This window comes from Eriocheir sinensis, chromosome 28 (genome assembly GCF_024679095.1).
Source record: "Eriocheir sinensis breed Jianghai 21 chromosome 28, ASM2467909v1, whole genome shotgun sequence".
NCBI classification, from domain to species: Eukaryota; Metazoa; Arthropoda; class Malacostraca; order Decapoda; family Varunidae; genus Eriocheir; species Eriocheir sinensis.
In genome coordinates, this window is record NC_066536.1 from 16,527,500 (window position 1) to 16,599,588 (window position 72,089).

Below are 72,089 nucleotides of genomic sequence, written 5' to 3' on the forward strand. Positions count from 1 at the left end.
CTCACACCTACACAAAAAGAGGAGAGTATTCATCTGTATTCAACGACATTAAACTGTATTCAACCACTGACAGACACATTCACATCCCTTCTTGCTTCTACCAGTCGCTTACCAGTTCAGCTAACCTCAGCATGCCACTCACAACCACACAAAAAAAGAGGAGAGAGTATTCAACCGCATTAAACCGTATTCAACCACTGACAGACACATTCACATCCCTTCTCGCTTTTACTGGTCGCTTACCACCCTAGCCAGCCTCTGCATGCCACTCACACCCATAAAAAAGAGGAGAGAGAGAGAGTATTCAACTGGATTTAAACCGTATTCAACCACTGGCAGACACATTCACATCTCTTTTTACTTCTTCCAGCCGCTTACCACTCTAGCTAACCTCAGCATGCCACTCTCAACCACTCAAAAACCTTCCACGCACTTTCCTACCCCCTTCCTTGATGCTTCCGCCTGTACGCTGCCTCTCCTTACACTCCATTCCCTTCCCTCGGTGCCCCCGCCTGTACGCTGCCTCTTCTTACACTCCTTTCCCTTCCCTCGGTGCCCCCGCCTGTACGCTGCCTCTTCTTACACTCCTTTCCCTTCCCTCGGTGCCCCCGCCTGTACGCTGCCTCTTCTTACACTCCTTTCCCTTCCCTCGGTGCCCCCGCCTGTACGCTGCCTCTTCTTACACTCCTTTCCCTTCCCTCGGTGCCCTCCCCTCCGCCAAGACTCTCCCTCTCCGCCTTGCACTCATGTCCCCTCGCACACCCCTTTAAATTATTTCGCGGACGTTCACGGAGCATTAACCCAAGCGGGCGATGGATGGAAGGCAGTGACGCGAATGAATCTCAGGCAAAACGAGTGAGGAATGAGAATATAATGAAGATGGACGGAAGGAGAGCGCCATCTATAAGCCCAAGACATCAGCACACACACACACACACACACACACACACACACACACACACACACACACACACACACACACACACACACACACACACACACACTGACGTCAGCGGGCCCCCTCGGAGACCCTGCTGGTGTCCTGGCCTCGCCCTATCGATCGCTCATCCGCCTCACTTTAAGTATTCAACGTAATAATCAAGTTTGGGAGTTCTTGTGTGTGTCAAGTCCCCGAGCCACGACATCCCCACCGCTGCCCGACGATCTTTCTTAAGCCTCTTCCTTGTAAAAACGCACACCACGATTCTAATTATATCCTTCATCCTATTATAACTATGTACACCCATCTTCTTATAATGGCTGCTCTTCCTCCTAGATAAGAAATAGGCCTACATAACTGTCCTCTCATTCTTCTGTTCCTATTCCTTGTTAAAATCCGCTGTACGACTTTCATTATATCCCTTCCCTTATTAACTATGTACACGCATCTTACGACTATGGCTACTCTTCCTTCTTGATCTTAAATACATACCTATCCTCTATTCTCTTTTGGTTCCTCTCTCTTAATAAAACAAAGGGCCGTATTTTTTAAACATTTCGTCTCCTAATTTCACCTATTTGACAAGGCTTTCCAAGGAGTTTGGGTCATTTCCAGGAGAAGTTTTATGACCCTGGTGGTAGTTTGACCCTTATACCGTACCGTGAACCAAAAGAAAACACTCATTAGAACCCTATTGACCCTCTCTTTAACCTTTAGAAATAGGTGATGTGAGAAGCCAAAGTGTCTCATAATACCTGCCTAATTCTTTCCTTCCTCCTATTAACTATATATACACGCACTTTCTTATTAACTACAGCTTCTTTTCCTCCTAGATATTAAATGTATAGCCCTACTTTTGCTCCTTCATGGTGAATCACTACTTACAATCACAAACCTCTTCAATCTTTTCCTACTTCACTCCCTTTACGTTTCCCTCACCAAAACAAAGGTATTTTACATTCATTCCCTTCCCTCTTCGCCTCACCTTACCCTTACTGGTACACAACTGTTTTCTGCCTTTCTTTCAACCTGTTTCCCTCCTTTCTTCCCCTCCTCTTCCCTTCCCTTACCAATGCACAGATGTTTTCTATCCTTCTCCTTCCGACTTCTCCTCTCATTCTTCAATTTTCCCCTCCTCGCTTCCATTCACCAATACACAAATGCTTTTTTCACTCCTCCCTTCCCTTCCTCTCCGCTTCTTCCCCTCAGCAGCGCACAGGTGTTTTCTACTCCTCTCTTCCCCCCATAAAGTAGTCGTCCGCGTGAACCATGAACACTTTTGAAATACTACGCACTAAGTCAACGGTTTGCATGAAATATGGATGGTAAACACAAAGCTCCCTCAGGACATGCACCCTCTACGTCAACACAAACACACACACACACACACACACACACACACACACACACACACACACACACACACACACACTCGGTTCTCCCTCCTGTAGGCATCCCAAAAAGTTGCTCCGTGCGTGGCCTCGGCGTGAAGTATGTTATGTATGTATGGACGATCAAGGCGGACTTCGGACAGACGCAGTACATGGAAGGTAAACAATTCACACACACACACACACATACACACACACATAGTAAAAAAGAAGAAAAAAACAGACACGCAAAATCTGAACGCACAAACGGAGGTGACAAACGCAGTACACAAAAGATATGCAAGGAACAAAAACAAACACTGACACACAAATACAAATAAAACAAACCAACAAAAAGCAACCAGAGAAAAAAAACTACAAACGCAGAACACAAAAGAGCATAATCACTTCACACATACACAAACAAACACTCTCACACACACACGAACTACAATAAAAAGATATATACGTCAGGCTTATAAACAGAGAAACGCAAACGAGAAAAAGAATAACACATGCCACTCTACCTCTGCCCTACTGACCTACCTAATATACTCTGGCTACCTTGTCCGCGGTCATAAAAATCCCCGAGCATTACCTACACTTCTACGCTCTTGAACAACACCGTGAGGCCTGTGTGTGTGTACCTTTTTGTTGCTTCCCTAAAGGTGACGAAATATGCGACTACTCTCTCGTACCCGAAACATTTTTACTGTCCCAGCGTGCAATGCAATCCTCCTCGCCTTCCCTCCGCTACCTCCACTCCACCCATCCCACGACAAACTTTCTCTCCCTCTCCCTCTCCCTCTCGTGCCCTCCGCCACCCTCCCCTAATCCTTCTCTGTCGCCACGGGGACTGGACAGCGGGAAAGACTTAGCGGCGAGAGCGAGTGAGAGAGAGAGAGAGAGAGAGAGAGAGAGAGAGAGAGAGAGAGAGAGAGAGAGAGAGAGAGAGAGGGGGGGGGGGGGAGATCAAAGCTTCACGGAAAAGTGTTCTCGGGAGCAATTACCGTAACATCACACACATATACACACACACACACACACACAGAGACTTCCACACAGGGCGTACTTCAGGAGCACCACGCCGGGGGAGGGGCCGCAGGGAGAGGGGAGAGCGAGGGGAGTGAAGGGGGGCCAAGGGGGGACTCTCATCGTCTGACTTTCTTGGAGGGTAAAAGAATCATGCAACCCACTCACTGCCTCGCCACGCCATGCCTCGCCACGCCTCAACTCTACGCTACGATGCCACGCTTTTGATTACCTGAGAGGAGTAGAAGAACCTTGGTCCGTATTCTAAAAAAAATTCGGGGCCTACACACACGAACACACATATCGCATACGGGTTTAGTACGGGTTGTGTGGATTTCCATTGGTAGTTAGAGATTGACGAGTCTTCTGTGCCATGAACGTGAAAAACTGTCATTACGAACCCGACTAGTCTCCTTTTGTGGCCTTTGGAAATGTTTTTAGTGAGAACCGAAAACGTTTGAGAATGCGAGCCGAACTTATTACCCGCTCCTGCTGCTTCGCCTTCTGACTGCCTTGAACGAACCCGAACTTCCCTTTCTATTACTGCTGCCTTGCCTCATCATTACATTAAGGAGACCCACTACCCTTCCCTTACTGCCGCCTTGCCTCCTGACCACATAAAAGATCCTTGCTATTTTTTCATGGCTACTCTTTGCTGATCTTGCTTATCGTAAAATAATTTCACTACCCTTCCCTTACTGCCGTCTTGCCTCCGGACTACATAAAAGATCCTTGCTATTTTTTCATGCCTACTCTTTGCTAATCTTGCCCATCGTAAAAGAATCTCACTACCCTTCACTTACTACGGTCTTGCATCCTGACTAAGTAAAAGGCTCTCCTACCAACTCTTTGCTGACTTATCTCTTGCCTATCGTAGAAGAGCTCCACTATCTTCTTCATTACTGCTTTCTTGCCTCCTAATGACCGTAAGAGTATAACTACCTACTCCTTACCGTCTTTACTGATGCTCTGCTTTGACTACTTGCGAGCCTCACTACCCCGGTCTCGCCGCTTAGAAGGGCCTCATACACACCCTTTAACACTCTGCCTCATCACTGTATACCCGAAGAGACTTACTGACCTTCCCCTTACTGCTCTTCTGCTTCCTGACTGCCTTAAACGGGTCCCACTATCACCTCCTCGCCCAAGCAATGATGCCAAGTCCACGAGTCCCTCCTTGTAAGATTTTTCAAGCCTGGTTACGAGACACCGACTGTACCCACCCTTTGCCTCTCTCTGTGCCGCTCTGCTTCATAACTGTAACCTTAAAAAGAGACCTGCTACTCACTCCCTTACTCCCGCCTCATCTCCTGCTGCCCCATGCACTAACGGTCGGCTCGCCTCCTGCCCGTCACGCCCACTTGGTGCCCGACATTGCATTCTGCGCTGCGTCCCGCCCCTTTGATGACTTTTTGGGAGCAGCTGTTTCGCTTAGTGTTTTGATTTTTGTTTTCTGACGCGCGGACCAGACAGAGAGATGCACGTGGAAGGAAAACACTCATATTAGAGACACACAAACAGATACCTACGCACACATACAAATAAACAAAAGATAAGCATGTAAACTGACACAAACACATACATACATAGATACATACATACATACACATACAAACGCTCACAAAAGACAAGAAACAAACAAAGTATAAACCTATGTAAACAAGCAGATAAACAAAGGATACACAAACAATCTAACGTCTAACAAACACACACATACATAAACACACAGCACAAACACCCACAAAAGACAAGCACACACACACACACACACACACACACACACACACAAACACAAGCATCCGCAAGCACACTGAAATCCACCAAAAAACTCTTACGAAAATGCCCGCCGCGTCCGCATCCTCAGTCGCCTCGGTAAAACTGTGCACTAATTAGGCATCGACTTGGTGTTGGCCCCGAGCCGCCGTCCAGTGCCCTGCCTCGACCACCACCCGCCAGCCAGCCAGCCGCCGCCAGCCTCAGTGTGACTCGGGCCGTGGCGGAGGAAGGGTGTACGCACTGCCTTTCCAGCACCTTAGTGAACTCCTGGTCAGACACACCGAGAACTATACTTAGTCATTTTAAGGAATTATTTGCCTCTTCCGATTTTGTTGTATTGGATGTTGATAAGCGAATGGAAAAACGTTGGAATTATGACTTGGAAATGAGAGAAACAAAAAGAGTCGAGAGTTTAATGGAGTTTGAAGTGACTTGGAAGAAAATACCGGACGGGGCTTTATGGAAAAAAAAAGAGGACAAGCAATTTCCGCTAATGGCAATGCGCTGTTACCTCGCTTATAATACAATTAGGACGAGGCAGTGAGAGTAAATACTTCCGCCAGGAACGTAAATACCTGCTGAAGGAGAGCTGAAGAAGGACAAACTTGAGAGAAGGAGGAAGGAAAGTGAAGCAGGAGAAAACTTATATAGATTACATGAAAAGGAAAGAAACATATATACAACAATAGAAGGAAGAAAATATGGAAAAACGGGAAACAAGGAAGAGGAGTAAGTTATGAAAAGGTGAAAAGGGATGGATAAAAAGCAGAGGAAGCGATGCAGACTTATACTAGATTACGTGACTATGGAAAAGAGATACATGAATACAACAATGAAAGAAGGAAAATGAGGGAAAACAGGAAACAGGGAAGAGGAGTAAGTCAGGGAAAGGTGGAAAACGCGATAAGATAAAAAAAGGTAGGGAAGTATAAAAGGAAAAGAGAAGATGGAAAGGAGACACGCAAATACTACAATAAAAGAAGGAATATGAGGAAAAATGGTAACTAATGAAGAGGAGTAAGTCATGAAAAGGTAAAAATGTGAATGGGTAGTAAAAAGGTAGGGAAGGATAAAAGGAAAAGGAAGCTCATCGTACAGAGAAGGACTAATGAGGCTTAATTTACATTCTTTGGAAAGGAGGCGGGGACTGCGAGGTGATTTAATCGAAACTTTTAAGTGGGCTTCGGGGATTAATAAAGGAGATTTAGATAAAAAAAAAAAACTTGCACTGATATGTAAATGACGACGTAGCAGAAGGAATAATCGGATAAAATGAGGTTCAGGAGGGAGACAAGTAAAACGAAACTGGTTCACAGTGGACGAGTGGATAAAAATAAGAGGATAAGTAGCTGAAAGAAATACGACTTCCAACTTTAAATGGAGCGTACATATATTTAGTGTTGGGGAGGGAAGGAAGTTGGTCAATAAGCCATTAACAGAATATGCCATGTGGAAAATGTCGAGCCCTTTACTGTCTTCTCATGTTCTAATGTATCTTTGTGTAGCATAAGGGTAAACTAGGTAAATATATATATATAAAAAAATAGGTGAAAAAGAAAGAGGAGGAGGGGAGAGAGAGATAAGGAGAGAAATAAATAAAGATAAGATGATGAGAGAAAAAATTATAAAAGAATAAAAATGAAGAGATAGAGAAATCTAAAGAGGGAAACACGAGTGGAATGGATTAGATGAACACATAAAAGCGTGCAGAAAAACGAGAACGAGAACGAGAGAGAGAGAGAGAGAGAGAGAGAGAGAGCGCTGAGTGGAGGTTAGGCAGGCGTCGGATTTATCCATAACCGGAGTGAATAAAGACATAACTCCCACTTATAATCGGCCAGGCAGCGGCGGAGAGCTTTACTGGGTAGTGTTATCGCGAGAACGAGATTTATTCACGCGGATAAGGAGGAGGAGGAGGAAGAGGAGGAAGCCGAAAGTGTGTGTGATTGTGTTTGTGTGTGTGTGTGTGTGTGTGTGTGTGTGTGTGTGTGTGTGTGTGTGTGTGTGTGTGTGTGTGTGTGTGTGTGTGTGTGTGTGTGTGTGTGTGTGTGTGTGTGTGTGTGTGTTAGGAGGTGCACTCAATGACATGTAACTAAGGAAAGAACCGAGTAAATCTTTCTTTTTAGTATTAGTTTTGTTGTCATAATCTTTTCACGCGAGTTTTGAATGAGAGATTGAGAGACTGAAAGATAGATTGATAGATAGATAGATAGATAGAGTAAGGAAGAAAGAAAGAAAAGTGGAATAGGTTCACTGGTTAAGAAAAGGAAGCGGGTAGTTGAGGGGAAACAGAGCACGGAAAACGATGACTCTGGGATGGAAGGAAAATAAAAAGTGAGAGGAAGAAGAATTGGAAGAGGAAAGAGAGATTACGCAAATAATAGGAAAATGGAAACAGAGACTTCAAGGGGAAACTAGCACGAAAAATATGGGAACTGGAACGAAAGACACGAAAGAGAGGGAGATGAGAAACAGATGGTTGAAAGAAAGAGTTAAGGAAGGAGGGCGGGGGAAGATAGGAGAAGAAAGAAAATGGGAAAAATAGGTCAGAGGAAAAGATGGGTCACGGTGGGAGGAGAGCAATCGGGCGGTAGGTCATTAAAGAAAAGGTCAGAGAAGGCAGCGGATATAGAGAAGGAAGGAGAATGAAAGGAAAGGTCAATAGTAAAAGTTAACATGACTGTGGTAACGGAGACATGGTTGAAAATGAACAGCGAGAAAAGAATGAAAGACAAAAGTTAATCGATAAAGATGACATGCTTGTGGAAAGAGAGACAGGATTGATAATAAAGAACGAAGAAAGCAGAAAGAAAGAAGTTGATAGATATGGATGGCATGACTGTGATTAAGGAGACAAACTTGACAACGAAAAGAAGAAGGAAGAAGAATGAAAGAAAATGTGATACAGAGAACATAACTGTGGTAAGGAGAAACTGCTTTACAAATGAATGCGAAGGAAGAATGAAAGAAAAGTTAACAGATAAACATGACTGCGGAGAGACAAACGCGATAATGAAAGACGAATAAAGAAGAATGAAAGAAAACGTGATACAGCGAATATATACAAAGGAAAGGAGGAACTGCTTAGTAACGAATGGCAAAGAAAGAATGAATTAAAGAAAACGGTGATAGATAAAGCGAAAGCATGACTGCGGTAAAAGAGAACGGCCTGATAATGGAACCAAGGTCATAACGGTTTCCGAAATGAAGCTTAACAAAGGATGAAGAGAAAGAGATAAGAGAACTGATTATTGGAGGAGGGAGTAGTGGCAGAGGAGGAAGGAGGGGGGGAAAGAAAGCAAGGGGGGCTGGAGAAGATGATAGAGAAAGCCAATGGAAATCGATGAGGATAAAGAGAGGAATAAGATATAGAAGAAGGGCTTGGTAGTGGATGCTGAAGGGAAGGGAACGGAGGCACAGAGGAGGATTGAGAAGATGAGGGTGAGTTTGGTTATTGAAGAAGATGAACGGAAGGGAAGAGGAATAGAGAGAGATTTTGATGGATGGCGAAGGATATGAATCGAGGAAGAGAATATGGAAGAAGGGGACGGCAGCGGAGATGAAATAAGAGGAAAGGTGAATGAAAAGTATAGAGAGGAAGGAAATGGAAACGGGAAATGGAGGGAGATCAACAGAGGGGTAAAAATAAAAGGGTGAAGAGAAAGGATAAAGGAGAAGGAAATGGAAACAGAAATGGAGGGCGGTCAACAAAGAAAGAAAATAGGGAAGAAGGGTCTGAGTGGTACTGAGTGTAAAAAGGAGATTAAAGATGAAGGAAGAAGAAAGGGCAGAAGAAGATGGTTGTTGAAAATGACGAAGATGGGATGGGCATGAGGATAAAAAAAAAGGGATGAAAATAAAATAGAATAAGAAAGCCAAGCAAAGGGGAAGGTATTTGTGGAGAGGAGGATGACACTAGAAATGGAAATACAAAAGAGGAAGGAAAAAAGAGGATTCACGGTTGGTTTGGAAAGGGTCTGGGCGAGGCAGTGAGGGAGGAAGAGGATGAGACGGCAAGGAAAAGAGAGGTTGAGAGTTTAAGGGAAGACCAGGAAAGAAGTGGGTGGCGTGGACGAGGAGAGGAAAGAAGGAGGAAGGGATCACAGCGAAGGGTTGAAGGAGGAAAGAAGAATGGAGTAGTGTGGTGAGAGACGGGAAGAGAGAAGAGGTGATAGACAAGGGAATGGAAGGAAGAGGAGGGAATAAGGAAGGGAGAGAGATAAAAAGGAGACAGTTGTGAAAATGGAAGTAATGTAAAGGAAAAGAAAGAGGAATCATAACTAACTTGAAGAAGGGTAAAAGAAGGAATGAAAGGAGAAGAAATAGTGAGAAGGAGAAGAAAGAAGGAGGAGGAGAGGAGAGGAGAGTAGAGAAAACAAAGCAAGAGAGAGAGAGAGAGAGAGAGAGAGAGAGAGAGAGAGAGAGAGAGAGAGAGGCGCCAAATAATAAAAGAAGTATAAGTGGGTAAAAGCTCTGGAGAATTTGAATATCTTATTTTCCATTGGGTTTATTCCGCTTCGTTTCGCGTCCAATTGTCGGGCGACGATTCTTTTAAGTTCTGATGATTAATATTCAGAGTTAAGAGGAAAAAATACGCCTCCTTGTTTTCCTTAATGGCTTGGATGTATTTCTCATTATGATTCCTATTATTACTGCTACTATTACTACTACTACTCCTACTAGTACTATTATTACTACTTTTACTATTTATTTTCCTACCATCGCCAATTTTATGCAAGAGAGAAGTGTGATATCATTATTTTACTGTCTGTTTTTATTCTTCATTAATATCGTCATACTCTTTCTCACGATCTTAGTAATAGTCCTGAGGTATTACTATCATCCTCATCGTCATTATCATCATCAACATGCACATCTCACAAGCACAGCCATCACCATCATCGTCAGCACCATCACCATCGTCCTAGCAAGGGTCCAGTGGAGTGGCCTGCGTGCTTGGCTCCCATTCAGGCGTTGTGGCGGGAAGGTTACCAGAGAGCACGCCGCGCCCCTTTCACACCCAAGTTGCTATTCACAAGTCGAGAACAAGTTTGCTCTTGGGTCGAGGGGTCGAATTCTCGGTTTCCGGTGCAGTATGTTCACTAAATTCTCTGTTTATATCAGATTCGCAAATTAGCCATTCATTTCCCCATTAAGTGCATATCATTGGCTAGTTAACAAGCAAGCCACTGTCATTCCCTAACTCTGGCTGCATGAGTCTGGTGTTAGAAATGGTTAGCGTTCGTGAGATTGATACAGTGTATTCAAACGAAGTGTTTCTCTGCCGCTTGTCAAACTCCTCCTGATTGAATAAATGTTAATTTTAACCTATAGCAATAAGTTGAGGACACGACTCAGAAACGAACCGATGAGTGTAGGCATGGGTTATGCAAGTACTGACGCCCGGTGTGTTCAACTTGTCCATCACTGAAGCTACGGAGTAATGTAAATGTGCCAGGCTATGTCCGTAGAGTTTTACATGTCGCTACGCATATAACACTTTGCCCGTAACACACTTCTGTCTTGTAAACATAGGAAAGTGTGTGGCAGTCTGCTGGAAAACCTTCTGCTGATCAGTCTGCTGGTGTTATATATGGCAGCAGATGTGCTAAGACTTTGTGGAATTATAATACTGTTCAACAAGTGATCATACATAAAATGTTAACATATTATATTAACATTTTTTATATAATCAATTTCGACCAAACTGCCCATCTTGTATAAGAGGCGTCTTAAAGCAAATAATATAGATATATGTTACATGACAGTGTCAGTAACTGGCAAACTACCTCCATGAGAGCCAAAGGAACCTAAACAATCAGAAGAGCCGTAACAATCACTGCCACGGCATCAGAGGTACACGTCATTTGCATACATTATAATGAGGTTAACGAGGGCAAATTCAGTGATCATACCTATCAGCATACACCTCCACTATTATCTCCGGCTATTCCCTTAGCACACCATCTCAATCACCACTCACAACTTCATCAATATTCCCCTTACCCACCCATCCACACCGTCACCATTCCTCCCTTCCTGTCCTTCACCACAGTTTCCGCCTACAGTGTAAACAGAGGACAGTGCGAGGGCTGGAGCTAGACCTTCAGGAACCGACGAGGCTGCCACTGGATCTCCTAAATCCGTCAATAAGATACACGAAACTATATCCAAGTAGTGGTAGTATTAGTATTAGTAGTATTAGTAGCAGTAGCAGCAGCAGTAGTAGTAGTAGTAGTAGTAGTAGAAGTAGTAGTAGTAGTAGTAGTAGTAGTAGTAGTAGTAGTAGTAGTAGTAGTAGTAGTAGTAGTAGTAGTAGTAGTAGTAGTAGTAGTAGTAGTAGTAGTAGTAGTAGTAGTAGTAGTAGTAGTAGTAGTAGTAGTAGTAGTAGTAGTAGTAGTAGTAGTAGTAGTAGTAGTAGTAGTAGTAGTAGTAGTAGTAGTAGTAGTAGTAGTAGTGGTAGTAGTAGTAGTAGTAGTAGTAGTAATTAAGAGGCGAAGCAGTGAATAGTAGTATAAAGAGGAAGAGAACTAAGAGGAAAAAAAGGAAGTGGAGGAGAGTCCCATAAGTGCTACTAAAATACAGGATTAGAGTTTAGGAGATTAGTTTGAGAATTCCATTTAGTCGACGAAGCAGCGTTACCAAGTCAGAGCGTGCCTGCTCGGGGCGTGGAAATATTGTTATGGAGACGTGTCGTGTGTCGCAGTGTTCAGTTCTGAGGTGGATGGTGTAGTTTAGTGTTTGTTGGTTTGTGTGTGTATGTGTGTGTGTATGCTGTGATGAGCTTTTAGATGAAGAGTGTGTGATTGTTTCTTGGTTTATGTGTTTATGAGAGTGCATGTGGTGTGTGTGTTTTGGTACGAGTAGAAATGATATATGGAAGGTGTGAGCGAACGGAATGAGGAGTGCGGAAGATAAAATAAACCGTAGAGGGAATGTAAAAGTCAGCAAGGTGTGGAAGAGTGTGAATGCTGTGTGAGTGGCCGTGCGGAGTGTGAGTAAAGTGTTTGTGTGTGTGTTTGTGTGCGTGTGTGAGTATGTGTGTTTTAGGCAGCGTGGAGTATTAGAATTGATGGTGTGTGGCTGGCCGTGACGAGCGTGTGCGGACGAGTGGAGGTGAATGGGACTTGAAACTCACCACTACCACCACTAATACCGCAAGCATCATCAACGTCATCATCATCTTAACAATAGCCATTAGAATTTCCGTAACCACTTTCAACAATTAGCCGTTACATCAACTACTTCAACAACGGCAGCAGTCTGAGCAGACCCTATTACTGTGTCTGTGTGTGTTTGTGTGTGTGTGTGTGTGTGTGTGTGTGTGTGTGTGTGTGTGTGTGTGTGTGTGTGTGTGTGTGTGTGTGTGTGTGTGTGTGTGTGTGTTCTGTTTCGATGGCTCTTGCGCAACCCAGTCTACGTAACATGCAAATAAGGGCAGAGTGTTTATACCCCTACTTTGCATGTGACAGCCAGACTCTTCACCTCCCCCCCCCCCCCCATAGCCACCACCAAATCCCCCTACCCCCCTTCACCTCTGTCCTCCCAATAGCACCTCTAGGCCTACCCATACCACCTCTGCCTCCCCTTCTCTTCCTTTCCTTCCACTTCGCTCACAGGACCATGTTATACTATTTCTCCTTCACTCTATCTTCTACCCGAAACTACTACCACCACCACCACCACCACCACCACTACCGCTACTACCTCCCCTGCTCCCATAACCTTTACCTCCCTTCCCTCCTCTCCTTTCCTTCACAGCACCATTCCAAACTATCTAGACTCTACTCTTATCTTCTACCTGAAACTACTACCACCACCACCACTACCACCTACTACCACTCCCCTCCCTTACTGCACCACCATCCTTATCACCAATATCTTCCACTTTTTGCTCCATTCCCCACCCCACATATCACCAGCAGCAGCACATCCACTGCCTCCACTATGCACCACCACCACCACCACCACCACCACCACCACCACCGTTGCCTTATCCACCTCACCGCCACCACCGCCACAACCACCACCAATTCCAGCTTTCCCCTTCCCCTCTCACCCCTTTAAGATAATCCACGCTTAGCACCTCCACCACCACTCTTACCACACCTCCACCCCCCTCCACCACCAGCACCACCATCAGGAACTAGCCACCCAACTTCATCTGCCACAACCATAAAAAATAAATACTTTCGTCATTTCATTCACTGACGCCTAATATTTTTTTTCGTTTTATTTTAGTTGTTTTCATGTTTATTTTTTTTTCTCTTTTTCATTTCTAAAACATGAGGAAAACTTGTGTGCGAGCGAGAAACTGTCCGAACTATAACGTGAATATATATATATAAATAAAGAACATTCACGCAAAAATACAAACGCAAACTTGTGATTTACGATTTTAAAGGGACGGAGAGGGAAGAGGGAGAGGGTGGAAGGAAGGTGTAGGAGAGGAAGGATGGAAGGACGGAAGGGAGGGAAGAGAAGGTGTAGGAAGGAAGGAGGGAAAGAATCAACACCTCTATATAAAGGAAATGAAGTAGGAAATATAAAACAATGAACTCGGATTAAAACAAAAAGAAAAACAAAAGGCACGGAGAGAGAGATAAAGAGATGCATAAAGTTAAATAAATAATACAAAATAATTTCTAACTAAAACTAATAAAAAAGAAGGCAAGGAGATAAATGCACAAAGTTAGATTAATGATCCAATAAAATCAAATTAAAAAGAGAGAGAGAGAGAGAGAGAGAGAGAGAGAGAGAGAGAGAGAGAGAGAGAGAGAGAGAGAGAGAGAGAGAGAGAGAGAGAGAGAGAGAGAGAGAGAGAGAGAGAGAGAGAGAGAGGTTAAATGAATAAGTATGCGTGAAGACCAAGCGTTAATCCTCCGAGCACCGCCATTATTTTCACCAGGAGAAGGAGGAGGAGGAGGAGGACTAGTAATAAGGAGGATCTGGAGGAGGCGAAATAAGAAAGGTAAGAGGAGGAGGAGGACGAAGAGGAAGAGGAATAAGAAGTAAGAAGAGGAGAGGAGGACGAGTAAGAAAATTCATTAGGGTAATTATTTTTCCTTATGTTCTTTTTATTATTCATCAGCCGCAGCTCATAAGCCAAGGCGAATATATTGTGAAACTCTTGCGCTTACCACCTCTCGGAAGGACTGGCTGGAGGCGGCACGATACACACACGCAAAAACTCGGAGGAAAATAACAGTTAAATAAAAGGAAAATATCAACTGCAGAAATACGTGATAGAACGGTGAAGGGTTACATGACTCAAAGGAACATATAATAACAGAAAACATCACATAACAAAACAAAAAGGTAACAGAAGTGAATAGTTACAATGTCATGAAAGCAAGAGAGCGTGCGACAGAGGAAAGGAAAAGGACAAGCAAAGCTAAACACTGGAACAAAGTAAACATATAAACAATAATCATAAACAATAAAACAGAGGAAAGGTGAATAGCAACGTTGACCTGAGAGAGAAAATGAATACTAACAAAAAAGTAAAATCTCTGGAGGAAACAAGAGAAAGATATTAAACTGTTTTTAAATAGAAAAGGAAGTGAGGCTCGAGAAATGATGAGAAGTGAATGAAAAATAACACACACACACACACACACACACACACACACACACACACACACACACACACACACACACACACACACACAGCCCTGGACAGATGAATGAAGACTACACGGGCCCAGCCTTCAGGAGCACGAGGAGCCAAGAAGCAGAGCAGCTGTGCCCCTTGCGTTAGTGTTTGTCACGCGCTGGTGCGGCTCACACGCCTCCCCCCCACGGCTAGAGGTGCTTGGTGCCGGGGCCGACTATTGGTAAGGTACACAGGTCTCGCTACCGTTGCTGCTGCTGCTGAGTGAAGTGCTAAGCCAACAGTTGTTATAGCAGCAGTGAATAGCCGTTTCTAATTGTCCAGGCACTGACATGTCTACGCGAGGCCGTGAGACAACACAGGCGGGAGGATAACATGTGAGGGATGCAGCAAGACACAAGAATGCTGTGTTAATATACGACGCCAGGCTGGAGAGATAGCGGAGTGTGTTTGCCGAGGACTTCAGTGAGACGGAGCACACACACACACACACACACACACACCAGGCGTTGCACAGTTAAATGCACAACATATTTGGCCAACACGAGGAGTAGCAACATGACGTGACGGAGAGACACAGTCCACTTTGAATACACAAACACAACGCCTTGATGTCACATTCAAATATGTAGACATTTTTCTGATTAACATTAGCACATTTGCAACACACATTTACATACAAAATTAGAGGGATCAAAACGCAAAGGGCTTGTAGCAAAACTGGTGAAAAAAATTAGCAACATACACTAACAGAAAACGTTTTGACATAAATAACAATCATAAAAATCTACATATATACATAAGTTTATTTATGCATAAACGTTGCGGCAAGCTTCATATACACAAAGCATCAATAACGCACGTCTTGCAAAACACCGCGCAGAAAACAAAACATAGGAAAAAGAAATAAGGCGGAAAGGGAAAGTCACATAATACAAGAAAAGAGTAATTAAATCTAGAAGAGGAAAAATAAAAAGACATCAAAATGGAGGAAAGATAAGAGTAAAAAGAAGAGAAAAAAATATGAAAAGAGGATGAAAAAATAGTCGAGTCGATAGATAAACCGTAAAAAACAACGAGAAAACAACGAAGCAAGAGAAGGCACGGGAAAACAAGAGGAAGACAACCCCACATCCATTGAGCGCGCGAGCCGGAGAGAAAAAAATATAGCCAGCGAACCGCAGTGCGAGTGAACACCTGCGAGAATACCTGTCCAGCCACACCTCCACCACCACCACCACCACCACCGCCATGGCCCCCCCGCCGGTGTGGCATGTGGCTATCTGGTTCCTACTGGTGATGCTGATACACAGACCCGCAGGAGGTGAGTTTTGTGTGCTGTGTATTGTATTGCCCTGTGTTGTGCTGTGTTGTATTGGGATTGTGGTTTTGTGTGGAGGGTTGTAATAGAGGTTGATGTGGTGAGGTGCGGTGAGTGTGATGTGCTTTTTTATGATGTGTTGTGATGTACTGTGGTATGTTGTGGAAGGTTGAGTTGTCATGTCTTGTAGCCGTTTTCATACTAAAAATCATTATATATATACTTTTTTTACATATTATTCTTATACTTGGTTTGTGTGTCCGTGTGTCCGTGTGTGTGTGTGTGTGTGTGTGTGTGTGTGTGTGTGTGTGTGTGTGCCGCATTGTGTTGTATCCAGTTATTTACGTGTATATCCAACATTCTTTTTTTTTCTTCCATTACTGAATTCAATTACGGTGCGATTTCTTATTTCATTACTTTTACCACTGATGTTATTGCTGTTGTTATTATTGTCGATGTTAATACTGTTATTGTTGTTGATACTGATGATGTAATTCGTGTTTTCTTAATCCTTTCCCTGACACATGCTTGACTTTACTTATGATTTAAATTTTACCTTACATAACTCTCTCTCTCTCTCTCTCTCTCTCTCTCTCTCTCTCTCTCTCTCTCTCTCTCTCTCTCTCTCCCTTTCCTCCTCTTTTCACGTCACCTATTCAGTCACGCTCTCCCTCTCTCTCCCTCTCCCTCCCTCCCCCTCCTCTCACCTCCCGTTTATTTATATTTTCATTCTTTATATTGGTTCTATTTCTGTTCTTCTCATTGTTGTTGTTGCTCTTATTCTTGTTTGTTTGCTTTATTAGTGGTTCGTCTTTCTCCCGCTGCTTTGTTTGTTTTTACTGTTTGTTTCCTTTCCACTTTATTGCTTATTCTTGCCGCTTTTTTTAGATTCCACGTTTGTTTTCCTTGTTGACCTGTTTCTCTCTCTCTCTCTCTCTCTCTCTCTCTCTCTCTCTCTCTCTCTCCTTATCTATTCAGCGTGTTTTTAGGCCTCATCACAACAACGTATGCAAATGACCCACTACGTCTTATATTATGTAAAGGCTTTTCTATTTTTTTGGTTCGTGGCGACATTATTTACAGCGCCATTAAACGCGACAGCAAAAAAATAACGACCACAGGAACAACAATAATAATAAAAATAACAACAAAACGCTAAAACAATATAAAAAATGTAATGAAAAAGACGAGTGAGAGAATTCGTTTAAGGGAAAATTCAAATGGAAGTTAGTTACGTCATTAGACTAGAGAGAGAAAAAGAGAAAAAGAAATTAGAAGAATACAGCAATTATATATTCTACCCCTTCTCTCTCTCTCTCTCTCTCTCTCTCTCTCTCTCTCTCTCTCTCTCTCTCTCTCTCTCTCTCTCTCACCTACACCCACACTCATTATCAACAACGGTTAGGGTGAAAGCAGAAGGGAGGATAAGGGCGCGAGAGGAGACTTAAGAGGAGGAGGAGGAGGAGGAGGTTTAATAAAGGGGTTAGGAAAGAGGTTGCCCATAACTTCAAAGCACAAATATTAACCATTAAACGACCAACACTCCTCCTCCTCCTCCTCTTCCTCCTCCTCCTCCTCCTCCTCCTCCTCCTCTTCCTCCTCCTCCTCCTCCTCTTCCATTACACGGCCTAACAGGATCACACTCCCCTCCATTTTACAAGGCGGAGAAATGAACCGCCTAACTCGCCCCTATATAGAATCCATAGGCGATTAAACCCTTCAATTTATGGCGCAGTTCCCCCCTTGTCCTCACCCTCCCGTTTTCTTTATTAGTATTTTTATTTCCCTTCGGTTTTAGGCGTGGTATTAATTCCTGTCGGCGGGGGAAAGAGTTAGTGCCGGGATTACCATAAGAGAGAGAGAGAGAGAGAGAGAGAGAGAGAGAGAGAGAGATTTACCTGTCCCACCTTCACTGCTTCATTAAAACACCGGGGCAAGACAGAGCCATTACGAGCGCTTCGGCCTAATGGAGGCACTCAACGCGGAGAACCACACTCCTTTTTGAGGCGCCGGCAATGCTATCGACACCACGGATTACCTCTAGTGCTGGGGTGTGGCGGGTGGGGGGAAAGAGGAAGAGGAAAAAGAGGAGGAGGAAGAGGAGGAGGAGGCTGGGAGGTAAGAGAAATAAGGGCAGGAAAGGGGGCTAGAGGACGTATGGACTAGGAGGGGAGCACAGGTGGAAGGAACAATGGAGGTGGGGAGGAAGCAGAAACGGGGAAAAGGTAGGGGGAATAAGGAGAGGCTGAGGAGAAGTGTGGATAGAAAGTGGAAGAGAAGCAGGGATATGGTAGGTGGAAGGACGGAGGTTGGAGAGGAGAGGGGAAGGAGATGAGTCTGAGAGGGAAAGGGAAAGGAAAAGGGAAGCAGTGGAAATAATGTAGATAGGGTAAACAAATTGTGGTAGGAAGAGAGACTGGAAAGGAGGTTGAAGGGGGACGGCAGAGAGAAGAGAGTAGAGCAGGTAAGGGAAGACTGTAAGAAGAGGGGAGGCAGGAAGGGAGGCTGGAAGGGAGGGGGGTCGGTAGAAGAAGGTAGAGGAGTTGGGGGTCAGGCAGGACAGGGGGTAGGTGGGGGAAGGAATGCAAATGAGGGGAGATTGGAAGCAGGTGTCGTGGAGGGAGAAGCAGGAAGGGGACAGCAAGGAGGATGTGATCAAGTGGCGGGCAGGTGGGCGGGAGGAAACAGGTGGGGAGGAGGAGCAGGAGGGGGTGATGAGAGCAGGTGGAGGAGGAGGGAAGGGAGGGGATTGAGGGGGAAAGGAAGCTGGTGGAGGAGGAGGAAGAGGAGGAAACGGGAGGGGGAAATACAACCGCAAGAGGAGGTGGGAAAGAAAAAGGAAGGAACCAGAAAGGGGGAAAGACATGAAGAGGAAGAGGAGGAGAGGGAAGAGGGAGGAGGCAGGAAGGGGATAGACAACAGAAGGAAGAAGATAGAAAGGAAGGGAAAGGGGAGGAATAAGGAGAGGGAAAAACAACTGAAAAGGAGGAGGGAGAGGAAAGAGGAGGCACCATTAGAGTAAAAAACAACTGTAGGAGGAGGAGGAGGAAGGAAGGAGGAAACAAGAGGAGGAAAACTCAGGAAAGAGAAATGGAGCAGTAGGAGGGAGGAGGGAAGGGAAGAGGAAGAACCAGGAGGGGGGGGGAACGAGAGGGAGGAAGCAAGAGGAGGAAGAGGAGGAGAAGGAGGAGGGGGAAGAGCAGGTAAGAATCAGCTTAATGGACTGTTAGCGACACCTGGGCCTAAGCTGACCTCCGCAATGCTCCTCCCCACACCTGCCCCCCACGTCCCCCCAGCACCGCCCCCCCCTAATGCCAGCGCCCTGCCATCACCGGTATTATGAGTGCCATCACCACCATGATTACCTTGCATGAGTCGCAGGTAAACCCCCCCCCCCGCCGCCCCCCTGACACTCCCCCTCCCCTTCCCCTCCTCCCGCACTGCACACCACCAACCGCCCCCGCTGATGTAGTTTATGTATCTGATTTAATTCACTTATTCCTCCTCCCTTCTTCCTTTTCGTTCTCTCTTCCTTGTCCTCTTCTTCCTTGTCTTCTTTTATTTTCATCTATTTACTTTTCTTTGTTTCTTATTTTTCATTCTTCTTGTCTTTCTCATACTCTTTCATTCCATAAACTCCTCTTCCTCCTTTTTTTATTATTATTGCTCTTCCTCTTCTTCTTCCTTCTTCCTTCTTCTCCTCCTCCTCCTCCTCCTCCTCCTCCTCCTCCTCCTCCTCCTCCCCCCACTCCACCACGTTGAATTATTGCCCGGATCAAAGTCACACGCCGCTCGGATGAACATTCCCGCCATGTGTTGCTCGCCATTAGTGTGTCATGGCCCCCATTGTGCCGCCGACACCACCACCACCACCACCACCATCACTACATGCACTATTCCAGCAACCAACACCACTATCACCACCGCTGCTCACTTGACGCCCACTCCACCTCATATCATACGTACATCACTGCCAGCGCCACTCACTATCACCGCCACTATTGTGTTAGAGTAAGCAGCAATAACATCACTATAGCCACCGCCACTACCACCACCATCACCACCACCATAACCACTAACACTTCTACATACTCCCCTCTCTCTCTCTCTCACACACACACACACACACACACACACACACACACACTCACACACACACACACACACACGCATTCACGCCCACACACACTAATTTATCAGTCAATAACGAAGTAGAACAAAACGAACAACGACAGCAACAAACGCAATGATAATGAAAAACAACACAGTGATAATCTATAAATAAGACCGAGCTTTTAATTACTGACCGAATTGAACACACTCTCTCTCTCTCTCTCTCTCTCTCTCTCTCTCTCTCTCTCTCTCTCTCTCTCCCTCTCTGAGAGAGAGAGAGAGAGAGAGAGAGAGAGAGAGAGAGAGAGAGAGAGAGAGAGAGAGAGAGAGAGAGAGAGAGAGAGAGAGAGAGAGAGAGAGAGAGAGTAAAATATTGAGAAGGAGGAGGAGGAGGAGGAGGAGGAGGAGGAAGAAGAAGAAAAGGGACTTAGTATCTTCAGTCTCTCTCTCTCTTTCTTTACAAGTTTACACATATGATATCCGGGTACTTCATCTCTCTCTCTCTCTCTCAGTTCATATTAATGTCTTAAGTGAATTACCTTTAGAAACCTCCACGAATGTTTTGATTACACCTGGTCTTCCCTTTCTCTCCTCCGGCTTCCCTCCTTTCCTCCAGTCGTCTCTCAAAGCCCTTTTTCCCTCCTTAACAAAGAAAACGGATGGCCACGTTTTCTACGCTAACAGGCTCTAACGACTTCCCGTTTTCACTCGCATTCACTTTTTGCTCCGGCTCATGTGGAGTTAAGAGCTTAATCTGATCTAATTTCTCCTGACAAGAATTACGGGGATCTTTTTTTCATTAACTCTTTTTTTCTCTCTCGTCATTTTTTTTCTTTGTTTTTTGTTTCGTCAAATTTTCGTCTAATCTAATTTCTTCTGACAAGGATTACGGAGATTTTTTTTTTCATTCACTTTTTCTCTTTTTTCTTTCATTATCATCTTTTTTTTTCTTCGTTATTTGTTTCGTCAAAATTTTCCTCTGACACGTATTTCTATGATCTTTTTTTCACTAACTTTTTTTGTTCTTTCTCTCTCACGATCATCATCCTCATCTTTTCATCATCAACATCATCATTTTTTTTCATTCGTCTGTTTCGTCTAATTTCTCCTCTGACAAATATTTCGGAGATCTTTTTTTCACTCACTTCCTCTCTTTCTCTTTCTTTCATCATCATCACCATCATCCCCATCCTCCTCATCTCCCTCATCTTCTCTTCTTTTTTCTTCCTCGTTTTTTTTGCGTCGTTTTTCTATGCATCCTACGCGACATATTCTGTTTCGCATTCGCTCCTTTGATGTCTTCTTCTGCTTCCTCTTCCACGGTCTTTTCCTCTTCTTTGTGATGATATTTTCGCTGTCTTCGCTTCGCTTCGTGGCTCGCGTGTTTCTTTTCAAGGCTGGGTCTCTTTCTCTCCTTCTTTCATCTTGCTTTCACTTGTATTCTTTTTCATTTTCTTTCATCTTTTTCTTGCATTTTTCTTACATTTATTTATTCAATCCTCTGCTCTTTCTTAATGTCTGTCTGTCTGTATCTCTGCCTGTCTCTCAATGTCTGCTTGCCTGTCTATCTCTCTGTATGCATTCTCCCTCTTCCTCTCCCTCTCCCTCTCCCTCTCCCTCTCTCTCTCTCTCTCTCTCTCTCTCTCTCTCAGCGGTGAATGGAATGATAATTAAAAGTGTTCAGGTTCCGGCAAGTCTTCGCGAGATGGCTTCCAGGAAAGTGTTTCAGCGGTAGGGAAGGCGTGGAAGGGGAGCATAGGAGAAGGGAAAGGATGGTATAAAGAGGAATATATGAGTAAATGGATAAATGATTGAATAGAGAAGTAATGGCGATGATACTGATGACTAGAAATGAACAGAAAACGAGAATAGGTAATTACGATGACGAATGTTAAAATGAAGGTATAGAATGATAATACAATAAAGATGAAAAGGAAGAAAAGGAGATTAATGATAAGGAAGAAAATTAATGATAATAATAAGAAGAAGAAAAATCAAAGAGTGAAGGAAGAAAAGAAAAAGAATAATAATATGAAGAAAAATCGAACAAGCATAAGTAAAGGAAAGGAGAAAGCAAAAGTAGAGTAACGTATAAGAGAAAATAAAGGTACAGATAAAACACAAGATCATTCATTCTGTAAATCATGAGAACACACACACACACACACACACACACACACACACACACACACACACACACACACACACACACACACACACACACACACACACACACACTGGACAGATGTGAAGAGCTTAGGGAGTCGAGGCTGCAAACGGTCGCTTCACTAACTCTTAAACTACCTCACGTCCTGCCTTCCTTGTGTGAGCGGGTGCAGGAGGGGGTTGTGTTAGGTCTTAGGTTCACGCTACGGTACACTTATCTTCTGCTTCTGGCGCCCTTTGATAACGAATGTGTCTGTAGTTATGTCTTTCTTCCCATCTCTTATTCTGTTTTTAGTGTAGGTTTAACGATGTGTGATAAGGGGGTTGAAGTCTTTTGTTTTAGTTTCTCTCTTTTGTTTCTTCCTATGTTTATTTCTCCTCTTCTCTTCTCTTCTCTTCTCTCTCTCTCTCTTCCCCCAGCTATCTTTCCATCAATAAAAAATACTATCCCAAAAGTTCTCCGGGCGTCAGATGGGTAAGCTCCTGTGACTGACACCACGTAAATTATTCCCACTTTTCTTTCCTCAGTCAGACAGTTCTCGTTCACATCATTACTGCCTCTCTTGCTCTTGTTTCCCTGTCGTAAATTTTCATCGCTTCACGCCTCGCACACCAAGGGACAGTTTAGAATCACGAGTCCCTCCCTGCCCTGTATTATCGCTCAAGGCTCGAGTGTCATTTCTTTGCCTTACGCCAGTTCGTTGTATTTTTAGATCCACACAATCTTTACTCCCCCTGTATTTTATTTAATACTGTCGTTCTCAATCCCTTTACCCAGCACACACCGAGAGATACAGGCTTCAAACATGTATAACTCTTAATCTGCATCCATGACTCACGACCCCGAAGTGCTTAGCATAAATAACATCATCAGACAAGCAACACAACTTTACGGATCCCTGATAACTGACAATAAAGCGCCACTTTTGTGTTGGTAATACTGCTGTGATCAGGACGATTTATCTTTGCACGATCAGCATTATATGACACTACATATCCCATTTAATATATTTCGGACACGTCATTTCGGACACGTCATGAAAAATCTCTTTACGATGCCTATAATATTATGGTGTACATTTCTCTTGGTAATGCAGCTATGATATTGCCTTTTCTGGCATTTCAAGAGTATCAACGGCTATATTTCATTAATAATTCCATCGATAAATATAGAACGTATTCATAAAACGAAGCAGCAGCAGAAATAGCAGCACCGCGACAGCACACAGAAATACAGCAAAAGACAGGCACAGAGATGTAGGTCCTGAAACTGAGACTTAGGGCGGCAGGTTACATAGTTTCTCTCTGCGTTAAATACAAAGCACAGTCGTTTTCCACTAAGTTACACACACACACACACACACACACACACACACACACACACACACACACACACAGGGATGGCTGCCAACACACACACTCGTATAGTAATGACACCTGATACTTTAGCTGAACGCGAATAATTGGCACACGCATTTTACATTCGAGGTTACTTTTTCCCATACGAATATAATTACTTGCATCTGACACCGGCGAATTAAATTTCATCATTAATGTTACTGAATCTGCGTGTATCGAGTGTTTTTTCGCTATTTTTTGCTCATCATTTTGGACAGGATTAGAAATAAGAAAGAAAGCCAGATTAGACGGATCGGAGTGGAGGAATGGAGACTGTGATGGTTTCGACAAGTGGAGAAGAGAAATGTGGAGTGTTTCAGGGGAGGATGCTGGAGTTGGAACGCCAGGCCAGTGGAAAAGTGGAAGGCCAAAGAGAAGGTGTATGGATGTATTGAAGGTGGATATGTATAGAGTTGGAGACGCAGAAAGAGACACAGAAGACAGGAAGAAGTGGAAACAGCTGATCCGCAGTGGCGACATCTAACGGGAAGAGCAGTAAGTGGAAATTTGCCGGGGTGCGTTGAGATGAGTGCTGTTTGTTGTTATCATCTTTGCTAGTCGATGATTCTCTTCCTCTCCGTGTTGGCTATATTCACCAATTCGTACGCATCATTCCATTTAGTACATATTTATCTACTTCTCTCCACCCTGAAACACACGCACGGACACTCACACACCCACAAACTCATCCACCAACCCACACCCACCCACACCCACACCCACACCCACTTTAACACGTGCCGGTATCATAATTCACTGGCCGGAAGTATTTACACTCTCCTCTGAGTCCTAAAATTTCGAATATGTTTCCCCTATTTAATTATTATCTCTGAAATCATGACAAATACTCTCTAATGTTATGGGGCAACAGTGTAGATGTGTGTATGAGCGTGTGCGGCGCTAACACACACACACACACACACACACACACACACACACACACACACACACACACACACACACACACACACACACACACAGCAGTCATGTAACCCAACCCGGCAGTCTCAACTCTTCCCACCATTCCTTTCTTGACATGAGCCGCGGGGAAGCACGCATTTCGGCCCCAAGTGAAGTGACCTGGTTTCCCTTGATCTTGCATTTAATTAAAGGTCTGGTAAGCGGGGGAGGAGCGCCGCGGGGCTGCCACACGCGGGCGACATTGTTAAAAGGCTTGACATTACTCCTGCCTGCTCCTGCCTCCCCTTAGCGCCAGACTGACACGCCGCGACAATGGTTTTGCCGACGTGGAAGTATTTGTGCAACGCGCCGACGCAACGAAGCCAGGAAGCGACGTTTTGTAATTCTTGTGGATGGATGTGATTTTCGCTTGTTTCTTTCTTTCTCTTTCTTTTACTTTCTATTTTTACCACTGCGTTTGTCCCCGGTTGGGCTGCTTGCTTGGCTTGGGAAATGTAACCAGTTTAAACCAAGACTTCTTCCTTGGTGATTTAAAGGGTCAGGAAGGATGAGAAGAAATGGATAGTGTCTCTTTCCTCCTTTATGTAGCCGTCTTTTCTCTCCTTCCATTTTTAAGCCGTAGTAAATGGGTGAAAGAAGGAAGTCTTGGTCTGTTAGTAAACTTTTTTTGTCTTCTGTGTTCTAATGCGAATGTTGGAATACGAGGGAAGAGTTTGAAGGTACACGAGCAACTGATAACACACAGGGAGTTAGAAAAAAACCGGATGCTAATGGGGGGCATACGGCAGGGGGGGCATCGCTTCACTCACTCCAGACGCCCCCCCCCTTCCACCCCAATAGTACGTGAATATAGATGACAGACGAGGAATCGCTTAAAATAGAAGTATGAAGTGTACGAACTCATGCATGAATTCATTAAAGCGCCGCACACACTCATACACACATCTACATTGTTGCCCCATGACGTTAAAGAGTATTTGTCATAATATCAAAGGGATTAATTAATAGGGCTGAGTGAGCAGCGGCTGGACTCTGCTATCACGACACACACACACACACACACACACACGAGGCCTCCCGCGAGATTTGAAATGTGACGCCCCGCGGTTTCCTTGATGCAATAGCCTTCTTGTGTGTGTGTGTGTGTGTGTGTGGAGGGGGGGAGGGGGGCGGTGTGTGGGTGTGGGTGTGGGTGTGTGTGTGTGTGTGTGTGTGTGTGTGTGTGTGTGTGTGTGTGTGTGTGTGTGTGTGTGTGTGTGTGTGTGTGTGTGTGTGTGTGTGTGAGGGGGGGGTGTGTGTGTGTGTGTGTGTGTGTGTGTGTGTGTGTGTGTGTGTGTGTGTGTGTGAGAGACGACTGACGACATCCGTTTGTGTTTGCTTGCCATTAGCGGGGACTTCTTTCCTTTCTCCTTGCCGTTACTGTAACCTGTTCTCCTCACATTCCCCCTTTTCATTTTCTCTCCCTCCCTTCCTCCCATTTATACTCTCACTCCGTGCCACCCTTTCATTCTCTGCTTCTCCCTCCCATTCATTCATCAGCAGTCAGGTGGATAGACAGGTAGGTAGGTAGGTAGGTAGTGTGCTCGTAGGTGGGTGGCTATAAAGGATGATAGCTATGTATATAAAAACTATGCTTGCCTCCCACACTTATCTTCCCCTTCCCTCTCTTTCCTTCCTTCTGGCCATTCTCTACATAGTTAGTGGGTAGACAGGTAGGCAGGTCGGTAGGTATGCAGTCAGCTATATATACAAGCACTCTGGTCATCTCTAACTGCACTCACCTATCCTCTCCCTCTCCCTCTCCCTTTCTCCCTCCCACCCATGTACTCTCACTTCCTCACGTCCCTTTCCCGCTCCGTCCCGGCCATTCCTCAACGCAGTCACGTGTCCGGGCTGTCGACGTTATTACACATCTACTATTGGCTCTCGAGTGGACGTGAAGGACCAATACGCGCCCGTTATTGCTGGGCGCGGCGGAGGCGGCTCACACGCGCTGCTCCGATGTCGCCAGCTGCCTCTTGCTGGGAAAGCCGACCTGGAGTATGACTGGATTTGGTGCCTATCTTCCCCTTTTCCAGTCCAGTTCAACGGGGTGGTTTTACAGGTTTTCTTTTTTCTTCCTTTTCCTGGCCTAACTTTTTTTTTATTGCTCGGGTCGCTGGTGAGTTTGTTATATCGATTTTTTTTGTTTTTTCTTCGTCAAACTGAATGGGTGGTATGACAAATCTATCTTTTTGCTTCATTTTTTTATGTTTTTAGTTATTTTCTTCCTTTCCCATGCCCGGCGGAATGACATTTTTTTTCTTTCTTTTTCCCTCCCTTTTCTAGGTTCATAGTTCTTTTCTTTCTTTACCAAATCCAAATGAGTGGGGCAGTATGACATTCTTCCTCTTTTCTATCTTTTACAAATCCAACTGAGAAAAATGGCTTGACAGAGTTTTCTTATTTTCTTCCTTTCCCATCGTCCAACCGAATACTGGTATGACAGATTGTAGTTTCATTCTTCCTTTCCAAAGTCCAACTGAATGAGGTGGTTTAACTTTTGTTTCGTCACCAAAAAGTAGAGTTGCTGTATCGTGTAAATTTTCCTTATTCTTCTTTCATGTATATTTCCTTGTGGCATTTTCCTTTCCTGTCCTTTTAGGTTCAATCGTGTATGTGATTTAATTATTTCTTGGGTGGACCTCCATTGGGTTTTCTGTACAAGCGTTTTTCTTATTTTTTATTGTTTTTTTTTTTCTTGGTGTGTGTGTGTGTGGGGGGGGGGGGGACGGGCTTCTGCGTTCATATTTTCAACGCTTCCAATGTCGATGCCTCACACTGACCCTCTTGTTTTTCCTCGAATTATTATTTATTTTTTGAGGGAGGGGGCGATGGCCGAGTCACTTCCCCTTGTTAATTTTTCCACGGCCGGCTTCCTTGAATTTCCCGTTTCCTTTTTCACTTTTTTTCCTCGCCATCTCACTGTCACATCCAACGATATTCAGTTTTCATATAGTATTTTTTTATGTATTCGAAAAGCTTTCTCTCTCTCTGACATTTTTTTTTTCAGTAGATGTTTTCTCTCTCTCTCTCTCTCTCTCTCTCTCTCTCTCTTTTTTTCTCTCTTTCATCTTCCCCCCTTCTCTTTCCATCTTTCTGTCACTCTTTCTTCCTGTCTATCCTTCTTTGTCTTTTTTACCTCTCTCTCTCTCTCTCTCTCTCTCTCTCTCTCTCTCTCTCTCTCTCTCTCTCTCTCTCTCTCTCTCTCTCTCTCTCTCTCTCTCTCTCTCTCTCTCTCTCTCTCTCTCTCTCTCTCTCTCTCTCTCTCTCTCCTCTCTCTCTCCTCACCCGCGTCCTTAGTCACTGTCCAGAGCCTCCTTCCCTCCCTCCTTCCTCCTTCCGTCCCTACTTCTCCTCCTCATCTCCTTCCTCTTTCCCTCTTACTTCTTTACTTTCTTTTCTCGGTCACAACGTAAGCTTCTTCTTCCTCTCCTTTTTCTTGTTTCAGTTCTCTTTTTTTATCTTTTTCTTTTTCTTGCTCTTAGTTACAGGTTTAGTATATTATGCTTCTTTTATTTGATGTTGCTCTAAGGTTCTATCTCCCTGTCTCTGTTCCTTCTTCCAGCTTCCAATATTTTCTCTGTCTCTCTCTCTCTCTCTCTCTCTCTCTCTCTCTCTCTCTCTCTCTCTCTCTCTCTCTCTCTCTCTCTCTCTCTCTCTCTCTCTCTCTCTCTCTCTCTCTCTCTCTCTCTCTCTCTCTCTCTCTCTCTCTCTCTCTTTCCTGGTTATGTTTTTTTTTTTTCACTTTCTTCCCTCTGAGCAAAACGGCCTCTCTCTTTTCGTTTTGGGTAATGCAAAGGTTCCTCCTCCTCCTCCCTTCCTTCCTTTATCATTCTTACCCATCTTCTCTCCATTTTTCCTCGCGTTACCGACTCTGCCTGTTTCTTTCTCCTTAATTCCTTCCTTCCTTCCTTCTCTCCTTTCCCTTCTTTTCCGTCCTCTCCTTCCCTTCCTACAAACTAACCATCATCTGTCCATTTTTCCTTGTCTTACCGCATTTGCCTGTTTATTTCTTAGTTTCTTCCTTTCCTCCTTCCTTCTCTCCTTTCCCTTCTTCTCTGACCTCCCTCTTCCCTTCATCCTTACTACCCATTTTCTCTCCATTCTCCCTCGTGCTTCCGTCTTTACCTGTTTCTTTCGTCTCAGATCCTTCCTTCCTTCCTTCTTTCTTTCGTATCATCTCCCCCTCCTCTTCCTCTTCCCCCCTTTCATCCCTACTACATATTTTCTCTCCATTCTCCCTCGAGTTACCGCCTGTGCCTGTTTCTTCTTCCTTCTTTCCTTCCTTCCTTCCCTCTCTCCTACCCCTCCTCCTCTTCCTTCCCTTCATCCTTACTACCTACCTTCTCTCAATTTTTCCTGGCGTGTGTTTTGCTTTATTCTTTGTTCCTTCCTTCCTTCTCCCCTCCTCCTACTGCCTCCGCCTCGTCTCTTCTTTCCCCTAATCACAGTTCAGCCTTTCTCTCCTTACCTCCTTTCCTTCCTCGTTCCCCAGGCACAGCTTCAAACTCTCTCCCGTTCTTCTCCTTCCTTACCTCCTCCTCCTCCCCCCGTTCGCTCCATCGCATAATCCTTGCCGAAAAAAAGAAAAAGGAGGAGGAGGAGGGGGATGAAGGAGGGAGAGAGGGGTAGGGGGGGGTAGGGAAGGGTTATGGCTCCCCCGTAACTACCCTTCCGGCTTAACTCTGCACATCCCCGAAAATGGATCCTCTAATTCTTGTTCCTACGAGCTGTTTTTTTTTCCCTTAAGATTCTAATCCAGGAGGTTCTTTCCACACCGTTACGTTTTCCAGGTTCGGGGAAGGACCTCTTAGTCTCCCGCCCACGACAGAACGATTTTAGCAAGGTGGGTTTGGGTAGTCTTACTGGATTTTGGGTTCGCGTCGTTGTCGTTTTCTGGTTGGTTTTGTGATGGGGAGGGGTTTGCTGGGAGGGGAGAGCCAGGGGGGTGGTCGGGGAGGGGATAGGGATGGTAGGAAGAAGGGAGGGCTGTAGGGGATAGGGCGGGGTGTCTCTCGATGTGGGTCAGAAAGAATGTTTGCTCGTTTGGTTTGATGCATTTTTTTTACAACAAAGGAGACAGCTCAAGGGCACACAAAAAAAGGAAACAATAATAATAAAAAAAAGCCCGCTACTCGCTGCTCCTAAAGTGTGTGTGGTTGTGTGTGTTTGGGTGTTGGTGTTGGTGGTCAAAACGGCAGAAAACACTTGGGGTAGGCTCATGTCCTGTCCGGTAGAATGATGCAAACTAATGACACATAAAGGTGATGATGATGATTGACACATATTATCATTACACTCACTAACACACTCACTCACGCTCACACACTCTCATTCTCTCCCTCTCTCTCTAATCAGTGTCTTATCCAGCAGCTATCTCTTGGCCTGTCGTCACTACCAACTCTTCCACATGTCCTTCTTCCTTTATTTCCTACCCAATCTCCTTTGTCCTAACTCACTATCCTCATTTTCTCTGATCTCCTGTTACGAAATTAAAGAGCTTGGTGGGATGGGGGAGGTCAGGGAGGGGGATGGGGTCGAGGGTTGTGTGGGGTTCATGGATGGGGTGGAGTGTGATATGGTGTGGTGAAGTGTTATGAGGAGTGGTGGATGTGGTGGTGGTGTGGTGTGGATGAGGTGGTGGGGGTATAGTGGAGGGGAAGGATGGGTATGGGTGAGGTGGGATTTATCGATATAGTGAGGAGGAGTTGGGTGAATGTGGGGATATGTAAAGGTGGATGAGGGTAATGTATAGAGGTGAATGTGGATGAAGGTAATGTATAAAAGTGGATGGGGGTCATGTATAGAGGTGGATGGGGGTCATTTATATAGGTGGATGAATGCAATGTATAGATGTGGATGAGGATGATGTAAGACTATCTGGAGTTCCATCCGTCCCCCGCCTCACCCTCCTTCCGTTCCACCCCGAGGCTACGGAGTCCACAACAAGAGTATCAAAAACAAATCCAAAGAAAACGTGATTAGGAGTCTTACGGGGGACGTTTTATTTTTCTTCGATATCTCAACCTTCGCCAGACGTGCCTCGAGCCTCGCAGTCCTTTTAGCTGGACGAGAAGGGAAGGAAAATGATACACGACGCAAGTGGGTTTTTGAGTCTCTTGTACCAGCACGCGAGACGAAGATGCGTAGATTCTGTCGTGTTCTTAATGTGAGGATGTGTCGTACGAACATATACACGACGCAAGTGGGTTTTTGAGTCTCTTGTACCAGCACGCGAGACGAAGATGCGTAGATTCTGTCGTGTTCTTAATGTGAGGATGTGTCGTACGAACAAATACACGACGCTAGTGGGTTTTTGAGTCTCTTGTACCGACACGCGAGACGAAGATGCGTAGATTCTGTCGTGTTCTGAATGTAAGGATGTATCGTACGAACATATACACGACGCTAGTGGGTTTTTGAGTCTCTTGTACCGACACCCGAGACGAAGATGCGTAGATTCTGTCGTGTTCTTAATGTGAGGAGGTTTCGTACGGACATAAGAGCATAATAACAAGGAATCTCGTGCGAACCTCATCTATATCTTGTAATAGTATATAGACTTACTGCTTTATATTAAACGTTGACAATGGTGAAGTTTATTAATATTATCATAATCATCATTATTATTATCATCATTATTGTAGACATATTCATGCTTCTCCTTCTTCTTTATTGGTATTCTCATTTATTACTATTATCATTACCATTACTAGAATTTTTTGTTACTGTGTTTTTTTATTCCTATCAGTGTGTTTGTGTTTATTATAGATATCGGTGTTTGTGTGTGTGTGTGTGTGTGTGTGTGTGTGTGTGTGTGTGTGTGTGTGTGTGTGTGTGTGTGTGTGTGTGTGTGTGTGTGTGTGTGTGTGTGTGTGTGTGTGTGTGTGTTAGGAGGTGCAAGGAGGGAAGCACGGTCGTTACTCTTGGTTTCTGCTCCCTCGTTCCTCATCTTTGCCTTTCTTCCTCCTCCTCCTCCTCCTCTCCTCAGCCTCTCCATCACCACACTCACGGCCTCTTAAACTATACGCACTGGTCTTTACAACCCTAACACCTTCATCGTCACCACAGCGGATAAAGCCACCTATGCTGTCCTCTTCCCTACCTCCATTTTCGCTACCATGACCACCAACACCAAAACTATGCCTTTACTGTCCACTCAGACGCTTAAACCTCCACTATTACAACCGCTACTGCCATCCTTCAAAACTGGTATTCCTCTTTCTCTTTATTGTCATCTTCAGTATTATCTTCTGAATTACTGCTGCTGCGATTCATTTATCTACATCAACGCTGCTAGTTATTTCCTGTCGGTATATATCTCTACAGTGACTTCTATAATCACATCAAGCATTCAAATTCACATATACACGACACACGGAAGCTATTCATTCCACGCTATCTAACACCCTTGACACTCACTATAAGCACCAATATCATCATCATTTCATTTTACTGTCATTCTTCATCATTATTACACCATCCACAACCTTATCACCATCTCCACACAACTCCACCAAAACTATCACAGACTCCACGTACCACCTTCACTACCACCACCACCAGCACATGCTCCTGAGTACCACATCACACCCTCGTTATCACCCTCATCACCATCACCATTACCATAACCCCCACTGACTCCATTACACGTTGAACCATCACCATTACCCCCACCATCACAAGCTTCCCCAAGTACCTTCCCCATTACATCCACTGTCCCCACCACTACCAGCTGCTTCTGACTACATCCTCATCACCACTATCACCTCTCCCTCCTCTATCTCACGGGCTAATCTAATCTTCATCCGGAGTTCGTTCACCATCACCAGCTCCACGCGCCTCATCCGCCATCACCATCACCACCACCGGGCACCACATTACTATCACGTTATCACCAGGTTATCGCCCTCGCCCTCCGCCTCTCCTCTAAAGGGATGATCTGGTCCTGTCCGGGCGGGAGGAGTTCGTTCACCTGAGCCTTTGAAAAGCCTCACACCTCACTGCTCGGGGATGTTTAAGATTACCAGGGCATTTTGTTCTTGTATACCTTAACCTCGTGTGTAGCAATGAATGAGAAATGGAAGAAGAAAGAAGTGCATACAATATAAAATTTGTTAATCAAAAGAAGACGCCGAAAGAAGGAGAGAAGAAAAAGTTGCGTGCTTTAGTTATATAATATTATTTTTTTACTAATTTAAAACAGCATCCATAGGAGAAGGTAAAGGTGCGCGTTCTATTCACCTGTTAATTAAAAGAGTACCTAGAATATATAAGGAAAAAAAAAGAAAGATGCATCCCATATACTTTTAACACTTATAAACTAAATTATAAAAACGTGAAAAAGAAAACTATCATATTTCACATACCATAAATTCATAAAAGTAGTTAGGTGTGTCTGTGTGTGTGTGTGTGTGTGTGTGTGTGTGTGTGTGTGTGTGTGTGTGTGTGTGTGTGTGTGTGTGTGTGTGTGTGTGTGTGTGTGTGTGTGTGTGTGTGTGTGTGTGTGTGTGTTATACCAAGAAAACCCGCGTTAAGACAAGAGGAACACGCGTTATACTTTTTCAAAGACCCCTGAGCAGCGTGATCCATGGGCAGGAAACTCCATTAGCAGAAGGATGTGAGGGAAGGAAAGGAATGGGAGAACAAGGGAAGCAGGAAGGAAATTAAAACAATATGGGACAGAAGTGTACATTGGAAAGGGAAAGCTAAACAAGAATAACGTAGAAAAAGGGAAATGGAAGGAGAAGGGGAGACAGAGGTAGTTGTAATACGTTCAGACAGAAGTTCTACTCACCGTGCACATCTGGAACCTTCGTGGCGGCGAGGGTGTTGTCCGGCACCATCGAGTTAGCCGTCACGCACACCACCTCCCTCCCATGGTCGCCGGTGGAGGGTCATAGATCACCCTTTCCGGCGGTCGTGTTTTGGTTAGACGTCAACTGTGGAGGGAGAAAAGAGAGGGTGGCTAAGCTCTTTTAAGACTTTAGTGAACAGAGTTATGGTACGACAAAAGGAATAGCTGAGGTGTCAAGCTTATAATCCGCTAGTACAGTATCGACACCTCTCTAAGCGAAACTCCCCTCTCATTTGGCCTCTCGTTCTTTACTCTTTTACTGGTCCGGCGTTGAGTGGACTTCTGTTTTTCCTGTTTGTTATGCCGTTTAACTGTTTCCACTGATGTTAAAAAACGTAGATATGTGAAAAATTTACTAATGACGGTATAATAACAAACAGGAGATCGTTGCAAAGGGAAGGAAATGCTTGACATGATAAAGTATTTTTGGCACCTTTAACAAGTCGTCTGAAGTCCACCACACCACCGGCTCCCAGACAGCAGCGGGACAGAATACGCAATCTCTAGATGCATATCGCTACACGCCCAACAGTGTTCCCATCTCTTCTCTCTCCCTCGTCATGTCCAAATAAATATTCCATCACGCTCCCTCATTCTATCAATACCAGCAGGAACCTTTTTCATCCCGGCCTGTATCTTTATCTTCCTCCTCTTTCAGCACAACGCAAAAGCTACATATATGCCGAGTACGTTTCTTTACTTCGTGTCTCCCTCAAACTCACTATTGCAAGAGTTATCTGGTGCCCTCGTGTCCTCGTCCCTTCATGCAGTTTAAATGAAAAACTCTTGGGAAAGTCTGACATCCTTTTATTGCTTCTTCTTCTCCTTCTTTTTCTTCTTCTTTTCTATGTATGAATTTAAAGTTCCTCGGGCGGGAAGTATTGAAATCTGGTTGGAGACATCCCTAGACTTCTGCAAGCGAAGGCGTGAATGATATGTATGCATCAGTGCACACATCCGTCACCTTGGTCACCTCACCTTTACTCCTGCATTACAAGGGGATACATTATAATTTTTTATCACCATTTAAAATTTCAATGTGATATATACCTTTATTTTCTTTACTCTTTTGTGTGTATCCGAGTGCAGTTATGTATGACTGGAATAATGAAAAAGTAACTACACCCTGTTCGCCCTATATCAAAAAGTACGCGGTCGAACAAAAAACAAACGATGCTTCATACCAGAAAATACAAAAAGGAGGATGGAAGAGGAGGAGGAGTAGGAGGCGAAGAGAGGAGGAGGAGGAGGAGGAGGAGGAGGAGGAGGAGGGGAGGAGAATGTAAAAAAGAGAAACCCAAGGAAAGAAATACTGAAGAGGAAGGAGAGGGAGGATGGAGGTGGGGGGGGGGGGTGCCAAGAGGAAAAGTAATGTATGAGAAAAGGGCAGGGAGGGACGGAGGGAGAGAAGGGGGAAAGGATGGAGGGACGGAGGGAGGGAAGGGGGAAGGGATGGAGGTAAGGAGGGAAGGAGGGAGGGAGAGCATTAGGGAAAAGTCTGATGAGTGTTGGGCTTTGCATGGAGAAGGATATGGAGGAGGAAAGTAGGTTAAGTGAATTTAGAAAGAGAGAGAGAGAGAGAGAGAGAGAGAGAGAGAGAGAGAGAGAGAGAGAGAGAGAGAGAGAGAGAGAGAGAGAGAGAGAGAGAGAGAGAGAGAGAGAGAGAGAGAGAGAGAGAGAGAGAGAGAGAGAGAGAGAGAGAACTAAAACAAGAAAGAATAAAAAGAAAAGGAGAGAAAAAGGAACAGGAGACAGAAAAGGGGATTAAGGTAAAGTAAAATTGGGGATACACTAAGCTACGCGTGGCCACAGTGCACATCTCCGTTTCAGAGACCATTAACCCCGGGGCGAAGAGAAAATAGGACACCCGGGTTACCACAGTTTGCCTCCCCCAAGATCCCCCAGGTACCCATTTATGGATCAGCCCGAAAGGTAGAATGAACACCTGGGAGAGATTAGCGCCTACTGCTGCAAGACGGGAATCGAATATATGCCCGCGGATTCGAAGCTAAGCGTGCTAACAACTACACTGGGGACAGAGAGAAAGGAGAGGAGAGGTAAAATTATCAGGAAAAGAGAGAGAGGAGAAATGATGAAGCTCCGGACGGTCCGAGGATGTAGACAGATAAAAATGGAGAATAAATTATGCAAAAGACATGCAACCCGTGTTATTATTTACGAGAGAGAGAGAGAGAGAGAGAGAGAGAGAGAGAGAGAGAGAGAGAGAGAGAGAGAGAGAGAGAGAGAGAGAGAGAGAGAGAGAGAGAGAGAGAGAGAGAGAGAGAGAGAGAGAGAGAGAGAGAGAGAGAGAGAGAGAGAGAGAGATACATATTTACATACATACATATATACATAGACAGACAGGCACACAACGACACTGAGACTTCCACATTCATATCACAGTTGCTCTTGTTGTTCTTGTCACTACTGATGTTGTTATATCCGGGGAGACAGCAGGGAAGGCATGGGAAGGCAGGCAGATGGGAGAGAAGTAGGAAAACGGGAAAGCAGGAGGTTAAAGCAGAAGAACGGATAGGACAGGAAGGAACAGGAAAGGTACAAGATATAGACGAGAGAGGGAAGGGAGAGAAAACAGGGAAGACGAAACTAGACGTGGGAAGATAAGGAAGAGGTGGGAGAGTAACAAGAGACAGGTATTGAGGGAGTTTGGGAGAAAGAAGGGAGGTATGTGAGGGGGGTGAATGAGATGGGAGGAAACAAGCACAAGAGATAGAAGGGGAGAGGGAGGGGGACAATACGAGGTAAAGGAAGAAAGACCTATAGTGGGCAGAGACAAAAGGGAGAAGTTGGGAGACAGGAAGAGAGAAGGAAGTGAAGGGAGGTGAGAAGGGAAAGTGGAGTGGATGCAGCAGACTGGATGGAGAGGGAAGTAGAGGGATGGGAAGGGGGCGTAATATGCTGAAGTAGGACAATAAATAATGGTGGAGGTAGGAGGTGATGACAGAGAGGGAGGGAGGAGGGAAGAGAGGGGATGCAGGATATTGGGCGATGACGTGACAAGATAACGATGAGGTGATGAGAGATAAAAGGGGTTAGAACACGGGAGGGGAGGATGGGAAGGGAGGGGAGAACGGGAGTAGGGAATGGGATGGGGGGGGGGGGGTGAAAACAACAGCAACAGTAGCAATTGTAACAAAGGCAACGAGGCAGGTTTATGGCGCGTAAAAACACACACCGACAAAAAATGCAATAAAAAAAGCCGAGTCAGCGATACTCGGCATTACCGTTCCCGATATGACGTGGGCGGCGGAAAAGCGATAACTATTAAAGGCAACGGCACTTTTACCCCCCTACCCACCCCCACCCCCACACACACACATACATACACATATACACACACATAACCACTACTCCTGCTACTACTACTACTACTACTACTACTACTACTGCTGCTATTACGTTAGTGTAGGGGAGTGGTAGATGAAATTACTTTGGCAGAAGAAAAGAAAGCAGAGGAAAAAGTGGAAGAAGAAGGAGCAAAAGATGAAGAAAAGGAAGAGAAAAAGAAAGGGAAAGAGGGGGAGAAAAAGAAGAACGAGAAGGAAAAAGGAGGAAGGAAAATAAAACAAAAGAAAAAATATATAATCGGAAAGGTATTGATGGAAAAGAAACAGATACATTGCAGTACGAATAACTGGCAGGTGATGGAGCCTGGAGCAGTGGGTACAGGGAGTAAAGAGAAAGATAAGTAAAGGGAAGGGATCAGTCCTGGGTCAAAGGGTGCAGAAACCTAAATGTAAAAAGCCTTGCCAAGCGCGTTCACGGTTAGCTTCCTCGGAGTGCAGTAAAAGGGAGGAAGAAAGATGGAGAGATAACCAGAAGGACACAACGTTAGTAAAATCATGGGAGAGTGAGTGAGTGAGTGAGTGAATGAGTGAGTGAGTTAACAGATGAATTAGATTAAAGGAGGGAGTTACTGGCGAAGAAAGGAAGCAAAAAAGAAAAATATTGTAAGAGGAAAAGGTGAAATAAAATATAAAATGAGGAAAGATAAAGGTAGTTAGAGAGAGAGAGAGAGAGAGAGAGAGAGAGAGAGAGAGAGAGAGAGAGAGAGAGAGAGAGAGAGAGAGAGAGAGAGAGAGAGAGAGAGAGAGAGAGAGAGAGAGAGAGAGAGAGAGAGAGAGAGAGAGAGAGAGAGAGAGAGAGAGAGAGAGAGAGAGAGCAAACAGGGATCACCTAGGGCAGTGCATCTACACGGAAATATCTAAACCACAAGTCTCTTAGGATCGTCCAGCCAGCTGCGAGGAGGAGGAGGAGGAGGAGGAGGATAAAGAAAAGGAGAAGGAAAGGGAGGAGAGGGAGGGAGGAGGAGGAGGAGGAAGAGGAATATCTGTATCCTAGTTAAAATATGTGACGAGGAAACAGAAATAAGTGAACAGGAATAATGAATGCAAGGATGAAGGAAGAGAACGAGGGAGAGAGAGGGAGGAGTTATATAGTAAAGAAATAGAAGAGAAGGGAAGAGAAAGAATTGTGAGAGGAGGTTTAGGATGAAAGAGCAAGGGAAGACGATAAAGGAATATGTATGGAAGGGAAATGGAAGTTAAAACGAATAAGTAAATGCAGATGGATGGAGAGGAAGAAGAGAAAACGAAAGGGAGAGCAACGAAACAGAACGAAGTGATCTATGAACTATACGAATAACAAAGGAAAATAAAGAGGATGAATGGAAGTAGGTTAAAAAAATGTAGGAAAAATGAAAGATGGAGAAGAGGAAAAAACGAAAGCCTAAATTAAAGGAAGAAAAGGAGATAAAGCGACAGTGGAAAAATATAAAAAAGGAGTCAGAAGAAGTAAAGAAAATTCAAAAGAAAGAGAAATATGACAGACGGAAATACGGATAATAAAATAAAAAAGAGAGAGAGGAAGAAAGGAAAACTGGAAAAATAAATGTGGAGTGAGAAAGAAAAGCAAACAAACACTTTTTCTCTCTTCCCAACACACACAGACATCTACACTCACATACCCACACATACCCACCCCCTCACCCCCCTCCCTCACACAATCACCTCACCCCCTCACCTCTCCCCTCCTCACACCTGTTTATCGCGGCAACACCTCACCTGCCGGAATCCCCAGGTGAGGGTCATTACCTGAAAATTAGCCCCGCTGCGTTCCCTCCCATCACACCTGCCGCTCTTCCTCAGCTTCCCCTCCGGCGGGCAAAGATTCACGCCATTATCGAAGTGAGTGAGAGAGAGAGAGAGAGAGAGAGAGAGAGAGAGAGAGAGAGAGAGAGAGAGAGAGAGAGAGAGAGAGAGAGTAATACCAACACAGATATGGACATCAACACACGCATATTCCCACGTCCTGGAAACCATAATTTTTTGCTTTACGGCCCGGTGTTGATATTGGTTTCTCTCTCTCTCTCTCTCTCTCTCTCTCTCTCTCTCTCTCTCTCTCCTTTCCATTTTCACTCCCTCCCCCTCTCCCTTTTCCTTTCCCATTCCTTCTCCCTTTCTCTCTCCCTATTCTTCTTTTCCTCCCTCTCCCCCTTTCTCTCCCAGTCTTTTCCTTTTCCGCTCCCTCTCCCTCTCTTTCCCTCTCCCTCACACTCCAATCACTAACCCCCCTCTCTCTTTCCCCCACAGGCGTGCCTCATCCCCCACCCACGCCTACGCCCGCGCCTGCACACTGCCGCGGCTGCCCCTACTTCCTCAACACGCCCACGCACATCGTCACGGCTGTGGGCGCGGACGTCAACCTCACCTGCGGCGTCAGGATGCTGGGTGACCGGCAGGTAAGAAGCGTAAGTGATTGAGTGATTATTATTATTATTATTATTATTATTATTATTATTATTATTATTATTATTATTATTATTATTATATATCTTTATTATTGGATCGGCGTCTTTGCTACATCGCTGAGATCTAAGTGGAAGCCAAGTCTTCTGAGGTTTGTTACCCCGAAGAGACGGGAAAATCGGTGTTGTAAAATATTGAGACTTAAGGAGGAAGAGGTGGAGGAAGGGAAGGAGGATGGATAAAAAAAGGCACAAGAGGAATAACAAGAGGAGGAGAAGAAAGAGAAAGAAAAACAAAGAAAAAAAACAAAAGAGAGAGGAGGAGAAGTAGGAGCAGGAGAGGAAAAAAGAAAAGGAAGAACAAGACGAAAAACGACAAGAGAAAGAGAAGGATAAGGAGGAGAAGAGAAAAAAAGGGAAGGAAGAAGAAGAAAAACAACAGCAATAAGATGAGAAGGAGAAGGAAGGGGAAAAAAGGGAATGGAAGAACTAGAAAAACAACAACAAATAAAACTACAAAAGATGAATGAGAAGGAGGGAGAGGACGGACTGAAGGAATGAAGAAGAAACAAGCAAGAAAAAAAATCAACAAAGCAAGTAACGGAACACTTAGGAATCTTTACAAGCGGCGAGTGAGTGGAAGATGAGGAGCGAGAAGCGAAACGAAGAAAAAAGGAAAAGAAAAACATGGATTCAAGACGATGATGGGAGAAGGGAAGGAGGGGAGATTAGAGAGAGAAAAAGACTTGAAAGCATAGAGGAGAAGGAGCTTAAGTACGAGAGAAATGATGGAGAAGATAGAAAAAATGGGTGAGATATATAATACGATGAAGATGTAGCAGAGGAGGAGGAGGAGGAGGAGGAGGGAAGGGAAGGGAAGGGAAGAGAAACGAAAAAGAAGAAAAAGAAGAAGAAGAAGAAGAAGAAAACAACATCAACAACAATAACAACAAAAAGAATCAGAATTAGAATAAGGAGAATAAGAAGAGAAAGAACAACAGCAAGAGCAACAACAAGAAAAAGAGAGAGGAGGAGGAGGAAGAAGTGCAAGAGTCAGAACGAGAGGAAGCTGACGAAACATGGAAACACGGAAAAAGAGGCTCGTTTGTGAGAAGGCTGCCTGCTTTAGTGATTTAATCAATTACGATCAATGCCGATGTCTGTGCTGCTTCGCTTCGCCTGCATTCCTTGAGTTGGAGGAGGAGGAGGAGGAGAAGGAAGAGAAGGGGAGGAGGAAGAAGAGAAGGTGGACGATAATGATGATGATAATGATTATGGTGAGGAAGAGGAGGAGAAGGAGGACGAAGACGAGGAGGAGAAGGAGGAAGGAGAAGGAGGAAGAAGACGAGAAGGAGGAGGAGGACAAAAAAAAATGAAAGACAAGAATATGAAATGGAATAGGAGGAGTAAAAGGAGAAAGATAAGGAGGAACAGTTAGAGAAGGAGGAAGAAGAGGACGAGGAGGAGAGAGACGAAGAAAAGGAGAAGGAGGAAAGAGTAATAACCTGAAAGACAGCACGATAAAGCAGAAGAGGAAGAGGAAGAGTAAATATGACCAAAAAAAGAAAAATGTCAAGCGAGTCCTGAGAAGAAGATTGAAGAAGCTTACAAGGAGAGGGAAGTGAGGAAAAAAAGCTAATCAGGTAAATAAAAGGAGATTGAAGGAAAGCAGGAAGCACAAGAAGAAGAAAAAGAAGAACACGAAGAAAAAGAGGAGAAAAAGACGAAAACAAAGAAAAGAATAAGAAAAAGATGAATGAAAAAAAGAGGGAATGCAGAAGTTATCATAAAGAAAACACAAATGCAAAACAGAATACCAAAAAAGAAGAAATAGTATGAAAAAAGGACAAAGAAGAAAAATTATAGGAGCAAGAAGAAAAAGAACAAGATCGAAAACGAGGAAGAGAAGCAGGAGGAGGAGGAGGAGGAGGAGGAGGAGGAGGAGGAGGAGGAGGAGGAGGAAGCAAAACCAACCAAGAGGAAAACACCAATACACACTTCTATTAACTCGTCCGTCCAAGTTAAGAAGAAAAAAAAAGAAAAAGAAAAAAGAAAAAAAATGTGAAGGACTCCAACACACACACACACACACACACACACACACACACACACACACACACACACACACACACACACACACACACACAAGCACACACGGAGCATTGATTGGATGAGGAGGAAATCTTACGTTGTCTTCCTCGTGTGGCGCCGAAAGAAGACAGAGCGAAAGACGGAAAAGAAAATCAGGGAGACGAAGAAAAGACCGACGTTAAGAATGGACGAAGAGAGACAAAGAGTGCAAAAAGACGGAAGGAAGAGGAGGAGGAAAAGTTGGAGACGACTATAAGAGAGAGAGAGAGAGAGAGAGAGAGAGAGAGAGAGAGAGAGAGAGAGAGAGAGAGAGATAGATAGAGATAGAGAGAGAGAGAGAGAGAGAGAGAGAGAGAGAGAGAGAGAGAGAGAGAGAGAGAGAGAGAGAGAGAGAGAGAGAGAGAGAGAGAGAGAGAGAGAGAGAGAGAGAGAGAGAGAGAGAGAGAGAGAGAGAGAGAGAGAGAGAGAGAGAGAGAGAGAGATAGATTTAAAAGACTGTAAGAAGGGAAAACCATGAGAGAGAGATGGACAGGCACAGACATATATGTTTATACACACAGATAGACAGACACAGACAGTTATAAAGAGATAGATGCAGATACAGACGGAAAGACAAATAGACACACAGACAGACAGACAGATAGAGAGACAGGCAGAGAAACAGATAGATAAATAAACAGACAAACACAGTTAGAGAGAGACTTACAGACTGGTTGATAGGATGCAGTCAACACAATGAGATCTGTTTTTTTTCTGTTTTTTTTTCCCCCAGTGTCTCATAACTTTGCCGTGGAGCTTCCCTTGTCACACACACACACACACACACACACACACACACACACACACACACACACACACACACACACACACACACACACACACACATGCACACAGTTTTTTTTCTATTGTTGTACGTAAAGATAAGGACAGAGACAAGAAGAGAAAATAAAAGCAAAAAGAAAACATGAGAAAATATTATGCGAGGTCAGAGGAGGAGAAGGAGAGGAAGAGCCAACATAGAAAAAGAGGAACTAGTGGAAATAGATTAGAAGTGAAGAGGAAAGGATAATAAAATGAAAGGAGGGAAAGGGAGGACAAATAAGAAATAAGCGAGAAGGATATAGGACATGAAAAGACTGAGAGATGGGACGGTGAAGGAGGCGAGGGTCAAAGCGGTAAGATTAGATAGAAGATGAGTGAGGATCAGAAGGATGAAGGATACTGATAGAAGGAGAGAAAAGAGATAGACAGAGATGGATAAGGAGATAAACAGACAAATAGATAGGAAGGCAGGAAGATAGATAAATAAAGAGAGAACTTCAGTGTCGCTAATTACGATCATAACCACAATTCAGTCAGCAAAATATGGGTGTTCGGGGCTGACACTATTTCATTTGGGCGGCTGTGTGTGTGTGTGAAAGGCGGCAGTGGTGGCGGTGGCGGTAACAAGGGTATAGTGACGATGAAGATACGGTTGGCTATTGAGACAGAAGGGTGGAAAGAAAGATGCAGAGACAGTGTGAGGTGAATGGAGAGGAAAAGACGAGAATCCAAGTGACAGATGGCAGGATATTGAGACGGGTGTAAGAAGAGTCAAAGGTCGGATGGGGTGAATGAAGGGTTAAGGAGGAGACTTCAAGTGACTGATGACAAGAAGGGTTCAGAAAGACGCCAGTTTTCGTAAGCCTTTTATTCTTTACTCTTTTACTGGAGCGGGGAGCGGTTGGCTTTTCTTTTCTGTTCGTTATGCCTTTAAACTGTTGCCACTGACGTAAAGAAGCTGAAAAAAGATAAACTGCGCTGAATAGAGGTCGAGGCAGTGGAGGAACAAGTTAACATTCCAAATCTGTGCCGCAAAACATCTCTCCAGGAAGCTCAGCAGGATTAGGAGTGATATATCGCGCGCCGAGGGAGGAGCTGCATGTCGCGGGGGAGTCGTGCGAGGGAAGAAGGATGGGGAAAGTAAAGAAGAATGAGGGACGCAAGTTTACAGCACCGAGACTAATATATAAGAACGCGAAGGAGTTAGTGGAAAGAAGACATTAGGTGGGGTGACTAGCGATGGGTGGGTTCAGGAAGATGTTATACGGGGGAAAGAAAAATATGAAAAAAAAGAATAGTATGAGGAATAAAAAGAAAAAGTAGACTAAGCAGAAAAAGAAAAAAAATGAAAAGGAGAAAGGAAGAAAGGGAAAGAAACAAAGAGGGAGAGAGAGAAGCGAAGAAGAAAAAGAAGAGATTGAGAAAGAAGAAAACGAAGGAAAAACAGAAAAAGAATGAAAACTAAAAATAAAAAGATAAAAAGGAGGAAGGAAGGAAGAGAAAAGAAGAAATGGAAGGAAAGAAACCCAAGCAATTGAAAACTCGGGAATCTTTAGAGTGGACGAGGAAACGGAGGATGAGACGAAATGGGACATGAAAGAAAAATAAAAAAGATAAAAAAAGAACAAAAAAACAAGACAATGGGAGAGAAAAGAAAGGAAAGATTAAAAGTGAAAGATTTAAAAAGAAGCAAAAGAGGAGAGGAGCTGAAGAAGAGAGTGATGATAGGGAAGAGAAAAAGAGAGGAAGTGGGAGGCAGTTGAACGAAGTGGTAGAGGAGCAAAACCGAGAAGCAAAATCAATCATCAGGAAAACACCAATACACACTTTTATTAACTTTCCTGTCAAAGTCAAGAATAGAGGAGGAGGACCAGGAGGAGGAGGAGGAGGAGGAGGAAAGGAGGAGGAGGACTATGGAGAAGGAAGCAAGGAAGGGCTCGGGATAATTTTCAGGAGGAGGAGGAAGGTGGAAGAGATGAAGAGGAAGAGAAGGGACAGAAAGAAAGAGAAAGAGAAAAAGGACTATGGAGGAAGACACAAAAAAAAAACAGAGGATAAATTTCAGGAGGAGGAAAGGGGGAGAGAGGAGGAGAAGGAGGACGGGGACGAGGGGGAAGAGTAGGAAAGGAGGTAAGGAGGGAAAAAAGGAAGAAGCAAAATATGGAGAAGGATGTAAGGAAGGGCTGGGGACAATTTTCACGTCTCGGGTCACGGGGTCGTACAATATTGGGTCGGTGTGTGGTAAGTTAACTCGGGGACATATTTCACGGGCGGCCTATAAAGTAATTCCAAGGCCTCTATATGTTCTGGTAATAGAGAGGCGATCTATATAGTAGTTCCCCCTGACCTGTATATATCCTAGTCTTGGCGGGAGCTGGGACTATTGCTTTTCCTTGTCTTCATGCGCTCTCCCTTCTTTACATTCCAGTCAGTATAGGGCTAAGTTGTTGTTGTTGTTGTTTGTCATATATATAAATTATTTCAACGATAATTATATCTATTATTATACTCATTTGTAGCATAGTGCTTCTACTGCTAATTATTAGTGCCTTTATAAGTTGTGGTATTATTATTATTATTATTATTATTATTATTATTATTATTATTATTATTATTATCATCAAGAGTAGTAGTAGTAGTAGTAGTAGTAGTAAAATTATCACCAGCAGTAGTTGTAGCAGTAGTAGTGGTAATAACAGGAGCAGCAGTAATAATAATACCTGTAATTCCACCATCATTGTAGCAGTAGAATTGTTTTTATAACAGAAGCGGCAGAACAATGACTGGATAAAAAAAAAAAAGCGGTTTCGCGCTACTGTAGCAGAGCCGGCGGTGCAGACCCAACGCGAGAGTCCCAACATGAGGCACTTGCAGCAATACTAACACTGAAGATACAACACTCGCCCCACCACGACCCTCCCACTACCACCACCAGCACCCCATTGCCCCTCCCAACCACCACCACGGCTAGCAATGACTCTGCAAGGAATACCTGAGCACTGCATTCAAGACACACACACACGATGCAATAATAACCTAGAGCTAATTACACCATCCCCCCTCCCCCTCCCCCCAGCCAGCAACACACACGGATGTCAGTTCCCGGTAAAGTAGTACACAACACAGGCAAGCCGACAGACAATTACATTATAAGCAAACAGAGGACAGCGGACGTAATTACTTCCGCACGTACGTATTAATGAATCCCGCTGGGGCCGTCGCAGGAAAATATAAAGTACCAATACGTGTAAAGCTGAAGGCATCGCTATAGTTCTGTCTCTACCTTCCCCTCCAGCACCTGTCCCTTTCTCAACTTTTCCTACACACATCCTCTTCACTTCGCCTGTATTTCCTCCTGCCTACGACTTGACCTTTTTCAAGACGCCTCTTCTCCCAAAATTGACCTCCCTTTTGGCAACTTCTTTTTTTTATAGGAGCAGTGATGAGCAGACTTTTGAACTTGCCTTTGAACTGTTTCCTTTGATGTAAAAATCGTCTTCCCTCTCCTCCTCCTCTCTTCGTAAACAGATTTATGAACCTGTTTTTTCCTCAACTTCTCCTCCACGCTTCCTCTTCACTATCTCCATTCCTCTATCTGTCGTTCCCTCTCCTCCTCCTATCTTCGTGTCAATTTCACAAGTTCTCCTCCCCGTTTCCTCTTCACTATCTCCATCCCTCTCTCCTCCTCCTCCTCTCTTCGTAGACAGATTCATAAAAAACACTCAACACTAAGGCGAATATAACAGGGCCGAGAGTAATGGCTCTGACCCGTATTTACATCAGCTGAGTTATTACATAGAAAACTGCCACTAAAAAGGTACTTATGCCTTGTAATAATTACCCGGCCTCTCGTAAACTGGCACATAAATTACACACACACACACACACACACACACACACACACACACACAAATATCTACTCAACTTTTACGCAAACAACCACACGCATATGCAGCCCCCCCACCCCCCTCACCCACCCACCCACACACACACACACACACACGCACACAAATATCTACTCAACTTTTACGCAAACAACCACACGCATATGCAGCCCCCCCCCCCTCACCCACCCACACAAACACACACACACACACACACACACACACACACACACACACACACACACACACACACACACACACACACAAACGTTTTATTTATCGCACAATTATAGGCTGCAGCGACAAGCACATTTCCACTGTTGTTTTAAAAAGAAATTCCCTTTGCGCTCCCACTCGCCGTAATGCATTCGGCACTAGCATTGCCATTGTGTCATCAGTGTAATTATATTCATTTTGTCTTTTCATAAAATCAACCTCGTTAGTCCGCGTTAATGGGACCCTCGCGTGCTTTTTCGTCCCATCATTCACGCGGCGCCTTTACTCTCTTTTGTTCGCCTTGTTTTCTGCAGGCTGGACTTGCTATTAACGATCATTAGAGAGGAGTGAAAGAGAGACAGAATGAGAGAAACTTTTTAAGAGGAGGAAGAGGCGATGAGATACAGGTAGAAGTGGAGACGACACACAAAAATACACGATTCATTAAAGATGGGATGAGAAAGGATAGGAAACTTTTAAGAGAAGGAAGAGGTTATGAGATACAGGTGGAGGTGGACAAGACACACAAAAATACACGATTCATTAGGGATGGGGTGAGAAAGCATGGGAAACTTTTGAGAGAAGGAAGAGGCAATGAGATACAGGTGGAGTTGAAGAAGACACACAGATATACACGATTCATTAAAGGAATGAGAAAGGATGGGAGTTTTTTGAGAGGAGGAAAAGGCAATGAGATACAGGTGGAGAGAAGGAAGAGGCAATGAGATACAGGTGGAGTTGAGGAAGACACGCAGATATACACGATTCATTAAAGGAATGAGAAAGGATGGGAGTTTTTTGAGAGGAGGAAAAGGCAATGAGATACAGGTGCAAGTGGGGAACACACACATATACACTTCCTTAGAGAGGGGGTGAAAGAGAGAGAGGGAAACTGAGAGAAGGAAAAGGCAATGAGATACAGGTGCAGGTGGAAAAGAAACAAAAATACGCGATTCATTAAAAGTGTGAGTAAGAATAGGAAACCTTGGAGAGGAGAAGCAATGAGATACAGGGGAAGGTGAAGAAGACACACATACATATTCACAAAAGATACACGCACACACATACACACACAAAAAAAACCCTTGTGAGAAAGAATGGGAAACTTTTGAGAGGAGAAAAAGCCCAATGACATACAGGCGGAGTTAGAGAGGACACACATATGTACTCACAAAAAATACACGCAGACACACACACACACAAAAAAAAAAAAAAAACTCAACATGATGAATATAGACAAGTGATGTTTAAACAGTGAGCTACATCTTTTTTTTTAAGTGATATCTTATTACCTGCAAATATTAGGCCCCCCCCCCCCGCACACACAATCACACACATATATAAAAACGGCAGGAGGAAACACAAATTATCAGCATGGAATAACATCGCAAAAGAGGAGAAAAAAGTCAACGTTGCTCTCTTCACATTCTAAAACAACTACAAAAAAAAAAAGAACCATCAAAGAAAACGAGTGAAGAAAAAAACATCAGCCTAGCAATCCTCCAGCACTCACAAACAATAAAACACACCGATAAACGCCCGATAAAACAAAAACAAATAAAGAGGAGCCTGCACCTGCCCCGCCCCCAGGCCAGGTGCGCCACTGATTGGAGAGGTAAATAAACGCAACGGCGGAGCTAATGAGGGGACAAGGACCATTACGGAGCTATAAATCTGAAGTGACTGACTGACTGACTGACTGGCTGAGAGGGGAGGGGGTGAGCAGGAGAGGGAGGGAAGGAGGGTAGGGATTGTTAGAGGAGAGGAGGACGGGAGAAGGGGAAGAGTAGAGAGGGATAAGGGAGGGAGGAAAAGGGATGGATTGATGGAGGAGACTTAGAAAGGAGGAGAGGGGAGAGGAAAGGGGGAGGGGAGGAAGATAGGAAAAGGGGAGGAAGGTAAGGGATTGATTAGTAGAGGAGAGGAAGAAAGGAGGAGCATGAAGATAGGGAAGGGAGGGAAGGGGAGGTTTGATAGAGGAGACGAAGGAAGGAGGAGGAGAAGAGGGGAGATGGAGACAGGGGAGAGGAAGAAAGGAGAAAGTTAAGCAGGGGAGAGGTGCGAAGAAGGGAGGATTGATAAAGGTGAGAAAAGAAGGAAGAGGAAAGGGAAAGGGATGAGATGGGGGAGAAAGAGTGAAGGAAGAGATGAGAAAGGTACAGGTGTGGGGAGGGAAAGGTTAAGTGGGTAGATTAAGAATGTATGCGAGTTAAAAGGGCGAGAGGTGAGGAGAGAGGAGACTGATAGGGAAAGGTTATAAGTTTGAAGGGAGAAGGTGACGGAGAGGAGGAAGGGAGAGAGAAGTGAGGTGAAAGAGACACAGTATTGCCTAATTAACTCTCCCTCCACGGCGCTAATGATCTCAGGCAATACAGGTGACTCTCGCTCTCTCTAATTAGGATGATAAAGTGATAACGTTCCTTGCATGAGTGTGTGTGTGTGTGTGTGTGTGTGTGTGTGTGTGTGTGTGTGTGTGTATGCGTGTGCGTGTGCGTGTGTGGCCTGTCTATCTACCCACACATCACCTTTATTTAGTTCCCATCTCATCCTCGTCTTCCCTCTGGTAGCAGCATCACCGCCATATTGTCCATCGCCCCAACCATCGGGTACGTCCGTCAATGGGAGCACCGTAAGGAAACACGAGCCAAGCAGATAACAATTTGAGCGTCACTATGCAAAGTAGGAGAGGCGGTGGCTGAGTGGCGGGCTGAGTGCGGGCGTCACTATGCAAAACCGTGCTCGTTAGCGCCACCGACAGGCCGGGCACGCCACCATTGCCCACGAAGATGAATTACAGCCACAATGGGTCTGCACATGGGCAACAAAAGAGCGGTGTTGGGTGTATGACCTATCCTGGAATGAAATTAATAAATCTTTGGTACAAGGAACCCAGACAGACCAATTAACAAAACAGCCTCAACAAAGGTATAATTTAATGTATCAATTTCGAGAATCACGATTACACAAATACTATCATGATTATTTCCGGTACAAAACCATTACACGGGGTTGCAGCTTAACGTTGCAATAACAGCTTTGATGCGGCATACATTAAAATTGTGCTTGGTGATTTATTTTAATCCGTATCCACAACAGACAAGCTTACATTTACTTTTTATTGACACAACACTAAAAATAAAATAGATAGTTAAAGATAGATGCGTATATATAGATTGTTAGACGTAGCTCCCTGCAATATTTACAGATAGATGTGTATATATATATATATATATATATATATATATATATATATATATATATATATATATATATATAGATAGATAGATAGATAGATTATTAGACGTACCTCCATTCAATAGTTACAGATAGATGCGTAAATATAGATTGTTAGACGTAGCTGCCTTCAATAATTATAGATAGATGCGTAAATATAGATTGTTAGACGTAGCTGCCTTCAATAATTATAGATAGATGCGTAAATATAGATTGTTAGACGTAGCTGCCTTCAATAATTATAGATAGATGCGTAAATATAGATTGTTAGGCGCAGCTGCCTTCAATAATTATAGACAGATGCGTAAATATAGATTGTTAGACGTCTCATCCTTTATTCTTTTATCCACCACATCTCTATTATCTTCTCATTACGTGTTTCCAGCTGCATCCTAACGCCATCATCACCCAGCATCATCTTCGCCTCTTTTCATCTCTCTTTTGAACTCTCAGCATCCACTTCAGCCTCAGCCTCACCATCTCTCTCCCTTCGTCCCTCTCCTGCCTCTCCCAGCACCACTCTTCCACTACACATAAATCTCTCTCACTCGTATACGAATGGACTACAAAACTTATTTATCTATTAATTAATACTTTATCCTCTTTGTTAATACGTTTTTGTTTATCTTCAGTTTAAACCTCAATTAATCCTGCTTTTCCCATTACTACGGGTTTAAGCATCGTTTTTCAGTACAATAGTTTTATCCACAACCCTTTCTTAATCCCCTTTACTCACTTGGGTACTCGAGCGAGATCACCGAAGAATCCTGACTAAGCTTCTTATCTCCACGCGTGTCGGGAGCACCATTACGCCCTTACCATATATTTTTTTTTAACGTCGGATTGGTATTTATAAACTTATGTGGTAAGTTTGGCTTTTAAATTTATCCCTAACATTTCCTCTTTACGCGTTCAGAGCTTCATTCTTTCACCTCCCTCAACCACCATCCATAAATTTTCCCCTTTTTTTTTATTCCTCATCTTAATTACTCATCCATCATCCATTCCATTCCTTTTCCTTCCCTTCCCTTTCCGGAGCACCACAATTAAACCGTCTCTTCCCTTCCCTTCCCTTTCCTTCCCTTCCCATCCCTTCCCCTTCCCTTCTCGAACCTGAACACCACTAACACACAGTCTCTTTCCTTCCCTCCCCCAATCCTTCCATTCCCTTCCCTCCCCTTTCATGAGCACCACTAACACGCTGTCTTTTCCCTTCCCTCCCCAATCCTACCATTCCCGTCTCCTCCCTCCCCTTTCATGAACACCACTAAAACACCGTCTCTTCCTTTCACTTTCCCTTTCTTCCATTCCCTTCCCTTCCATTCCCCTCCCTCGCCTTTCATGAGCACCACTAACACAATGTCTCTCCCTTTTCCTTCCCCTTCCTTCCCTTCCCATCCCTTCTCCTTCCCTTCTCGAACCTGAACACCATTAACACACCGTCTCTTCCCCTTCCTTCCCTTCCCGCAGGTGTCTTGGATCAGGAAGCGGGACCTGCACGTGCTCACCACCAACACCTTCACCTACACCACCGAGTCGAGGTTTAGCGCCGTGCACGTGGAGTCCTCCCCCTACTGGGTCCTCAGCGTGACGCGGGCGCAGATCAACGACTCGGGCGTGTACGAGTGTCAGGTGGCGGCCCAACCCAAGATCTACAAGCAATTCAAGCTGGATGTTGTGGGTGAGGTTGTGGGGTGGATGGGGGGGAGGGTGAGTGGTGGGTGAGGGGTTGAGTGACGTGAGTGTGAAGAGGGTACGTGGCTGAGTGGGGTGTGTGAGTGTGTTGTGGGGTGAAAGGCGTGTGGGGGGTGAATGAGATGTATGTAAGTTGTTTTAGTAAGTCAATGGGAAGGATAGTGGTAGATGGCTGACGAGTGTTGTTGCTGTTGTTGTTATTGTTATTGTTGTTGCTGTTGTTGTTGAGCGGATTATAGTGAAGTGGATTGTGAGTGTGTGGCAAGTACGTGAGTGTGATTTATGAGTGGTAAAGGAATGGGTCTGGAATGAGTAGCAAAAACAGTTAGTATTGAGTAGGTTATAGGTGTGTGGTATGTGAAGTGAGTGTGTGAGCGTGGGTGAGTGTGAGAGAGGGTCGTTCGGGAGTGTGGAAGGGGTGGAGAGTGGAGAGTGTTTCAGGAGGTGGTCTTCAAAGCAGCGAATAAAGGTGTGTTTCGAAAAGGCTTGTGTGGTGGGGTGCGAGGATGCAGAGTGCTGGAGGAGGAGGAGGAGGAGGAGGAGGAGGAGGAGGGAGGAAAGAAGGAAGGAAAAGAGAAGATGGTGCAGTTAAATGTGAAGTAAAAAAATAAAATAAACATATTAAGAATCAGTTCCTGGTTACGGAGATAGATAGATAGATAGATAGATAGATAGTGTGTGTGTGTGTGTGTGTGTGTGTGTGTGTGTGTGTGTGTGTGTGTGTGTGTGTGTGTGTGTGTGTGTGTGTGTGTGTGTATAGGGGACACAACTGTTTCTTGTCTGGCGTCTCTCCAAGCCTTTTATTTTTACTGTTATTTTCAAGTCGATTCCCAATAAGAAATTCCCTCCTTTTTTTCCATCTTTTTCTCTGTTTCCAGTTTACGAGTTATCTCATATTCGTTGCATATCTCTCTCCCTCTCCCTCTCCCTCTCTCTCTCTCTCTCTCTCAAGCAGTCCTTCCCCACACCTAGTCCGTGTTCACCTTCCATTACACAGCAGTCACGCCTCGGTCCCGATCCTACACTGTCCCCTCACACCCTTCTGCGTCCTTTCCTTCCTGCCTACCTTCCTGCCTTCCCTATTCACTGTCCCCTCGCTGCGGCCGCCCCTCACACCTCCTTCCTTCCTGCCGTATGCCTCCGCTTCGACCCTACACTGTCCCCTCGCTGCGGCCGTCCCCGACACCTCCCTCCTGCGACCCTTCCTTCCTACCTTCCTTTTCCGCTTCCTGACCTCGCTTTTACTACCACCACCATCTTCTTCCTCCTTCATGATCCTTTGCTAACGGTGTCTGGTTCTCTTCCTCTTTTTCCTTCCTTCTTCTCCAGGATCTTCTTTTCTTCATGTTTTTTCTTTATTTTTTTTTCTCTCTCTCTCATCATTCACCTGTTTCTTGATCATCTCTTGTCTCACACACACACACACACACACACACACACACACACACACACACACACACACACACACACACACACACACACACACACTTTAACATAGATTTCTGGCACGACTTCCTTCCCTTCTAGTAACCTTTCTTGCCCACGTCCCCATTTCCGACTGTCTTCTCCTCCTCCTCCTCTTCCTCCTCCTCCTCCTCTTCCTCTTCCTCCTCCTCCTACGCCTATACCTCGATTTCCTTCCTTGTCTTGCTTATTCCATCTCCTCTATTACCGTCTCCAGCTGTATCTCAATCTCCGGTGCTTCTCCTCCACCTCCTTCACCTCCTCTTCAATCTCAGTATATTTCACGTTCTCTGTCTTCATTTTCCTCCTCCTCCTCCTCCTCCTCCTCCTCCTCCTCCTCCTCCTCCTCCTCCTCCTCTTCTTCCATTTTTTTCCCCTGCTCCTCCTCCGCCGCCGCCACCATCCTCGTTCAATCTCATTCTTCTCTTCTATAATATAATCTAGGCTACAAACACACACACACACACACACACACACACACACACACACACACACACACACACACACACACACATTCTCTCTCCCTCCTGCACTCTTTCATAATACCCACCCTCTGAGATATTACGATAAAGCAGATGAAACATGAACCACAAAATACAAAAGACAAAGAAATTAAAGCACACTAAAAAGTACCAATCGCTAAATATTGAAATCCATAGAAAATAACACAATAAAACGACAATACAAAACACACAGATAGATAGACAGATAGATAGTTTATTGACCACACTCTATAAAATTTAAAATACTTATACTAAAAGTTCCATACCATACATTTAAACCATTAACCCCTATTCTTCACATCCCACCTCGTCACGCCAAATAGTACCCTACCCCCTTCCCCCCGTCACGCTAAACAGCACCCCTTCACCCCCTCACACACACATCCCTCTTCCGCAGTGCCCCAGGCGACCATCGTGGGCTCCAACGATGTGTTCATGAAGGCCGGGAGTGACCTCAACGTGACCTGCACCATCACGGGAGCCACCGAGCAGGCCGCGCCCGTCACGTGGTACCACACCAACCCCACCACCCGTGAGTAGGGGGGTAGGGGAGGGGAAGGGAGGAGGGGGAGGCTGTAGTTGTAATAGTGGAAGTGGTGGTAACAGTAGTAGTAGTAGTAGTAGTAGTAGTAGTAGTAGTAGTAGGCGTAATAGTAGACGGAGGAGGAGAAGGAGGAGGAAGAGGTGGAAACAAGGGATGGAGAGAAAAGAGATCGGAGGAAGAGAACGATTGGAAAGAAGGAGATCGAAGGATAGGAAAGGAAAAGTGAAGAGGAGAGAGGGAGAGAGGGAGAGAGGGAGAGGGATAGAAAGATAAAGATAGGAGGGATGGAAGGAAGCGATGGAAAGAGATTGGAGGAGTAGAAGTGGTAAGTAGTAATAGTATTAGTGGGAGGAGGAGGAGAATGAGAGAGAGAGAGAGAGAGAGAGAGAGAGAGAGAGAGAGAGAGAGAGAGAGAGAGAGAGAGAGAGAGAGAGAGAGAGAGAGAGAGAGAGAGAGAGAGAGAGAGAGAGAGAGAGAGAGAGAGAGAGAGAGAGAGAGAATCACAGAGGGACCAAAGACCATAAAAATAGAGTTAGCGCACAAGTTTTGATATCTCACCTCCCATAACCTTGACCCGTCCCTCCCTCCCTCCCTCCCTTACCCTCTCTTCTCTCCTTACCTTACACTTTCCTCCCTTAATCTCGTGCCATCCTTTCCTTTTCCTCCCTCTTTGCCTTATTTCACTTAACTCATCTGCCCCTCCCTCTCTTTCTCCCTTCCTTCCTTACCTTACACTCCTCTCCCTTACCCTCATGTCGACCTCCCTTATAACCTTCTATGCCTCCTCCTCCCTTCCCCCACTCATGTTCCCTTACCTTAACTTCCCTCGCTTACCCTTCTGTCAACCCCTCCTCTCTCTCTCTCTCTCTCCCTCTGTGCCTCGTTCTCCCTCTCTCCTCCCTTAAAATCACCTCGTATAGCTCTGATGCCTCCCTCTCCTCTTGCCATCCTCCCTCGCCTCCATTCGTGTCATCCTGCCAGGCCCCTCCTTGTTTCCTTCCCTTCATGGAGTTCTGTTCCTCTTTCCTTTCCCTTTCCCTACTTCTGGTCTCCCTATTTCACCTCTCTCTCTCTCTCATAACCATAGGCCTACCTTCGTGCCACCCTTGCCTTTCCCTTCACGTCACCCTTCCATTATTCAGTTTCAACTTCTCTCCATCTTCTCTGCATCCCTCGTTCCCCCTCCCTCTCACCCCTGTCTCCGTTCTCCTACTCACATTTCCTATTGCTGCTTGTCGTTTTCCTTCACTCAAACCCATTTCTCGTCTTCATCGGTCTTTGAGTATTCAGGGGTTCTCTTACATCTTATATTTATACCTTCTCGAGATATCTTCCTCCTTTTATTCTTTTCTCTTATCTCAACATGTTCTGTATTCTTTATTGATTCTTCCCACCCCTCCTCTGACCGCTTCCTCCGTATATCTTCTTCCTTTATCTTCTTGTCAACACTCATGCAGTATTTGGCTTTAAGTTTCGCTGCATATTCTTTCACTTTTTCTTTCCCTGTCTCACCCTCGCCTACTGTCTTATTGTTGTATTTTCCGTCAGCTTTTCCCTCCCCGTCGGTTCTCCCCTCCCTAGCTCACTCCTGCCTCCCCTTCTTCCTCTGCATCTTCCCCCAGTCCTTCCCTCTCCATCTCAACTCCACCTCTTCTTCTTCCCCTGCATGTTCTTTCACTCCTTCCCTCCCTGTCTAAATCCCCCTCCCATCCATCAATGGTATCTCCTATCTTTTCTTTCCTTCCTGTCTAACTTCTGCCCTCCCCTCCTGTTACATATCCCAGTCCTTCCTACCCCTTTCTGCTGCCTCTCCTGCCCGTTCTTCCCTCCCCGTCTCATCCCCTTCCCATCTCTTCCCAGGCAGCAGCAACAACGTGGTGCAGGAGCTCAACTCGGGGAACAGAGGCGGCGTGCAGCTGGTGACGGACAGGCGGGCGGGCGTCAGCTGGCTCCTGGTCACCCACGCCACCTGGAGGGACGCTGGGAACTACACGTGTGCCCCCGACCACGCCGTCCCCGCCTCTGTAGTGGTGCACGTGCTAGACGGTGGGTACTGAGGGGGGGAGGGGGGAGGGAGGGGGGTAAATATATATTGCGTGTGTTTATTTTTTTATTCAGAGTTGATAAAAGGACGTCCGCGGTGATTGTTTTTAGTGGCAGTTAATACGTGTGTGTGTGTGTGTGTGTGTGTGTGTGTGTGTGTGTGTGTGTGTGTGTGTGTGTGTGTTGATTTCTCTATATCACGATCAAACAATAACAAAAGGGTACATACTAGAAAGAAAGACACACACACACACACACACACACACACACACACACACATACACACACACATACACACACACAAACCGAATCGACAATCTGCAGTAAGTGCCGCCTACCTCCACTCCGAGAAGAGAACCTCATATCGTGTCTCTCCTCCTTCCCTCCGTCCCTCCCTCTCCCCCCATTACACTGTCCCTCCCGCCCTCCACCATCTCCCTTCCCGCCCTCCTTCCCTCCAGCATTCCCCTTCCCGCCCGTCCAAGCCTGCAGTTTCCTTTCCTCTCTCTATCGTTCTGTCTACCTCCCTTCCTTCACTATTCCTCCCCCTTTCGTCTAAATCTAAATCCCTTCTTTCCTTCCGTCACCATTCTCCTTCCCCAACCATTCCTGCAAGCCCTTTTTTTCCTATTTCTCCCCCTTACTCTCTCCCTCCTCTCCCTTCCCTTTCTTCCTAATCCTGCTGTCTTCTTTCCTCTTTCTTCCCCTTTCCGCCTCCTTCCCTCCCCTCACCTTTCGTCTCTCCCTCCAATCCTAATATCTTTTTCTCTTCCACTATTTCTTCCTTTCTCCTCTCCCCTTCTCCCCAATCCCGCAGTCTCCTTCTCTTCCTCCCCTTCTGTCTCTCTCCCATCACGTCCCTTTCAACGATCTTTACTTCCCAATGCAGCAGTCTTTTCTTCCTTCCCTTCTGTTCCATTTAATCCTCCTCCTTCATCCTTCCTTCCCCAGTCGGTCCTTCATATGTCTTTCAATCCTCCCTCCTGCCCTCTCCTCTCTCCTCTCGTCCCATCTTTTTCAATCCTTGTGACATCCCCAATCCTTTACCCGATTTTCCTTTCTTCTGTTCACTTTTCTTTTCTTTTTATTTCCCCGTTATTGTTATCTACTCTTTACTTTTCTATTTATTTTATTCTTCTGTCTCTTATTCATGACTCGTATTCGGTTTAGTGTTCTCTTTCTTCCACTTCTCGTCCTGACCCAGTCTCGTCTCCTTTCTTTACTTCTCTCCTGAGCCTCCCATTTATTCTTCAGTTTATTCTATTTATTACTTATTTTATTATGTATATTCTTATCAATTCCACATCTATCTATCTATCTATCTTGTTATACCCCGGCGGCCACGAGGGCGTCACACCAGGGCCTGTACACGAGGGCCTGGGTGCGCGGGGTACTGCAAAAGCTGCTCCACAACGGCCCATATCAAGACAAATCGCCCCCCTGGGGTGAAGACGGACCCTTGTGGAAAGATAGGGAGAAAAGTTTTCTCCTCAGATTTTTAAAAACCTAAGAAGCAGCGAGCGAGGGTTTGTAAAATAAGACACTTTTTCCAACACATTCTCCTGCACACTAGGGCTGCTGTGGTGGCGCGGGGGCCGCCGCCGCCGGCGCCGCCACTGCTTGGCCATGGAAACTTCTTGTTCTAAAAGTTGGCTCATTCGTGTCCAATAAAGAACACATTAAAAATGTTTCAGCCAAATCAACACAGTTGATGTCCCACATTTCTTTGCTGCCCTTAAAAAGTGAGTCCCGCGATCTGCATCACACCGCCAGCGGCTACAGGGCCGGGCAGCCTGCCAGGGCCAGCGTGGGGACGGCCTGAGGCTCTCGGTGACCGATACTAATGGGAAGGACACACAGGAGCGAGCAGTGATGGACTTGGGGTAAGGTGGCAGATTCATTGCAGCACGTGCTGACTAGTCAGCACCTCACATAGTGGGGACAGACAAACAGTGAGCACAGACCCCGATGAGGAGGGCCACAGATCTCCGATGCGGGTAGGTTATGGCAGCGGCTCTGCATGACGCGTGGCGCGCAGGTGCCGGCCGGCGCGGGGCAGGTCGCCGCCACGAGGGGATGTACGAAGAGGAGAGTTGAAAACGTAAATCCGCACAGCACAGCGATGACACACAACACAGGTGTACTTTATATGCAAGGGATAGACTGCCTGACTATCGATCAATCATTCTCTCTGAGCTTGTCTGTATCTGTTTGCCTGTATCTATTTAACTATGCCTAGGCACCTATCTATATATCCGACAATTAATCGGTATCCTCAACTTTGTGTGCGTGAGTGAGTGTGTGTGCGTGTGTGTGTGTGTGTGTGTGTGTTTGTGTGTGTCCATCCCTCTATCTCCTGATGACTCCCAGCAATAGACTGAAAACTTATCCGTCTCCTGATCTTCCCCGACAGAAGAATCCCCCGCAGCCATGCAGCCACACCTCCAGGCGGGCAGCTCGGCGTCCCCCTCGCCTGCAGCCTCATCAGCGCCTCCCTCGTCTTCCTCGCCCCTGCTGCACGCCCTCACCTTTACCTTAGCGTGCTTATTAGGGCTCCATCTGGGGACTATGCACACTCAAAGGGGGTTCGATTCTATAACTCCTGGCGATCTAGTGGTCCTCTGAGACTCCACAGCACGGACATAAAGGTTCCGATGCTTTTACGTGTATTCGCTGTACGTTTGTGGATGGCGTTGATGGTGATGTACAGTGGTGTGTAAATGGTGCTCGCGGGACACCACCGGACGGACGTTGTGTGTGTGGTGCACGAGGCAGTGAATGAAGAATAACAACAACGAGAACAGTAATGGTGTTGGTGGGAGTGTGTGCTGAAGATGTGGATGGTGTTGAAACCTGGAGATTCCGGGAGTTGTTCATGGTGATATCGGTGGTAAGTTTGGTGTACTGGAAATGTGTGATAACGATAAGATCTTGAATACAGCTTACTGGCAGTGGTGAGCGTTAGTGTGATGATGATATTTGGTGATGGTTGTGCTCGGTTTAGTGAAGATGGCGTCAAGAAGAATGGTGAAGATGACAAGACCAACAAGCACAACGATGACGAAAAATTTGCTGGCTGTTGGTGATGGTGACGTTGATGGTGACCGGAAAGGAAAACAAAATAATGGTGAAACTGATGATGGTAGTGATGGTGATGATGGTAATGGCAATGATGGCAGAAAACGATGATATACGATGTGAAGGTGATAATAATAATGATGACGTGGATGATATGAAGCTTGAAAACGATGCTTATGATAACGAGAATGGAAACTAAAACACAAATTCACAAACAAACAAGGAGTGAAAAAAAAAGGAAAGCGAAAACAAACACAACCACACCAAAAAATGCTTACCAATTGAACAAAGCGAGAGAAACAGAAAACAAAAACAAATAACAAAGACAAACACTCGTGCTGAAAATAAACAAACAGACCAGCAAACAAAACAAACAAACACACGCTCATCCACTGACTATACGTGCATATATATTTTTTGTTAATCAGTATACTACGTACCACTACCATTCCTATACGCATATCCCCGCACATAACACACTCGGTATTGTTTCCCCCTCGGCTGATTGTGTGTCCCCAGCGTGGGCCGGCAGCCTCGTCCAAAGTGGTGCTACATACGCTGCCCGACATGTAACGTTCTGTTGGGGCCCGGCGAGCGGAAGGGAAAGCCTGGACACGGGACGACAGTGAACGGGAAAACATGTACGGAAAAGGGAAAGAGGAGAATATAGCGATGAAAAGGAGAAAACAGCAATGAGGAAGGTGACTGTTCATGTACTAGACAATATTTATGTTATATTGTTGCTACGTCTGAGAGACCTTGTACAGCAGTGAACGGGAAAACATGTACGGAAAAGGAAAGAGGAGAATGTAGGAATGAGGAAAGCGCCCTATTCATGTACTACTCTTTTTATCATGCTGTTGGTAAGTTTGAAACACCTTGTACAACGGTGAATGGGAAAATATGTGCAGAAAGAGACAGAGGAGAAAGGAACACTACGAAAATCACCCTATTAATGCACTAGACTGTTTTTATTATTACTACGCTATTGCTGCTACGTCCGAAATACTTGTACGAGAGTCGGTAAATAAAATAATGATAATAAAGTGATAAATATGATGATAATAATGATAGTAATAATAATATGAAAAACCCTAACTCCAGATCCATAAATAAAGTCGAAATGTATTATAATTCGCAAGGGAAAGAAAAGAAAAGGCCACTAAGGAAAGAATAGCTGTGAATTTATGTTTATAATTTCCTGCGGGACTTGAAATAAAGAAAAAAAAAACAAGGTAGAGCCAAAACACTGAACTGCCCGCGTGTGTGTGTGTGTGTGTGTGTGTGTGTGTGTGTGTGTGTGTGTGTGTGTGTGTGTGTGTGTGTGTGTGTGTGTGTGTGTGTGTGTGTGTGTGTGTGTGTGTGTTTGCTTGTTTAATTGTGTTTGTTTACTTGTTTCCTCGTGCGTGTGTGTGTATTGGGGGGGGGGGGGGGGAGGTCTCTGTCTTCGGAATAAAATAAAAAAGTAAAATGAAAGGAAAAAATAAGAAAAGGACAAGGAGAAGAAAATAATGTGTGTTTGTTTGTTTGTTTGTTGGTCAGTGTTTTTGGTTTTTCCTTAACACATTCCTTCCTCCTCCTTCTTTATCTTTCTTTATTCTCCCTTTTTATCTCTTATCTTTCCTCTCCACTTTTTTATCGAGGCGTCCCAGATACTCTCTCCCCTTTACTTACTCTTTCCTTCCTTCTTCCCTTCTTCGTTCCTTCCTCTTAGCCTGTTTCTCTTCACTCTCTTCTCCCCTTCTCTTCTTCCTTCCTGATGTGAACAGTCAACTCTCTGCTTACTTCTTTCCCTCCTTCCTTCCTTCCTACCTTCTTCTTCTCCCTTTCAAATTCCATCTTTCCTTCTTTCCGTCCCTCCTTCCTTTCTTTCTCTTCTCTTAGCTTCCCATTCTCCTACTCTCATTTTGTCTATTTTTATGAATCCCTTTTGTCTTCGTTCCTTCTGTTCCTCCTTTTCACCTTCCTCCCCCTTTCAGTCCTTTCCTCCCTTCCTTCCTTTCTTCCTTCTCTCATTCCCTTCATTTCGTATTCCCTTTCCTTCTTCCTTCGTTCTATATTTCCCTTCTGCTCTCCTGTCGTTTTTCCTTCTTTCTCGTCTCTTTCTTTTGTTTTTCCTTCCCCTTCCTTATTTTCCTGTATCTCTAATTGTTCTTAACCTTTTTCTGTTTACTGTATAATTTATTCTGCTCTAATCTCTCTCTCTCTCTCTCTCTCTCTCTCTCTCTCTCTCTCTCTCTCTCTCTCTCTCTCTCTCTCTCTCTCTCTCTCTCTCTCTCTCTCTCTCTCTCTCTCTCTCTCTCTCTCTCTCTCTCTCTCTCTCTCTTAAATAAACATTCCCAGAAAACCAATAAGAACCAAGAAGAATTATCACTGTTATCACTGTTATTATTATTATTATTATTATTATTATTATTATTATTATCACCACCGTCATTGCTGTAACTCAAACGTACGCACAGCTCTTTGTTCTCTCTTTCCTTCTTTCCTCTCTCTCTCTTCCTTCCTTCCTTCTCTCTTATTATTAACATCACGTCCTCCATCGTCTCCACAGGTTCCCTCCCACGATTGTAACAAAAGAGAACAGCATCAACAACAAGAGAAACAACACCAACAACAGCTAAGACTAACCAGCTATATATATACGTGTGACTTTTTAACACCTATGGCTTTTCATTCTCCTTCTCACATTGCACTGTCTCGCGGCGCCTCGGAGCAGCGGAGAGCAAGCGAACAAACGCGCAGGGAGGCATAATAACAACAGCAACGAGGTATAATAATAAGAATCATAAGAACGTTTTGTGTCTTGGAAGTCTCGGTGCGGCGCGGGAGAACACGAGAGAAAACAAATGCCAAGCGAACAGCGGCGGGAGAAAGAAAGAGAAAGGTAAGTGTGGAAATTATGCAGGTATTAAGGAAGAAGGTGAGGCGCTTGGGGAGAATGGAAGGAGATAAACAGCAGGAAATGAGAGGAGTATATATTGGATTATGGCCAGTATTTGCAGACTCTTTCTCGGTTCTCACAACAACGATTTCCAAACCCCTTATAAGAGATTAATCGGGTTCTCAGGAGTGGTTTTTACATTCGTGGTGCAGAGAGAAGCCTTGTCAAACCATCACTATGCTCAAAACTACCCATGGAAATACTCACGACAACCTCTACCAAAGCTTTATCAAATGTGGGTGTATAAGAGGTCTTGTCAAACTATCACTAGGGTCATTAACTATCCATGGAAATACTCACCACAACCTCTACCAAAGTCTTATCTAATGTGAGTGTGTATGAAGCCTTGTCAAACTATCACAAGGCTCAAAACTACCTAAGGAAATGTCCACAATCTCTACGAAAACCTTATCTAATGTGAGTGTGTAAGAAGCCTTGTCAAACTATCACTAGGCTCAAAACTACCTAAAGAAATATCCACAATCTCTACGAAAGTCTTATCAAATGAGAATGTGTAAGAAGTCTTGTCAAACTATCACTAGGCTCAAAACTACCTAAAGAAATATCCACAATCTCTACGAAAGTCTTATCAAATGAGAATGTGTAAGAGGTCTTGTCAAACTATCACTAGCCTCAAAACTACCCAAATAAGTACCCACCACAACCTCTACGATAGCCTTATCGAATGTGTCGGTAAGAGGCTTTGTCAAACTATCTCTAGACTCAAAACTACCAATAGTTATAGTCTGAATATTCAACCTCTATGAAAGCCTTATCAAATGTGGGGTGTGTAAGGCCCGAAATGCTTGAGAATATGTGCAGTGTTAGCAGTTAGTAATAGAGGTAAAGCACATCCGTTATTAGGCTCAAAAAATAAAGTACCGCAGGAAAATTACTACACAAATCTGGTAGGAAGATGAACCGACTTTGGGATATGCAGAGTAAAAAGAAAACGAACCAGGAAACGAGGACATCAATAACAGAATAACGAAAAGGATATGATATAGTCGTTTCTCAAGAGCAGTAGGATTCTAACGCAGTAAAAAAAAACAAAAAAAAACACCAATAATACGAGAAGGAGGTGGAGGCCATTACATTACTTGCATAGCTCTTTCTTTTACAGTAAAGGAAACGCCTCAAGGGCAAAAAAAAAAAAAGAAGAAAAACTAAAACAATAATGAAAGAAAAGCCCGCAAGTCACTGCTCCAAAAAAAAAAAAAAAATTAAGAGGAGTGGCCAAAAGAGAGGTCAATTTCGGGGGGAAGATGTGCTTGAAAGAAAATAGAATAAACTCAAACCAGTGCACATGTTTAGCAATACCGGGGGCAGCAACAGAGCTAGCCACTTTAAAACATAACACCAGCTCGTACCAGCGTGGCGGAAGCGGACCAAGCAAGAAAAAAAAAATGTTAATAAATTCTTGATGTAAACAGAAGAGAAAACAAGTGTTCAGCCGTACATTCCCTTACCAAGTAAACAAATAAATTCCAGGTAAAAACAGTAGAAAAAAAAGCGAGTCATACATTCCCATTACCAGAGAAATGAATGCCACAAAAACAGCAGAAAAAAAATATAGTCCAAAATATCCTCAACCATGCAGGCAAATGAATTCCAGCTAGAAAATAAAAGGTATTAAATTCTATATGTAAACAGCAGAGAAAACCTATATGGCCGTACTTTTCCGTTACTAGATAAATAAATTCCACAAAATTCCACCCGAAATAGACCTCTCTTTTGGCTACTCTTCACTTTTATCTTTTATGGGAGCGGCGAGTAGCGGGCTTTTTTTGTACTCTTTTTGTTGCCCTTGAGCCGTGTCCTTTGATGTAAAAAAAAAAGAAAAAAAAACAGTAGAGAAAACTATATAGCCACAAATTTCAATAACCATGTACACAATAAAGAACATACATAACAAAAGAAAATAAATAACAAAAAGAAAATAAATAAAAAAGAAAATAAATAACAAAAAATCGAGATATAAACATTAAAAAAAAAACTATAGGCATAGGCATTTCTATAACCAGACAAAGGGACACTTCTCCAAGCCTAGGCCTACACATATCTACGGCAAAACGGAAAGTACAGGTAAACAAAACCACCACATAACAAAACATACTTACTACACAGCAAAATACGAGGTAGACGATGATACGGGCTGAGTAAACATCATCTTTTTGGTCTCTTTCTTCATACTCTTAACGGAATCAAAACCTTTTCATTATTAATCAGACCTTCCTATTTCGTTTCACCTCTACAATAAGGCCATTGCTAAACACTAAGTTATTCTAAGACGAGGTCACAGTAAAATCTTTCTCTATATTCATCTCCATATACAAATAAAAAGACAAAAAGGACGATAATAAACCAATATTTACTCCGAAAACAACGCAGCCGCACTTCACTAGGATTCTCGTTATGGTAAAAAATAACCATACTCTCTCTCTCTCTCTCTCTCTCTCTCTCTCTCTCTCTCTCTCTCTCTCTCTCTCTCTCTCTCTCTCTCTCTCTCTCTCTCTCTCTCTCTCTCTCTCTCCCTTTCTCTTTCTCTTTCCCTTTCTCTTTCTCTTTCTCTTTCTCTTTCTCTCTCCCTTTCCCTTTCCCTTTCCCTTTCCCTCTCCCTTTCCCTTTCCCTCTCTCTCTCCCTCTCCTTCTCTCTCTCCCTTTCTCTCTCTCTCTGACACTGTTATGCTTTTGTTTCTCTCGTTTCAGGGCGTCGTAATGTTCCATCGAAATAGTGCACACGAGGAAGCTTTTTTTTTTCCTTTTTTTTCTACCTGGCGTACCTGTGATGAAGAGCCGCCACCCAAGAGCATAATGAGCAGGTATCACGCACGCACACACACACACACACACACACACACACACACACACACACACACCTATGCTCCTCTTTCCCAGTATTACGTTCACATAATTCTTTGCGTGTGGGTTCATATGGCTGGTACGTGTTGTTGTTGTTGTTGTTGTTGTGGCAGTTGGTAGTGTTGGTAAAGAGATAAAATGGTGTGTGTGTGTGTGTGTGTGTGTGTGTGTGTGTGTGTGTGTGTGTGTGTGTGTGTGTGTGTGTGTGTGTGTGTGTGTGTGTGTGTGTGTGTGTGTGTGTGTGTGTTCTTTGCTATACACTCTACGTACACAGCAGAGTGTCCTCCCCTTCCTCCTTCTTTCCCCCCTTTCTCCTATTTCTCTCTCTTCCTTTTCCTTCTACTTTTCTTCTTTTTCTTCCTTTAATAATTGTCTCCTCTTACTCCAACTCCTCATTTTCCTCCTCTAGCTCATATCTATTCTCCTTTTCCTACCAATACACCTAGCCTCTCTACCTCCTCCTTTTCCTCCTCTTTTCTTTCCCCTATCATCTTATATTAACAGGGAACGAACACAAGCTGATGGAGATGAAGGAACACGAATTACACAATGGAAACAGAACAACATTACGAAAACGAACACAATAACTATCGATTCCCGGTCCACAGTTTATAATCTTCAGAATCGCGCATAACGTTTACAGCAATGAAGCCAAAAAGTTCATTAATAAGGGAAATTGCCGGCCATGACAACGCAGAGGCTTTCCATTCCGAGTGGCGGAGAGAAGAGTAATGAGACAAGTGAATGGCATGATGACAAGGCCCTTCATATGAGTCTTTTATTGCCCAGTGTGTAGCGACGTTGAAACTGTAATGAAGCAGAAATAAGTATCAATATAAGGCTTTTGATCGTTAGAGAGGAAAGGGAAACTGACAGAAGCCACGATACCAAAATAAAGGGAAGGTGATTATGCAAGGTAAGTAAAATAAGTATGTCAGGTAAGTAAGGTAAGATTAATAAGGTAACTGAAATATCTTAATCGCCCGTGTAGTGAAGGAAACAGCGATTGATTAAAATAAGGAAGTCTATGGCTACTCTACTAAAATTCCCAGTCATAAAGAAATATAAGGAAACGGTAATGATAGAAACGGGAGGAGGAGGAGGAGGAGGAAGAGGAGAAAGAAGAGGAGGAAAAGCAGCGGGAAAAGATATGAATGCAAGAAAAAAATATATAACAAAAATATAAAAAAATATACATAAATCGATAATGAACAGGAAAAGAAAAAAAAGGGAGAAGAAAAACCGAACCAACAGGAAGAGAGGGAGGAGAAGGAGGAGCAAGAGGAGGAAGAAGAGTAACAGGAGGAGGAGGAGGAGGGTAACCATTTTTAGCAACGAGGAGGCGAACCTTATCTTTATTTCCGTACGAGGACCTCCCAGCACACGACAACGCATCGCACCGGAAAATTAATATACAGAAAAGTTTCTCCCCAATGTGTGTGTGTGTGTGTGTGTGTGTGTGTGTAGATGTATGATAGCAGTGGAATGGCTATGCAGCGTCCTGGAGTTTTATTTGATTTATATATTCTCTCTCTCTCTCTCTCTCTCTCTCTCTCTCTCTCTCTCTCTCTCTCTCTCTCTCTCTCTCTCTCTCTCTCTCTCTCTCTCTCTCTCTCTCTCTCTCTCTCTCAAATTTACCCTCACTGCTTCCTTCTCCTTATCTCTCCATGTTTCCCTTCCCTCCCCTTTCCTCCACTCTCCCTTCCTCTCCCTTCCCTTTCTTTATCCAGCATATCTCTCCTTTTCCTCTATTTCTGTCCCTCCTTCCTCTCTCCTTCGTTATCTTCCGCCCTTTTTCTTTATCTACCATCCCATCCCTTCCCCCTCCTCTCTCCTCTCTCTCTCTCGCCCTCTCCAGCATCATAGTTCTTCCCACAATATATCAACGCTCAAGGCTTTATCCTCAAGAAGGGTTTTCTCGTGTTTCTTTAAGAGTATAATATCCAACAAGAAAAGGTTTACTCTACCCTGTTCGGCCTGAAGCTTTGTTATTATTCTATTTTTTCGGTGTGGGAGAGGGGGAGAAGGGGGGAGAAGGGAGGGTTTTTTTTTTTTGGCTGTTGTATATACGTGTGTGTAGGGTTCCCTGTGTGTGGGGTGGGTGGGTGGGGTACATGTGTGCGCGTTTGTGGGGCGGGGGGTCATTCTGTCTGTCCGTCTGTCTTTTTCTTTCTCTCTCTTATTCATTCATTCATTCTTTTTTTATTTTTCTTGCTCTTTTTCTTTCTCTCTCTCTCTCTCTCTCTCTCTCTCTCTCTCTCTCTCTCTCTCTCTCTCTCTCTCTCTCTCTCTCTCTCTCTCTCTCTCTCTCTCTCTCTCTCTCTCTCTCTCTCTCTCTCTCTCTCTGCAACACCTTTCTCGCACCTCATTATCTCCTTCAATTAGCGCTCAGGTGTGCACGCGTTCCTTTTCATTGCTTTAATTGCACTTCCCTGGGGGGTCAAACTTTTTCATATTCATTTAACTTTATTTTCTCTACGCAAAATAATAGTGCATAGGCTATAATATTAGTTTTTGTAATGGGTTAGTTTATTTTTTTAGACATATTTGGTCTTCATATATGGATTATGGATTGTCTTTAGTTCATCCTGTTATTGATTTTGTTTGTTCAGTAAAGTATCAAGCGTGACCATTGCTCCCTTAAGGAACCCAAATCTAAGTCACGCCTAAACTCAACTATTTCTGCAGTTCTACATTTTGGTATAGTATTAGTTGGCATTTATTGATTTTCTCTGTCCGATAAAGTATCAACACCAAGACCTGAGGCGTGACCATTACTAACTTAAAGAACCCAAAATCTAAGTCACGCCTAAACTCAACTATTTCTGCAATTCTACATTTTGGTATAGTGTAAGTTGCCACTTATTGATTTTCCCTGTACAGTAAAATAACAACACCAAAACCTGAAGAATTACCATTACTACATAAGGAATCAAGTCAAAAGTCGCTCCTCAACACGCTCGCTCCTGCAGAGTCTTACATTTTGGTATTTACGTCGTGTTAGTTTACGTTCATTGATTTTCCCCGCGCAATAACTTATCGAGACCCATACTTGAAACGTGACCATTACTACGTTAAAGAATCCAAGTCAAAGTCACGCCTCAACACACTCGCTCCTGCAGTTTTATATTTTGGTATAGTGTTAGGCTCGGGTCACACATACGCGGTTCAGTACGTTTCACTGCAGAATGAATTTTGGCGGTTCCGTGCGGACTGTTACGGATAGTGGGGGATTATGGCGGATGGATATACGTTCCATTGCAGATAGATATCCACGATGAACCGTATCGCTGAACCGCGTATGTGTGACCCGACCCATAGTTCACGTTTGCTGACTTTCTCTGAACGGTAATGTATCTAAAGCGTGACAATTAGTACTACCTCACAGAACCCAAATATAAGTTACGCCTCAACACACTCGCTCCCGCAGTTTTACATTTTGGTATAGTGATAGTTTACGTTTGAGGATTTTCTCTGAACAATCATGTATCTGAAACGTGACAAATAGTACTACTTTAGAGAACCCAAATATAAGTTACGCCTCAACGCACTCGCTCCTGCAGTTTTACATTTTGGTATAGTGATAGTTTACGTTTGAGGATTTTCTCTGAACGGTAATGTATCTAATGCGTGACAATTAGCACTACTTTAGAGAACCCAAATATAAGTTACGCCTCAACACACTCGCTTCTGCAGAGTTTCACATGCTGGTATATAGTTTACGTAGCTTTAGTTAACGTTTATTGTACAGACAGTTTTGTTTTTTCTAGCTGTCGTTTCGTGTTTCCAGCTTGTGCAACATTTGATTGACTGCCTCGACCTTTTGCCATATAGAGTGTAGCAATCTGTTTAATGCAATAACTCTCGAAAAGGAACGCTGTGTATTTTTTTTTTTTTTGTATGTGTGTTAGCTCTGTCGGTGTGTTGCTGTGTTCATATATCTTTCGTGAGTTTTTTTTCCTCAATTAATCCTTCGCTCCCTCTCTTATGCATTATCTGTCTCTCCATTAATCTCTCGTTCAATTATATATTTTTTTCAGGTATTTGATACATTGGTGCTCTCTCTCTCTCTCTCTCTCTCTCTCTCTCTCTCTCTCTCTCTCTCTCTCTCTCTCTCTCTCTCTCTCTCTCTCTCTCTCTCTCTCTCTCTCTCTCTCTCTCTCTCTCTCTCTCTCTCTCTCTCTCTCTCTCTCTCTCTCTCTCTCTCTCTCTCCGCTCCGCAGCATTTTGTTTCCTCTCTACTGCAGTTTCCTCATTCGATTTAAAGTAAATTTCCTTCGCCAATTACTTTATTTTTTTTCGACGGTATTTTTTCACCCCCCCACACCCCACACACCCCACACCGACCCACACACCAGAAAAGAGAACTATCTGAAAACAACAAACAACGAGCCTTCTCTCTCCTCTCCTCTCCTCACTTCACTTCACTTCACTTCACTTCACTTCACTTCACTTCTCTTCTCTTCTCTTCTCTTCTCTTCTCTCTCTCTCTCTCTCTCTCTCTCTCTCTCTCTCTCTCTCTCTCTCTCTCTCTCTCTCTCTCTCTCTCTCTCAGTACTTAATCATGAAGATAGTTCAGAACAATTTCTCGGTCCGTCTCGAGCCCAAGAAGAAAAGTTTTGGGGAGTTGGAATTTTTTTGAGTTTGTTTTTTTCTTCTCTCGTCTCGTGTTTACAGAAGAGAAAATATGCGTGAAGAATTTATGTTGATTTTATTCCACTGCCACACGTGATATCCCTGGTTTAAGGACGTAGCTAGTGTTGTTTTTGTTTGGTCTATGCATTGTTTGTTCGGTTTAATTTCGCCCTTTAGCTTTTTCCTTTACTGTATTAAAAAACCCAGCATCACCAATATTGCCAATGACGAAAACAGCAACACTACATCACTCTTGCCATCAACCAACCCTAATCTTATCTCTTAGTAGTATATCACGCCACTACCATTCTAATCTAACTTTACAGTCGTACATCACTCTGGTTATTATCTTCTAATCTTAATCATCCTTAACATAGTATATCATCTGTGTGTTTATCATCGTTCTTCACAACCACCACCACCACTTATACTACTACCAGCTCCACCTTCATCAATTCCTCTTCTATTCCTCCTTCTCTTTCTCCTCCTCCTCCTCGACCATTCCGCCACCACCGCCATCTCGTTCTCGTTCTACATCTGTTTCATGGATTTGGAAGATGGATGGTGACAGGTTTACAGGAGCTGCCTCGTGTAGTTCGTCTGGCATCTTATAGTCTCCAAATTCTCCTTGGCTCTATCATAGTGCCCCACCACCAACAATAATGTCATCACTTTCCTACGTTTGTTAATATATCTCTTTTACAAGTTGCTGTGTTTCCCTACTCCATCACAAACTCCATCTTGCAGCCACTTCCATCATCACTTCTTTTTTCCCTCCTAGCTAATCCTCTCTTCCCGAAATTGACCCCTTTTTTGGCCACCTCTTTGGATTCTTTTTAGGAGCAGCGAGTAGCGGGCTTTTTTTTTTTTATTATTGTTTCCTTTTTTGTGTGTGCCCTTGAGCTGTCTCCTTTGTTGTAAAAAAAAGAAATAATCACCTCGTTTTAGTCTTCCACTTACCTTAATCTTTACCTCATCGTCATTCTTCACCTATTCCTCCTCCACCACCTCATTTTCATCCTCTTCCACCTTCCTTTTCTGGTCATTTCCATCACCTCAATTTTTTTTCCTGCTAGCTAATCCTCCTCCACCCTCATCACCACCCCTTTCTCACCCTCCACTTCCCTTATCAATCTTTTAACTCAGTCCTACTTCACCTATGCCTCTTCCACCACCTCATTTCTTTTCTGGTCATTTCCATCACCTCATTTTTTTTCCTGCTAGTTAATCCTCCTCCACCCTCATCACCACCCCTTTCTCACCCTCCACTTCCCTTATCAATCTTTTAACTCAGTCCTACTTCACCTGTGCCTCCTCCACCACCTCATTTTCATCCTCTTCCACCTTCCTTTTCTAGTCATTTCCATCACCTCAATTTTTTTTCCTGCTAGCTAATCCTCCTCCACCCTCATCACTCCCCCATTCTCATCCTCTATTTCTCTTATCAATCTTTTAACTCAGTCCTACTTCACCTGTGCCTCCTCCACCACCTCATTTTCATCCTCTTCCACCTTCCTTTTCTGGTCATTTCCATCACCTCAATTTTTTTTCTTGCAAGCTCCACCACCCTCATCACTCCCCCATTCTCATCCTCTATTTCTCTTATCACTCTTATAACTCAGTCCTACTTCACATATTCCTCCTCCGCCTTCCTATAATGCCACCTTCCTTTCCTCCATTATCCTGTTTCAATTACTCCTCCTCCACCACCATACATTGCCTCCTCACTTTCCTCCATCACCTACTTCACCTACTCCTTCCTCCTCCACCTCCATTCATCGCATCCTCCCTCTCCTCCACCACTAATAATAGTAAGTCTTCATCAGCACTTCTCCGGCCACTCCTATCTCCCTCCACCTTCTCCTCCTTAACTTCCTCCTCCTCCTCCTCCTCCTTCACCTCCTCCTCCACTAGTCTTCATCAGTACCTCCCGGCTCTTGAATTAATGCTTGGCGTGATGGATGAAACTCCTACCTCCGCCGCCGCGTGAAGGAGGAAACAGCTAAGGAGGGAGGAAGGGCAGGCAGGAAGGAGGGACTGAAGGTGTCATGAAGGCCAGGAAGCCGTGCAGGAAGGAAGGAAAGGGGAGGGGAGGGGAAGAACCGAAGGATGAGGGAAGGAGACTGCTGAGAAGGAAAGGAAAACGGAAAGAAGACAAATCAGAAGAAGAAAAGGAAGGAAGGAGGGAGGGACTTAGGTGTCATGAAGGGCAAGGAGCTGTGTAGGAGGGAATAGAAGGAAGAAGAACCGAAGGATGGGGAAAGGAAACCGCTGAGGAAAAGGAAAGGCGCTAAGAGATGGGATAAATAAGGTAAGGTGGAACAAAATGGAAGGAAGGAGGGAGGGTTGAAGGAACAGGAAGAGAAAGGGAGGGAAGGACGGAAGGAAAATACTAGAGTGGGAGAGGAGGTAGGGAAGGAGGGGGTGGCTGAAGGAAGAGGGAAGGAAAGAAGAAAGGGTCAGAGAACTAAAATTATAAGGTGAGAAAGTATGTTAGAAATAGTATTCGAGAAGAGGAGGGAGAAGAGGAGAGACAAGATGTGGAGGAAAAGGAGAGAAGGAAGGATGGAGGGACATGGGAGGGGATGAGACGGAGGAAGCTGAGGAGGGGAGGAGGGAAATACCAGGCAGAAGAGAAGGAATGGAAGGAGGGAAGGAAGGAGATGAAGGAGGAAGCAGAGGAGGGGAGGAGGGAAATACCAAGCAGAAGGGAAGGAATGGAAGGAGGGAAGGAAGGAGATGAAGGAGGAAGCAGAGG

At 44.4% G+C, this 72,089-nt stretch overlaps 1 protein-coding gene across 4 annotated transcripts; it reads left to right on the forward strand.

Annotated features, from left to right (window-relative positions):
• The first annotated feature begins 5,291 nt into the window (after positions 1–5,291).
• Positions 5,292–59,260, forward strand: LOC127004636 (cell adhesion molecule DSCAM-like). 4 transcript variants are annotated; one of them, XM_050872683.1, is made up of 7 exons: positions 5,292–5,388; positions 14,210–16,055; positions 39,162–39,319; positions 51,034–51,244; positions 53,623–53,757; positions 55,630–55,815; positions 58,226–59,260. In XM_050872683.1, the coding sequence occupies exons 2-7, from the start codon at positions 15,983–15,985 to the stop codon at positions 58,435–58,437; spliced, it is 975 nt and encodes a 324-aa protein (XP_050728640.1). In that variant the 5' UTR covers positions 5,292–5,388; positions 14,210–15,982; the 3' UTR covers positions 58,438–59,260. The 4 variants fall into 4 exon arrangements, with proteins under 4 accessions (XP_050728640.1, XP_050728642.1, XP_050728643.1 ...); XM_050872685.1 differs by having other exon boundaries at positions 58,229–59,260; XM_050872686.1 differs by having other exon boundaries at positions 39,162–39,310.
• The last annotated feature ends 12,829 nt before the right edge of the window (positions 59,261–72,089 follow it).

What these genes read in the sequence shown, in the direction of transcription:
- LOC127004636 (XM_050872683.1), top strand. Translation starts at nt 15,983, where the DNA reads ATGGCCCCCCCGCCGGTGTGGCATGTGGCTATCTGGTTCCTACTGGTG. An exon ending in GATACACAGACCCGCAGGAG is followed by an intron (nt 16,056 to 39,161) that starts GTGAGTTTTGTG and finishes TTTCCCCCACAG; the next exon opens with GCGTGCCTCATCCCCCACCC. An exon ending in GTGACCGGCAGGTAAGAAGC is followed by an intron (nt 39,320 to 51,033) that starts GTAAGTGATTGA and finishes CCCTTCCCGCAG; the next exon opens with GTGTCTTGGATCAGGAAGCG.